At 43.7% G+C, this 64,318-nt stretch overlaps 6 protein-coding genes across 6 annotated transcripts; all 6 read right to left on the reverse strand.

Annotated features, from left to right (window-relative positions):
* Positions 1-17,950: 17,950 nt before the first annotated feature.
* LOC149198369 (uncharacterized) lies at positions 17,951-19,776 on the reverse strand. The gene is made up of 3 exons (XM_089409029.1): positions 19,691-19,776; positions 19,254-19,538; positions 17,951-19,157 (listed from the first exon to the last, which is right to left on the reverse strand). Exons 1-3 carry the CDS (start codon positions 19,774-19,776, stop codon positions 17,951-17,953), a joined length of 1,578 nt encoding a protein of 525 aa, XP_089265155.1.
* A 3,148-nt stretch (positions 19,777-22,924) lies between these two features.
* On the reverse strand, positions 22,925-24,754 carry LOC149198370 (uncharacterized). The gene has a single exon (XM_089409030.1). It carries the CDS (start codon positions 24,752-24,754, stop codon positions 22,925-22,927), a length of 1,830 nt encoding a protein of 609 aa, XP_089265156.1.
* An 11,107-nt stretch (positions 24,755-35,861) lies between these two features.
* Positions 35,862-37,697, reverse strand: LOC149198371 (uncharacterized). The gene has a single exon (XM_089409031.1). It carries the CDS (start codon positions 37,695-37,697, stop codon positions 35,862-35,864), a length of 1,836 nt encoding a protein of 611 aa, XP_089265157.1.
* A 2,374-nt stretch (positions 37,698-40,071) lies between these two features.
* LOC149198372 (uncharacterized) lies at positions 40,072-41,907 on the reverse strand. The gene has a single exon (XM_089409032.1). The coding sequence runs from the start codon at positions 41,905-41,907 to the stop codon at positions 40,072-40,074; it is 1,836 nt and encodes a 611-aa protein (XP_089265158.1).
* Positions 41,908-44,281: 2,374 nt separating this feature from the next.
* LOC149198373 (uncharacterized) lies at positions 44,282-45,988 on the reverse strand. The gene has a single exon (XM_089409033.1). It carries the CDS (start codon positions 45,986-45,988, stop codon positions 44,282-44,284), a length of 1,707 nt encoding a protein of 568 aa, XP_089265159.1.
* A 2,501-nt stretch (positions 45,989-48,489) lies between these two features.
* LOC149198374 (uncharacterized) lies at positions 48,490-50,325 on the reverse strand. Its single transcript, XM_089409034.1, has one exon. It carries the CDS (start codon positions 50,323-50,325, stop codon positions 48,490-48,492), a length of 1,836 nt encoding a protein of 611 aa, XP_089265160.1.
* Between the last annotated feature and the right edge of the window lie 13,993 nt (positions 50,326-64,318).

Consider the following 64,318-nt stretch of genomic DNA (forward strand, 5'->3'; position numbering starts at 1 on the left):
ACTTGACCATCTGCATTCCTTCATCCTTTAAAAGTACTGTTTCCATACTAGATGGAATATATAGCAATCATGTCATAATGTTTTTTCCAAGAACCTCCTAAATAATGGTTCTTATTGATGATCCATCTTTGCAAAATGACTACCTCTAACATTATTTTAGAAAATGTTTGGATAATCAATAATATGCAATGTGGTCCCAATCTTCTTAATTTTGAGAGCTAGATGATTTTGTCCAAAACAACTTGATAATGTAGATTCTTAATTTGCTATCACAATGCCATGTTTTATCTTCATATCATCAGTGTGTTCCTATGAACTCATGATGACCAGTAGGGTCCTTACAATGCCCTCTTTCCATCATGTTCATCATTTTCAAGAAGTCATTAACAAGCACAAGAATTGCTTTGTATTGCCATCCTTTTCATCTTGCTTCCTTTATTATGTACTCGTAATGTTCACCGACAAGTACAACCAAGCACAATATACAAATACAAGAGCATGATGTCAATTTTGTCAATCTAGGGTTTCTATGGTATCTCAAAGGGTGAACTCCTAGGCTTTTTAAATACAAACCCTAAATTCCTTGATCTTATCCTTGAAAAGACTTTTACGTTCACCGGAAACATCAACCCTAGGATTTTTGATGTCACATCCTAGGTTTTATCTAATTCAACACTCGCTAGGGTTTACCATATACCCTAGATCCCTTTTGCAAACCCTAGATATCAAGAGCTTAGGGTTTTTAAAAAAGGAAATTATTATATAGAATTTCATTTTCTAGGATTTTCCAATCCAAGATTCATGTAGGTTTTATGACTCCCAGATACAAAAACTTAAAAAAAAAACAAAGTCTTATGAACCCTAGATTACTACGTACAGAACACTCTAAAAACCCTAATATATTTCATTTCAAGATCTAATATGTATCATGCAGACCCTTTATCCATCATATGCATATAACAATTATACGTACCTTATAGACAAAGACCACATACCTTTGTCTTTCATGATCACCGAAAATTGCTTCATTCGAAATGTGTTTAGTTCCAAAGCATTATGTCCTTCACTTCATATCGAGTCACCAATATTTGTCTCTAAATCACTTTATGGTTGTCATCGGAGGTGGTACACAAACCAACGAGCCATAGCATAGCGTTTATCCAATGCCTAGGTCTTTGTTAGAATTTCGTCCAAATTACTACAGGAAAGTGAATCACTACATGATTTTTATTATTTGTTTTTAAGGTTAAAACCAAGCCAAATACCAAATTAATGTATGAGACCCATCTGTTTGTAGGATAAGGGATCCACCTCCGTGTAACGATTTGACTATTAAGTCTACGAAAGCATACATACTCTACTCCTCTGGTTTTGAACCTGTAACCTCTTAGGAAGAAATACATGCTCTTAACCTTTAAGCCCACTTTGATGCATCATAAATATAATGAGATTTCTTATAAAACTTTTTCATCTTTATTGTTTTCCTCTAAGTCACAGGACACGTCCTCCAAGGCCCCGTGTCCCGTATTTTACGTGCTAAACACGAAAACGGCCCTAAAACATGTAGAAAACATTTTTCATCGTGTCCTGTAAAATGTAAAACATATTCGCCGGTTTTCGTCGTGTCCTGCATCTGGAAAATGCGTATTTTGTTGATCGAAAACGTGTATTTGTGTATTCCATTGTCTCAATCTGTCTGAAATCGATAGACAAAATTTAGCTTAGGTGTATACACTCTTGCATTTTGATTTGTGTTATTGCTGAAATCCATAGTTAAATCTTCGATGGGTTTGGATGTGCTAAAGTTATTTAGTCATTGAGAGGCGAATCGTCAAAATGCAGTTGTAGCTTTTGTTCTCAATGTCCTTTACAGGTCTCTGGATTTATGAGATGCAATAATCCCCAGTTGACCCTCGGCTTATTGTTACCATTTGGATTGACATAGTTTTGTTTTCCATCATGACTGTTGATAATGAAATTGGTGTATCTTAGCCCATTTCATAAACAAGTAAAATAAATTTTGCAGTCAACCTTATTGAATGTGTTTGCTAATCATGCCAATGCATTGTAACTTGTCACATGTCTACCCAGGTTTCTATCCACAATAGTGCCCATAAAATACCACTTATCTATTCTTCAAACTGCTTCAGAAATTTCGCTTTTCTTGTAATACTGCCTCAGCATACGAACTTGCTTCAGAATTGGTAGTATATGAACCTCCTCAGAAATAACCTTTAATCTGCCTCAGGAATGTAACGTTATCAGCCTGCACTTCCTTATGTGCTTTCATCACGATTCACCAAGGGTTTCCAAATGGTCTCTCAAAATGTTGACTACTCCTTGTAGGCAATTTTTAGCAAGGATAGGGAGCTATTGTTTCACTTCTGAAATGCCCTCATCTGTATGTTTGACATCAACAGCTTCATCTCTGGGGTAATTTGAGTTGTTTTTCTCAATTTGTATGCACAAGTCTGCCCCTGGAACAACAAATCCATCATTCGTTTGTGTGAGGGTATCGGTAGAGGTATCCTAACAAATATCACCATAGCTACCACTTGTCATATTCCAAATTTAATTACTGTTAGTTGTGTTATATATTGAATGTTTAATTTGAGATAAAGAAATTATAGTTGAGAGATTTAGGAACATGTTGTTAATAAATTAAAGATAATGATTTATTCAAGCATTGGCTCTTGAACACATGTAAATATTGGCCTAATTAATAAAAATGATTTGAGCTAGTGACAAGAATCAAGACCATGCATATCACATTCTAATTTCTAAATAGTAAATTTTAATTCTATTTATTTTTTTAAAGTGAACTATGAACTTTGAGAAGTAATTATATTTTAATTTGATTAGATAAGCTGCAACCTGCAATTTAATACTAATAAAAAACTATATTTCGATGTATATATATATATATATATTTATTTATTTACGTGTCCTCCGTGTCTGATGTCATGTGACTTAGGTTTTCCTGTATTTAATTCAATATGCCAATGCTATGATGCTCCTATAGAAAGCGATGCCACAAACCTTAATATTGGTTACTTTTGCGTAGAGTAAGTTAGTTTTTACCCAATTGTTATTAATTTCATTGTCGAACTATACGTACTAGACCTGACTTATGCATAGCTTTGAGCTAGTATCTACAAGTTACAGGTCATTGTAACGTGCCATACAATCCCAAGTTAAAATGTATAGCAAGATAATGCAAGTCATTATCCGATCTGTTGGTCGTAAGTTGCGATCTCAATTCTCAAAATTCTAACTCACAGGTGATGTCATTGGGCCTCTATGTGATCCCACTGATATGCGTCCACTTTGAATTACAGGCTTCGAACCATGTACAAGAGAAAATCATTTAAAAACGAAGCCACAGAGTATGTATGCGAACATATACATGAATCCAACACAGATACGGGTCAATACAAGATTTCGGTTATCAGTCAACCACAAGTAGGTTGATACGTGACAAAGTGTAGATTTGATCTATTTGCGGGCCACAAGAAGTAGTTAATACAAACCACTGTAGAGTTGATAACACCATATGAACTTCTGCACTATGAATAGATCAAGCAAGATACCTCTAAGTCAATGCCGTGAATAAAAAATAACCTCATGCCAAAGCATATCAAACTATGTTGTATATAGTTGAGCTATCTTCCTAATAGATCAAGCAATATGCCTCTAAGTCAATGCCGTGAATAAAAAATAACCTCATGCCAAAGCATATCAAACTATGTTGTATATAGTTGAGCTATCCCCCTATATGATCGAACTTTGTCAAATATGTCGGTCTTAGATTTTTAAGAAGCATGCCACGACACAGTAGTGCGATCATGTGGAGGGTTGTGTAATTTGTATTGCGGTACTGTGTAATTATATACAGGACGAGTCATAAAACATTGTATGGTAGGCTTCCAAACAACTCACATAATATTTGAAGCTACGAAACCATAAGAGTGAGTTAATTAATCCAAGAGGGACACATAACAAAGCCATAATTCACTAGAGTTCGTTCATAGAAAAAATCAACATATGCAAATTAGTGCAAGAAAATCAAATATAGGACAATGAACCACAATAAGCGAGCTATGATAAGTGCTAACAAAAGGTGATCTTCAACCTTTGTCTTCAAACCACCTATTACATGATAATTACTTTATTATGTTATCTTTCTTCATCAAACAATTACCATAAAAACATGAAGCTCACAAAAACATGAAGCTTACAGAAGACGATAGAACACAAGATACAGGCTCCAAGCCAATGCAAAATTATGAAATTTTAAACCATGGTAGCAACTTGAAATTATTTTTCTAAATGTAAATTAATTAATAGTTTATTTGTCTTAACAAACAACGAATAATTCACAACTGCAATTTTCACCAAATTAAATCCTGCGGAAGATAAATTGGAAATTGGGAAAATTCTGGCACGCACACATAAACATGACATAGTTATTTTTGGACAAAAGTCACCAAAAAAACAGAACTTGGGAAAATCAGTGTAGCATTTGAGGGTTTTTATTATTAAGCAGCAATTAAAATTTCTGAGTACAATCTACGGATGCCCAAATGGCAATCCAATCAGCAAAATAATCTGGCCAAAATATCTGTAAGGAAAAAACCTCAACACCGCACCTAATCCTGCTCTGACAACTGAGCAAACTAGCCATTCATACAATCTTTGCGCAGTGTTTGCGCAAACCCCAACTCGCTAAGCTGGGAACTGCTGGAAAAATGACGTCCTAGCTAACTCTACCTCTAGGAGAAATTCACTTGGCCTCCTAAAGGATTCCCGACCAACAACAACTGAATTTCTCTTCCCTTCAGCAAATTCAATCTCCTTCTAAAGCTATCTGCATTGCCTCTATGCAGCTTCTCTGGGAAATGCGGCCTTTCTGCGACTGACTCTCTGGGATCTGGAAAACTTCCTTTGGACTCACTATCTCTACCCCTCTTTGTCCTTGCTTCCCTTCTCTGGCTTGAACTCTTTCGGCAACTGTTGTTGCTCTCTAGAAAATTCAACTGCATAAAGAAATCAATCTCAAGTGTGTGTTCTCCATCTACCTATCGACATCCTCTTATAATCTCCAGTTGGGACTCCAACAACAAACCCTACAAACCAGAATTCTTTAACAAAAACTCTAGCTAATGTTGTGAGCAAAATGCAATGCACCATAATCCTTCTCACTGATGGCTGCCAATTTTGTCCCTCAATTATGAGGTTATGGTTTCATCAATATGTGCTACTCACAGTGCAGGGCATTTAGGCTTCATTCTAGTTTTTCCATATATATTTTGAGCAAGTTTGTTGCTCAATATGTTGTTTGTAGGACCGAGGATCTTTCTACAAGCAATACTCAAGCATGATGTAAAGAAGACTGAAGATATTGATGTAAATTGTACTCCACATTGTTGGACGTTTAAGAGATTCTTAGGATTACAAATATCAGTGATAGCTTCTTGATATCTCTTGTTTAATTCAATCTTGCACCTTGAATACTATAGATCAGAACTTAGGTGTGCCAACAGTTGAAATTATGAGGTATGCTTTAAAGTTGCCTTTAGAGTTTTGCAACCGGACTCCTCAATACATATCAGATGCTTCTAGGACTGAGAGATAATCAATTTGCACAACTGATGACTCACATCTCCACAGAAACTTCTCTGTATTAGAGGGTCGATTATAATGCAAGACATACTCTTGAAGCACAAGTTTTTGTTACAGGCCCTTAAACACAATTATGAAATTATCATGACAGACCTCTCCAAATGCACAATCCTTCAAAGCTTGTTCAACAATCATATTAGGTGTCTTGGCCTTTCTTCCAACAGTCACTTCGGGTGGCTAGGCCTTACTTCATCAATTATGGAATTCGTTCCAACCTAATTACCAGATATCTGCCACTTGATCAACTCATCACATCGGCTCGAATGCATATAGTATAGGCTTCGAATACCGAGGCACTATCAAACATATTTTTTCATTCAAAACACAAGGAAGCTTTGCCTCAAATTCCATTCTACATATGCTTAGTCAAATAATCACAACACTGTAATGATTCTACTTAGTCATTTCTTGTCATTCTTGTTCAAAACTCCATCACTTCCTTAGCACAAAGCCCATAATAGCAAATGCAAACAACTTAGGCATATATATATATATCTATATATATATATAGTTCAGTGTATAGGTTAGGGCATAGCTACCAATAGTGACAATGAAACCCTATAGACCAGACTTCTTTAACAGAAACTCTTGCTAATGTTGTGAGCAAAATGTAATGCACCATAATCCTTCTTATTGATGACTACGAATTTTGTCCCTCAATTATGAGTTTAGGGTTTCAACAATATGTGCTACTAACAGTGCAGGACATTTAGGCTTCATTCTGGTTTTGTCATATATATTTCGAGCAAGTTCGTTGCTCAATGTGTTGTTTGTAAGACCAAGGATCTTTCTACAAGCAATACCCAAGCACGATGTAAAGAAGGCTGAAGATATTGATGTAAATTGTACTCCACACTGTTGAACGTCCTTGCACTGAGGATCATGGTGGTATCTAGTACATGTCCAAACAGCTCACTAAAGAGCTTCTTCAACCAGACAGCTTCACAAGAGGCCATACTAGTTCGACCTTGGCGGTGCTCAAGGCAACTGATTTCTACTTCCTGCTCATCCATGATATCGAAGCAGAACCCAAAGAAAAGCAACATCCATAAGTACTCTTGCGATCCACGACACTGCCAACCAAATCAGCATTAGAATAACCATGTAGCCTCACATCTCCGGTAGTGTATCTTAGTCCATGAGTAATTGTGCCCCAAAGATATCTTAGAAGATTCTTGGCACCAATCCAATGTATATGATGAGGCTCAACCATATATTGGATCAATGTGTTAACTACAAAACATATGTCTAGAAGGGAGTTCACCAAGAACATCAGTGCTCCTATGAGTTGACGATACTCAGAAGCATTTCCCAATTCAGGTCCAGCAACACTACCACATAACTTCTAAAGTTAAGTTCCATCGGAGTAGTCACAGGCTTGCAATCCACCATCCCAAATCTTTCCAATATCTTCACAACATATTTTCCGTGAGAGAGGAAACTTTCATCTGGATTTTGCCAGACCTCCAACCCTAGGAAATAGTGCATCGGTCCTAGGTCCTCCATCTGAAATTCAGAAGCCATTTCCCTCTTACATTTGTGAATGAGAGGGTTTGCACCTGTCAGAAAGGGGTCGTCCACATAAAGTACCAAAATGAGAGGTTTATCATTTTCAACCTTAAAGTAAAGGTTCCGATTGGATTAACTTCTAGTGAATCCCACCTTCATCAGATAGCTATTGATCCTCTCATACCAAGGCTGAGGTGCTTGCTTCAATCCATAGAGAGCTTTCTTCAACCTGCATACATGAGATTCCCGATCATGAACCTCAAACCCCTCAAGTTGTTCCACATAGACTTCCTCTTTGATTGAACCATGCAAGAAAGCGGTCTTGACATCCATCTGATGTAGGTTCCATCCTTGTGAGGCAATTAGGGCTATGATCTAGCGGATGGTGGTGTATCGGGCAACAGGTGAAAATATCTCATCGTAATATATACCTTCCTTTTGAGAGAATCCTCGAGCAACAAAGCGAGCCTCGAATTTTTCTGCACTTCCATAAGCTACATACTTGATTTTGTAGAGCCACTTAGAGGTGACAAAAAATTTGTCACGAGGTCTAGGGACCACATCCCAGACATCATTCTTCATAATTGACTTGTATTCTTTATTCATAGCATCCTTCCATACTTGATACTTCACGGCTTCTTCAGATGATGAAGGCTCATATTCAATAATAGTGCTCATGGCAGTCAAATATCCTTGATACATGTTTGGCTTCTTGCTTTCACGGAAAGTCCCCCTTGGTGCAATGTGTCTCTCAGCATCTTCGAGAGTCTCCCTAAGCCAAGAAGTAGATCCAGGTCTTGCAAGAATAATCATCCGTAAAGGTGAGATAATATAAGTATCCTCCCAAATAGTTTACAGGCATCGTACAACATATGTCAGAGTGGATTATTTGCAATATATCTATGGTCTTGGATTATTTGGCACATCCTGAACATACACCTTCATGCTCTACTTTGAACTTGAGCATACCTGTCACCATCTGTCTCACATCGGGTAGGGCCTTATAATAAAGATGGGAAAACCTCTGGTGCCATAGTTCAGATTGTATAGATGTGTCGCAAGACATGGCTCCCAATGGACTTCCTCCAACTTGATACAAAGTGTCAACCCTGAACCCAAGAGTAAAAGCATCTTTAAAATTTCTTTTCCAAACACGTACCTTTCCATCAATGAATTCCACCTTGAATCCATTGTCCTCCATGGCTGAAATGGACACCAGGTTCTTCTTGAGATCAAGTACATATAGTACTTCTTGCAAATGAATAGTGTTACCTTGATTCATTTGAAGGGTAACATTCCCTACTCCCTTCATAGGATAGGTGGCATCATCTCCAAGGATGATCTCCAAGTTTGTCTCCTTTTCTATCAAATTAGAGAGGGCTTCCTTGTATCCGGTGAAGTGCCTTGAGGTACCACTATCAATCAGCCAATTTCCCTGTGTCCAAAAGAGAGGCAATGGAGAGGGTCGATATAAGATAGTACTCTTTTTGCTTATTGTTAACAAATTTTGATTCTTCATATTCGGAGTTCCTTGATTACTTGGAGGGTCAACCATTTCCTTGACGTCTCACATTCCTTTTTCCTTTTCCATTGGACCTGCCATTCCTTTGATCGTTGTTGTTGAAGTTTTTCTTGGAATGATTGTGATCATCATCATCCGATGTGTCCCTTCTATTTGGACACTCCCTTGCATAGTGGCCAAACTTATTGCAAACAAAGCACCTGCCCTTCCTTCCTCCCTTAGATCCTGACTTTCCACAGAAATGACCTTTAGACCTTGCATTATTTCTCCTTTTGGCATGAGCAGAGAATGCAGTGGGGTTGCTTCTATTATAAGGCATTTCTTGCTCCACCATTCTTGTTTCTTCTTGAATGCATCTCAACATTAATTCTTCAAACCCTAGAATTCGATCATTGTTGAGGACGGTGGTTCTAAATACATACCACTTAGGTGGGAGTCCTCCAAGGGTGGTGAGAGTAAGTTCCTTGTTAGGAATGACTTCTCCAATTGAGAGTATATCATACTTGATCTCAGTCATCCTCAAAAAATAGGATTGAATATCCTCATCCTTTCCCTTCTTAATATCTTTCAACTTTTTCTTGAGAAATAGAAATTTGTCGACCAACATGTCATAGATCTTCTTGGAGGACTTCAATTTAGAGATGTAGGCCACCAGATGCTTGTCAATGGAATCCCTAATAATCTTATTTGCTTTCACTTTAGCCCTATTGTACTTGGTCTTCACAGCAGCCAATGCATTTGAAGGAGGTTCAGGGATTTTACCCTACACATAGTCCATCACTTCTTTTTCTTCCAAGGTCAAATAACGAGACATCTTCCATCCATGATAGTCAAACTTATCATGGAGCTTGTCTTCAGCCGGGAAGTAGGATGAGGAACCCATTAAACCTTTTTTCCTTGTCCAACTATCTTTGGTGATTGTTCTTTCACTCTTGCTTGGGCTTTGTCTTCACCTTAGCTCTGATACCATGTTAATTTTAGGCAACAATGGCATGTTCTATGCTTTAGAGCAATTTTACTTCAATTTCTTTATTAGCCCAATATCAATTTCAGATTAGAAATCACATCAACATGATAGTAAAATGCAGATAGAACATAAACATAAACAGTAAAAGACAAGCCAAGACAAATTGACACAAGATGTGGCACTAGCCAGGGACAAACCCCAATGGGGGAAACCCTTGATCAAAACTTCTTTTAGTCTTCAATAGTTCAACAAAGAGAGAGTACAATTTACAACATGGAAAATTTTAAAGGCTAATGTTCGCCCAGTGGGCTAATTTTCCATGATTTTCCCACAAAAAAGATTCGCCAATTTCTAATTATTATAAAAGACGATTCACCCAAATTTTAGAATATAAAATTATTTTACCTTAAAAATCACCAACATTATATAGAGCCTATATATAAAATCATTATAGATTTTAATAATTTTACAAATATATCAATAAACATTTTATAGTTTGCATATTAGGGATTAGTGAGATGCGCCAATGTTTTTAAACTTTAAGAAATTTTTCCATCCTTAAAATTTTCCTTGATTTATAAATATGATAATTTATAACAACAGCAAAAAGTCCCTAACCATAAAATTCAATGCTGGTCAACAGGGTAGATTTGACCCTTAGCGAATCGGTCAACTTCGACCTCCAAACAACAAGATAAAACAACCCTCAAAATAGTCAAATTCAACCCAGTCAAAGTTTGGTCAAACAACCCACCTACAGTCAGCCCTAGATGCAGTGAACACTGGTCAAAAGTCAATGTTTAGCCTTGATTTATGTGCCCAGAAATGTGGCTTGCCCAAACAGAGATCACAAAAAAGAAGTCAAAGGAGGTCAACACATGCTGTTCAACGCTTGGTCAAACTGTCCAGAAATCCAGTCTCCTGAAATTTCGGACTCTTGAAGTTTCGCTCTCCTAAAATTATGGTCTCCTGAAATTTTGGCCTCCTGAAATTTCGCTCTCCTGAAATTTCCGACATGTGGAGAGAGAGAGAGGGAAGTGTGAAGATGAGTGTGTCCAAATGAGGTTAAGTCACCTTCTATTTATATGCAACGTTGAGGATGAATAGATGTGATAGTTGGGCTTCTGGGCCTACATAAGTTTGCTGGCCAACCTTGACAATTTGACCATAATCAAAATAAATTTATAACTTCATTTGTACATGTCAGAATCGGATGATATTTAGATCAATCCTACACCTATTAGACAGAGGAATCCAAGATAAAATCAACTGTCATAAATAAGACGACCCATGTGGAGTTTGGCCCTAGTTGCCAATCTTAACAAATTGGTTGTGTGATCTCCAGGAGATAGCTCTTGATCCAAGACTCATAGCATAACCTAAAGTAGGTACCCCAGTGTCTTTGTCCCCATCAAAGTCTGAATTAGAGTATCCAATCAAGTTGAAGTCACCCACCTATGTATACTTGAGTCCAAAGTCTTGGGTTCCCTTCAAGTACTTTAGAATTCTTTTTGCAGTAGACCAATGTCCCTCACAAGGCTTTTGCATAAACCTGGAGAGGATTCCAAAAACAAATGAAATGTCTGGTCTGGTAGTAGTCAGGTAGTTGAGACTTCCTACAAACTGTCTATACTTTGTTGCATCCTCAAATTCTTTTCCTTCAATGGATGTGAGCTTTAAGTATTGTTCCATTGGAGTAGTCAAAGGATTGCACTCAGCCATGCCAAACTTGTTCAACAGATCTCTAATGTACTTCTTTTAAGAGAGGAATATAGACTTCGGATGTTGAGTTACTTCAATACCAAGATAGTAGTGAACATAGCCCAAGTCAGTCATTTCAAAAAATTTCCTCAATTCCTTCTTTATGGATGCGATGTAGCTCTCATTGTTCTTTGTCATTAAAAGATCATCTACATATACCACAAAATATGCAATTGTTTTTCCAACTTTCTTGACAAAGTTGCATCATCAAGATCATAATGTTTGAAGTTGAGTTTCAGAAGATGCTCAGTTAACTTTTCATACCAGACTCGTGGTGCTTGCTTGAGGCCATACAAGGATTTCACAAGTTTGCATACCTTATGTTCATGTCCCTTCACAACAAATCCTTTAGGTTGGGACATAAAAACATTCTCTTTCAAATCTCCATTCAAGAAAGCAGTTTTTACATCCATTCGATGGACTTTCCAACCATTTTGAGCTACTAGGGCAAAGAGTGTCTGGATGGTAGCTCATTTTGCTGTGGAGAAAAAGTCTCCTCATAATCAACCCCTTCCTTCTATGCAAAACCTTTTGCCACAAGCATGGCTTTGTGCTTGTCAAGTGAGCCGTCAACTTTATACTTGTTCTTGTAGACCCACTTGCAGCCAATTGGTTTGGTTCCCAATGGAGGATCAATCAGCTTCCAAGTACCATTCTTTATCAAGGCATCATACTCCTTTTGCATCGCTTCTTCCCATTCATCATCAGAAGCGACTTCTTTGCAGGAAGTTGGTTCAAAATCAGTAGACAAATTTAGTTCACAATCATAAGAAACATCTATATCAACAGGTGAATCATAATAATCTACATCACCTCCATTTTGCTTGGTTGAATTTCTTGTTCTTGTCTTTCCAACCTCATCAGGATGAACACTTTTAGGTGTCTTTGTCAGCCACTTTGGGGAACCTTTATGAGATTGTGCATCATTTTCAATCCATGTATGAAAGTTACTGAATGTTTGAAAAGCGTCAGATTTGTTCTTCAATAAATAAACCCAACACATTCTGGTGTAGACATCAATAAATGTCATCATATATTTATTTCTGTTTGTAGAAGGAACATGCATTGGACCGCATAAATATGAATGAATGAGTTCAAGTTTTCTATGTGCTCTGGAATGTGAATCATGAAAAGATTGTTTGCTATGCTTTCCTAGAATACAAGCATCACATTGCTTAAGTTTCCTAGGAATTGTAGGCAAACCAATCACACCATTTTTCTTCAACAAACGAAGGTTCTCATAGTTCAAGTGTCAAAATGTAGCGTGCCATAAAAGACTTGATGGAAATGCACAAGAAGAGGTACCTTGCAACTTCAAAAGTCTTTCTTCTTCTATCCCTGTCATGACAAGTGAGTGATTTGATGATTTTCTGACCTTAGGGTTTAGGGATTAGGTTTAGGGTTTTATGGTTTAGGTTTTAAAGGTTTAGGGTTAAGGGTTTAGGGTTAGAAACTAGAGAAATCTATCCTTGGAGCCAGCCCAAACCATGCAACCATCATCGATGAAGCGTTTAAATAGCTCAATCTCTGGTGAAGGCATTCTTATAAAAAATTCCTGCTCAAGATGACAAAGGAAGAGACAAGCATAGACAACGGCAAAGTTGATGCCCATAGTGGTTCCCCGGATTTGTCGATAGAAACAACCATTGAACTGAAGAAAGTGCCAAGAAAGAACAAGTTCAGCTGCAGAGACTAGGAAATCAATATCCCTAGAGGAGAAAGATTCAGCAGAGCTATGAATCAGCATTTCCCTCAAGCCATGCAAGCCTTGTTGAGGGAGAATGCTTGGATACAGTGATTCTATATCAAAGGTTACAAGAAGATAGTCAACAGAAAAAATTTTGAGTCAACAACTTGAAGCAGAGAAATAGAATCAGGCAAATGAGAAGGATGTGCAAGTAGAGTGCTAAGCAACTTGTGATGAAGAAACTTAGAAATAGGTTCAAGCATGAACCCTTTGTAGGAACAAATAGGCCTTCCTACAGGAGGGTTTTTGTGAATCTTCCATAGAAAGTAAAGCATACAAGCTCTAGCTTTATGGGATTTGACTTGCAGAATATATTCCCACCGCTGAACTATAATAAGATTGCTGAATCTGTCTTGAAGCTGACAAAGCTTTCTTTTAATGGCGGCCTAAGGAACTGTAGCATACGGCCTATATACATTAGGATCAGAAAGTTGCCGAAGAGCTTCTGCAACATATTTATCTTTATCAAGAACCACAATGCCCAAATTTTTGTCCGCTGGCTTGATGACAATAAGGAGTCAACGAAGGCTCCTTAGAGAAATCAATTGGGACTTGGAGAAGCGGGGTTTGTGGGAGAAATCAACAGAGGTAATCTTATTGTGCAGAAGGGTAAGACCAATATGAAGAGCATGATTCAGATCTGGATCACGGATAGGGCGTTCCTAGGAGGAGTTAGGCAATCTAAAAGGATTGTAGACATCATCTGTAGAGGGGCCAAAAAATCTTCTAAGACGGAAAAGTCTGGAAAAATAGGCATATTCATTAAGAATATTATCTACAGACATAGGAGGAGGCCTGGGAATAATTTTGTGCCCTAAGCCCAAAAGATTTTCTTGGCTGAAGGAAAGAGAGACAGAGGAAAGATTGTGGATGGCTAAATTGTTGATCCTACTATCTAACCTGGAGGGAGACATTTTTCCAATCAGATAAGAAAGATAAGAGAAAGGGCTAATAGAGGGCAGCCAAAACAGGGTTCGAGAATTGCTTACTCTAAGGGAGCCTTTCCCTTGTTTTTTGCCCGTGCATGGTTCTGAAACATGCTTTGCTGTTGTGGCACAAATGGAACAGCCTCCAGATTCAAACTAGTGTTCAGAGAAGCTTGTTTTTGAATGGAGGGTGATGGCCCAGCGGCAGATGGTGTGAACCTACTTCCCCGGCGAATCTCTCTCTGCCTGCCCCGTTTTTTTACTGTTGGGCAGCAAAGTGCTGGGCAGTTGGAGGGCGCTGCTGAGGCTACTGCCTGCGATGTTGCTGGGGCATCGGCTGGTGTTGCTGCTGAGATTGTTGCTGGGAAGGTTGCGGTTGCTTCCTTTTCTGCTTTTTCTGTTGTTGTTGAAGTTGTTGTTGTGGCTGATGCTGTTGCTGCTATCGTCGCTGCTACTGTTGCGGCCTTCTGTGCTGTGGTTGCTGTTGTTGCTGATGTTGGGGCTTTCTGCGTTGTTGTTGCTTTGAGCGCAATTGCTGATGTTGCTGCGGATGAGGCTGTTGTTGCTGCTTAGAAGAGTTTGAAGATTGCAAATCTATCAGGAAAGCGATTTGTTCCTGAATAGGTTTGAGAGTAGCGTCCAACTTTTGTTGCTGGGTCTGAAGAGATCTAGCAACCTCTTTTTGGACAAAGACTGAGATAGCTTCTTCCCGATGTATATTGTTGGCTAATTTAGCCAAATATTCTATGGATGCATTTCTGGCAGCTAGGGCAGTAGAGCGGGCGGCACGACGTTCGATCATTTCAATCTGGAATTGATTGATTTGCCAGTTATAAGAAGCAGTGGCACGAGAGACCCATTGCACAGCAATGATGCTACCTAAAACGGGACCAGAGCAGCTGGCGAATTGAATATTGGCAAAAGGTTCCGCAAGTTGTTGGAGATTTTCATGAAAAGATGAAGCAAGCTGATCAAGCTTCTCTTCATTTTTAGTGACAATGGATCGCTCATGCTGAAGATAGAATCCATGGCATTCTTTCCTGAAATTCTCAGTGATGGATTCAAGTCCGGATCTGAGAATGGGAGAGCTATCCAGATTTGAAGCAGCAAGGCCGAGAACTTTTACCATGAGACTCTGAATTACACGCCCATATTTTTGAAGGGCTTCAAGCTTCTCAACCAAAGCATGAGATCTGAGAAAGACCTCAGTGGCTTTCTGAAAGTCCTTAACAACACAATGAATTATTTCCTCCCAGGATTTGGGCAATGGGGGAAGTTAATCCATGGGTAACTGCTTCGGTGTAGAAGCCAAAGGAATATGATGCATAGAGGAAGAAGGATTAGCATGCCCTATTGCAGCAGAGGAAGAGCCCAGAATGCCCAATGATGAGACATGCCCTGAACCTGAGCCGTTCAACATAAAATTATTGGCATTAGAACAAAGGCCAATAGAATGTGTGAAAGGAGGAATAGAATGTGCAGCAGGAGGAATGGAAGAAGGGGCAGCAAGAGGACTGGAAGGAGCAGCATGAAGATCTGAAGAAACCAGATTGTTAAGAGAGGAGGTCTGCGCATATTTTGAAGCTGAACTAGACAAAACCATCTTCTCAGAGATAGCATGGTCAGCTGCTGCAATTAGCTCCTCATCTTCCAACTGAATTCCAAAGGTAAACTCTGATTCTGACTGCGCAGAAGGAGAGGGCGGATGCTCAGGAATAGGTTCAGCAAGATAGAGCGTCTGCGCAGAAGGGGAGGGAGCCACCTGCTCAACCTCATGAGATAACTGTGCTTACTGTCTTGTTGCTGGCTCAGAAAGAACTTGCGCAGGATAAATAGGAGTTATTTGTTGTAAAACAGGATCAACAGATAACGCAGCAACACGATCCTGAAGAAAAAACGTTGAAGGCTCTGACAATTCAGATGAATGTCGAAAAACTGTGTTGCTGGAGCTGGAAGATGAAGACACTGCGTTGAGGAATCTGACAGATCTGAGGACTGTTGCAGACATTGCGTTGATGAATTTGTCAATTCAGAAACGTTATGCAAGCCTGAAGCATGCAGCATGGATGGATTTGGCAGATCTGCCAACGTTGAAGTGATCTGTGTGGACGCAGGATCACGCAGATCTACCAACGTTGAAGAGAGCAAACACTACGTGGAAGATTGTTCTGACAGATCTAGCAATACACGTAGCAATTCAGGAGAATGCTGCGTGGAAGAAACAGGCGGATCTGGCAAAGAACGCTATAATTCTGTAGCATGCTGCGTGGAAGGGTCTGGCAGAACAAGTAGAATAGAGGAGCGCTGCAAACATTGCGTGGAGGTTGGATCTGGCAGCTCTGGCAATGAAGAACGTTGCATGGAGGCTGGATCTGGCAGCGCAGAACGTTGCATGGACTGAACAGGAGCAGAATTATTTTGCTGCGTGGGACCCTGATTTAATAAATCAAACAATTGATTGTAAGAACATGATCCAGAAAATTTTAAAGCTTCCTCAACCAGCGCTGGGACCCGCTCAGAATTTACATGAAGAAGAAAAAAATCTTCAAGGAAACGTTAGTAAGCAGCGGCAGAGTTTCGCTTGTTAGCTGAAGAGGCTAAATCCTGACAATCTGAATTCAAAGAATTCTGAGAACGCTGGGACATTGAGCGAGATTGACCGATAGATTTGAATTATTCTTCGCCATAGACAGTTTAGTGTACCAAAATAATAAAGGCGGAAATAATCTCGAATTATGATCAATAAAAACCCAGAAAAGTTAAAACTTAAAAACAAAGAAACAAAGGACAAAAGAGATGCACATAAACACTTATGTATTATACATCAAACTAGTTTCGTCCAAACTAGGACTCATCAGTGACACATAATCAAGCAGTGCAAGCAGTGTTTATATAGTGAACAAGAGCAGTGCTAGCTTCCAAAAAACTAGTCGTTACAAAAACTAGCCGTTATAAAAATCCAGCCATTATAATAAACTAGCTGTTATGCATCATAATTGTAATTAATTAACTAATTAAATTAAAAAATTATGAAGAACAGTAGAATGATGCTCTTGAAGGTGTCAAGATCGAGGATCGACACTGCTCATGTATAATGTGACCATCTTTCTAGGATTTTGCCAACAAATCAAAGGTCTAGGAATATACTGCAACTAAGTGAAGTTGTGGAATTCTCCATGAAGTTTAGGGTTTAGGGTCTAGGGTGTAGGGTTTAGGGTCTAGGGTGTAGGGTCTAGGGTTAAGGGTTTCGGCGTTAGGGTTTGGGGTTTGGGGTTTTGGGGTTTTGGGTTTGGGGTTTGGGGTTTAGGGTTTAGGGTTACCAAAAATAAAGGCGGAAATAATCTTGAAGTATGATCAATAAAAACCCAGAGAAATTAAAACTAAAGAAACAGATAAATAAAGGACAAATGAGATGCACATAAAAACTTATGTATTATACATCAAACTAGTTTCGTCCAAAATAGGACTCATCAGTGATACATAAGCAATGAGTGCAAGCTGTCCTTATAAAGTGAACAGGAGCAAAGCTAGCTTTCAAAAATCTAGCCGTTACAAAAACTAGCCGTTATAAAACTAGCTGTTATACATCATTAATTAATTAATTAATTAATTAATTAAAAAAAAATTAAAAATTATGAAGAACTGTAGACGAAAAATGATGCTCCTGAGGGTGTCAAGATCGAGGATCGGCACTGCTCATGTAAAATGTGCCCATCTTTCTAGGATTTCGCCAACAGATCATAGGTCTAGGTATATGTTGCAACTAAGGGAAGTTCTGGAATTCTCCATGAAGTTTAGGGTTTAGGGAACCCCCAAGGTTTAAAGCTCTGGTAGCCTCACAGAAGTCTAGCTTTAACACCAGGGGGCCCTCTTGAGGTCCGTGCGAACTGGACCTCGCGCATAAACCTGCTGAAGAAGAGCAGACCTCTGATCCCAATGAACTCTGGCGAAGCAAGCTTGAAGAAAATCAGGAGGATACCCCCTAGATCGAAGCCTCTGGTAGAAAGATCTTTGTAGCTCCAGAAAACCCGATTCACTGCTTCCCGAAGAAGATAACGTTGTAACTCATTAACCACAAAAGCAACCTTTTGATGACGAGGGTGCCAAGAAGAAAATGGAATGTATTGATAGGCATTCAGCGGCTTCTGATAGCACCTGGTAGAGAGCTTTCCAAAGGCTTGGAAATCTGAGCCTTTGAAAAGAACTAAATCCAAAAAGTTGATGCTGGTGGAGGAGATGCAGTAAGTAATATGAATGTGATCAGGATAGATGGACTGATAGCAGTCCAAAAACTGGAGCAATCTATCCTTGGAGCCAGCCCAAACCATGCAACCATCATCGATGAAGCGTTTAAACAACTCAATCTCTGGTGAAGGAGTTCTTCTGAAAACTTCCTGCTCAAGATGACAAAGGAAGAGACAAGCATAGACAACAGCAAAGTTGCTGCCCATAGCAGTTCCCCGGTCTTGTCGATAAAAACAGCCATTGAACTGAAGAAAGTGCCAAGAAAGAACAAGATCGGCTGCAGAAACCAGGAAATCAATATCCCTAGAGGAGAAAGATTCAGCAGAGCTATGAAGCAGCATTTCCCTCAACGCATGCAAGCTTTGTTGAGTGGGAATGCTTGGATATAGCGATTCTATATCAAAGGTTACAAGGAGAGAGTCAACAGGAAAAGTTTTTGAGTCAACAACTTGAAGCAGAGAAATAGAATCAGGCAGATGAAAAGGTTGTGCAAGAAGAGTACTAAGCAACTTATGATGAAGAAACTTAGAAAGAGGCTCAAGCATGAACCCTTTGTAGGAACAAATAGGCCTTCCTATAGGAGGGTTTTTGTGAATCTTCCACAGAAAGTAAAGCATACAGGCTCTAGCTTTATGGGATTGGACTTGCTGAATATATTCCCACTGTTGCACTGTAAGAAGATTACTGAATCTCTTTTGAAGCTGGCAAAGCTTCCTCTTTATGGCGGCCCAAGGAACTGCAGAATACGGTCTGTATACATTAGGATCAGATAGTTGCCAAAGAGCTTCTGCAACATATCTGTCTTTATCAAGAACCACAATAGCCAAATTTTTGTCTGCTGGCTTGATAACAATAGGGAGTCAGCGAAGGCTCCTTAGAGCAAGCAATTGGGACCTGGAAAAGCGGGGTTTGTGGGAAAAATCAACAGAGGCAATCTTATTGTGCAGAAGGGTAAGACCAATATGAAGAGCATGATTCAGATCAGGATCACGGATAGGGGGTTCCCAGGAGGAGTTAGGCAATCTAAAAGGATTGTAGACATCATCTGTAGAAGGACCAAAAAATCTCCTAAGACGGCAAAGTCTGGAAAAATAGGCATATTCATTAAGAATATTATCTACAGACATGGGAGGTGGCCTGGGAATAAATTTCTGCCCTAAGCCCAAAAGCTTTTCTTGGCTGAAAGAAAGAGAGACAGAGGAAAGATTATGGATAGCTAAGTTGCTAATCCTACTATCTAACCTGGAGGGAGTCATTCTTCCAATCAGATAAGAGAGATAACTAAAAGGGCTAATATAGGGCAGCGAAAAAATGGTTCGGGATTTGCTTACTCTAAGGGAGCCTTTCCCTTGTTTTTGGCCCGTGCATGGTTCTGAAACATGCTTTGCTGCTGTGGCACAAATGGAACAGCCTCCATATTCAAACCAGTGTTCAAAGAAGCTTGGTTTTGACTGGAGGGCGATGGCCCAGCAGCAGATGGTGTGAACCTCCTTCCGTGGCGGAATCTCTCTCTACCTACCCCGTTTTTTGGCACGATGTTCAATCATTTCAATCTAGAATTGATTGATTTGTCTGTTGTAAGAAGCAGTGGCACGAGAGACCCATTGTGCAGCAATAGAGCTACCTGCAGCCGGACCAGAGCAGCTAGTGAATTGAACATTGGCAAAAGGTTCAGCAAGCTGTTGGAGGTTGTCATGAAAAGATGAAGCAAGCTGATCAAGCTTCTCTTCATTTTTGGTGACAATGGATCTCCCATGACGAAGATAGAATGCATGGCATTCTTTCCTGAAGTTCTCAGTGATGGATTCAAGTCCGGATCTGAGAATATGAGAGCTATCAGGGTCTGAAGCAGCAAGACCGGGAACTTTAACCATGAGACTCTGAATAACACGGCCATCTTTTTGGAGGGCTTCAAGCTTCTCCACCAAAGCATGAGATCTGAGAAAGAACTCAGTGGCTTTCTGAAAGTCTTTAACAGCACAATGAATTAATTCCTCCCAGGATTTGGGCAATGGGGGAAGTTCATCCATGGGAAACTGATCCGGTGTAGAAGCCAAAGGAATATGTTGCATAGAGTTAGAGGGAGCAGCATGCCCTATTGCAGCAGAGGAAGAACCCAAAATGCCCAAAGATGAGACATGTCCAGAAGCCGAAGTAATATGCTGCATAGAGGTAGAGGGAGCATCATGCCCTATTGCAGCAGAGGAAGAGCCCGGAATGCTCAATGAAGAGACATGCCCAGAACTTGAGCTAAAATTGTTGACATTAGAACAAAGGCCAATAGAATGGGCAGCAGGAGGAATAGAAGAAGGAGCAGCATGAGGACTGGAAGAAACCAGATTGTCAAGAGAGGAAGTCTGAGCAGTTTTTGAAGCTGAACTGGAAAGAACCTTCCATGCAGAGATAGCATGGTCAGCTGCTGCAATGAGCTCCTCATCTTCCAGCTGAATTCCAAAAGTAAATTCAGATTCTGACTGCGCAGAAGGAGAAGAAGTCTGATGCTCAGGAACAGGTTCAACAAGATAGGGTATCTGCGCAGAAGGGGAGGGAGCCACCTGCTCAACCTCATGAGATAACTGCGCAGAAGGAGAGAATGCTGACTGTCTTGTTGCTGGCTCAGAAGGAACTTGCGCAGGAGAAATAGGAGAGATTTGTTGTAAAACAGGATCAGCAGTTAACACAGCAACACGATCTTGCAGCAAAAACGTTGAAGGCTCTGACAATTCAGATGAATGTCGAAAAAAATGTGTTGCTGGAGCTGGCAGATGAGGACATTGCGTTGAGGAATCTGGCAGATCTGGGGACTGTTGCATATGAAGCGTTGATGAATTTCCCAATTCAGAAACGATATGCAGGCCTGAAGAATGTTGCGTGGATAAATCTGGCAGATTTGCCGACGTTGAAGTGAACTGCGTGGAAGCTTCTGGCAGATCTACCAACGATGGCTGTAAACACTGCGTGGAAGAATGCTCACGCTACAAATCTGACTGAAAACACTGCGTGGAAGAATAATCACGTTGCAAATCTGAATGTAAACACTGCGTGGTATGTTCTGGCAGGTCTGGCAACGAATCTGGCAAAGAACGCTGCAATTCAGGTGTTGGATCCGGCAGCTCTGGCAATGAAGAACGTTGCATGGAGGCTGGATCTGGTAGCGCAGAACTTTGCATGGAAATCTGAACGGGAGGAGCAGAAATATTTTGCTGCGTGGGACCTTGATTTATTAAATCAAACAATTGATTATAAGAACAAGACCCAGAAAATTTTAAAGCTTCCTCAACCAGCAATGGGACCCGCTCAGAGTTTACATGAAGAAGAAAAAAATCTTCAAGGAAACGTTTGTATGAAGCGGCAGAGATTCGCTTGTCAGTTGAAGAAGCTGAATCCTGACACTCTGAATTCAAAGAATTGAAAGAATTCTGAGAACGTTGGGACATTGAGCGAGTAACAGGGCGATTATTGATCGATAGATCTAAATTATTCTTCGCCATAGACAGTTTAGGTTACCAAAAATAAAGGCGGAAATAATATTGAAGTATGATCAATAAAAACCCACAGAAATTAAAACTAAAGAAACAGATAAACAAAGGACAAATGAGATGCACATAAAAACTTATGTATTATACATCAAACTAGTTTCGTCCAAAATAGGACTCATCAGTGATACATAAGCAAGCAATGAGTGTAAGCTGTCCTTATAAAGTGAACAGGAGCAAAGCTAGCTTTCAAAAATCTAGCTGTTACAAAAACTAGCCGTTAAAAATCTAGCCGTTATACATAATTAATTAATTAATTAAATTAAAAAAAAAATTAAAAATTATGAAGAACTGTAGACAAAAAATGATGCTCCTGAGGGTGTCAAGATCGAGGATCGGCACTGCTCATGTAAAATGTGCCCATCTTTCTAGGATTTCGCCAACAGACCATAGGTCTAGGTATATGCTGCAACTGAGGGAAGTTCTGGAATTCTCCATGAAGTTTAGGGTTTAGGGTTTCGGGTTTCGGGTTCAGGGTTCAGGGTTCAGGGTTCGGGTTCAGGGTTCGGGTTTTAGGGTTTTAGGGTTTAGGGTTTAGGGTTTAAGGTTTAGGATTTAGGGTTTAGGGTTAGGGGTTAAGGGTTTAGGGTTAAGGGTTAAGGGTTTAGGGGTTTGGGGTTTAGGGTTTAGGGTTTTAGGGTTTAGGGTTTAGGGTACCGAAAAAATTAAAGCGGAAATAAATCGAAGTATGCCCAATAAAACCCCAGATAAAAAAAGACTGAAGAAAGAAATTAAGAATAAAGGACAGAAGAGATGCACATAAAAAAAACTTATGTATTATACATCAAACTAGTTTCGTCCGAAATAGGACTCATCAGTGATACATAAGCAATGAGTGCAAGCTGTCCTTATAAAGTGAACAGGAGCAGTGCCAGCTTTCAAAAAACTAGCCGTTACAAAAACTAGCCGTTATAAAAAACTAGCCGTTATGAAAAACTAGCCGTTAAAAAACTAGCCGTTATGCATCATAAGTTAATTAATTAATTAAAAAATTATGAACTGTAGCAAAAAATGATGCTCCTGAAGGTGTCAAGATTGAGGATCGGCACTGCTCATGTAAAAGGTGCCCATCTTTCTAGGATTTCGCCAACAGATCAAAGGTCTAGGTATATGCTGCAACTGAGGGAAGTTCTGGAATTCTCCATGAAGTTTAGGGTTTAGGGAACCCCCAAGGTTTAAAGCTCTGGTAGCTTCACAGAAGTCTAGCTTTAACACCAAGGGGGCCCTCTTGAGATCCGTGTGAACTGGACCTCGCGCATAAACCTGCTGAAGAAGAGTAGACCTCTGATCCCAATGAACTCTGGCGAAGCAAGCTTGAAGAAAATCAGGAGGATACCCCCTGGATCGAAGCCTGTGGTAAAAATATTTCTGTAGCTCCAAAAACCCTGATTCACTGCTTTCTCGAAGAAGATAACATTGTAACTCATTTACCACAAGGGCAACCTTTTGATGACGAGGGTGCCAAGAAGAAAATGGAATGTATTGATAGGCATTCTGCGGCTTCTGATAGCACCTGGTAGGGAGCTTTCCAAAGGCTTGGAAATCTGAGCCTTTGAAAAGAACTAAATCCAAAAAGTTGATGCTGGTGGAGGAGATACAGTAAGTAATATGAATGTGTTTAGGATAGATGGATTGATAGCAATCCAGAAACAGAAGCAATCTATCCTTGGAGCCAGCCCAAACCATGCAACCATCATCAATGAAGCGTTTAAACAGCTCAATCTCTGGAGAAGGCATTCTTCTGAAAACTTCCTGCTCGAGATGACAAAGGAAGAGACAAGCATAGACAACAGCAAAGTTGCTGCCCATAGCAGTGCCTCGGATTTGTCGATAGAAACAACCATTGAACTGAAGAAAGTGCCAAGAAAGAACAAGTTCGGCTGCAGAGACTAGGAAATCAATATCCCTAGAGGAGAAAGATTCAGCAGAGCTATGATCTAGCATTTCCCTCAAGGCATGCAAGCCTTGTTGAGTGGGAATGCTTGGATACAGTGATTCTATATCAAAGGTTACAAGAAGAGAGTCAGCAGAAAACTTTTTTGAGTCAACAACTTGAAGCAGAGAAATAGAATCAGGCAGATGAGAAGGTTGTGTAAGCAGAGTACTAAGCAACTTGTGATGAAGAAACTTAGAAAGAGGTTCAAGCATGAACCCTTTGTAGGAACAAATAGGCCTTCCTACAGGAGGGTTTTTGTGAATCTTCCAAAGAAAGTAAAGCATACAAGCTCTAGCTTTATGGGGTTTGACTTGCTGAATATATTCCCACTGCTGAACTGTAAGAAGATTGTTGAATCTGTCTTGAAGCTGGCAAAGCTTTCTTTTAATGGCGGTCCAAGGAACTGCAGAATACGGCCTGTAAACATTAGGATCAGATAGTTGTCTAAGAGCTTCTGCAACATATCTGTCTTTATCAAGAACCACAATACCCAAATTTTTGTCCGTTGGCTTGGAGACAATAGGGAGTCGGCGAAGGATCCTTAGAGCAAGCAATTGGGACCTGGAAAAGCGGGGTTTGTGGGAGAAATCAACAGAGGCAATCTTATTGTGCAGAAGGGTAAGACCAATATGAAGAGCATGATTCAGATCTGGATCATGGATAGGGGGTTCCCAGGAGGTGTTAGGCAATCTAAAAGGATTGTAGACATCATCTGTAGAGGGGCCAAAAAATCTTCTAAGACGACACAGTCTGGAAAAATAGGCATATTCGTTAAGAATATTATCTACAGACATGGGAGGTGGCCTGGGAATAAATTTGTGCCCTAAGCCCAAAAGCTTTTCTTGACTGAAGGAAAGAGAGACAGAGGAAAGATTGTGGATGGCTAGATTGCTGATCCTACTATCTAACCTGGAGGGAGTCATTTTTCCAAGTAGATAAGAAAGATAAGAGAAAGGGCTAATAGAGGGCAACCAAAATAGGGTTCGGGAGCTGCCTACTCTAAGGGAGCTTTTCCCTTGTTTTTTGCTTGTGCAGGGTTCTGCAACATGCTTTGCTACTGTGGCACAAATGGAACAGCCTCCAGATTCAAACCAGTGTTCAAAGAAGCTTGGTTTTGAATGGAGGGCGATGGCCCAGCAGCAGATGGTGTGAACCTCCTTCCCCGGCGGAATCTCTCTCTGCCAACCCTGTTTTTTGACTGCTGGGCAGTTGGGGGGTGCTGATGAGGCTGTTGCCTGTGATGTTGCTGGGGCATCTGCTGATGCTGCTGCCGAGATTGTTGCTGGGAAAGTTGAGGTTGCTGCCTTTTCTGCTTTTGCTGAGGTTTCTGATGCTACTGCTGTTGCTGTGGCTGATGCTGTTGCTGCGACCTTCTGTGCTGTGGCTGCTGTTGTTGATGCTGTTGTGGCTGCTTTCTATGTTGTTGCTGCTTTGGGCGCAGCTGCTGTTGCTTTGGCGGAAGATTCTGCTGCTGCTGCTTAGGAGAGTTGGAAGATTGCAAATCTATCAGGAAAGCGATTTGTTCCTGGATAGGTTTGAGAGCGGCATCCAACTTATGTTGCTGGGTCTGAAGAGATCGAGCAACCTCTTTTTGGACCAAAACCGAAATAGCTTCTTCCCGAGGTATATTGTTGGCTAATTTAGCCAAATCTTCTCTGGAAGCATTTCTAGCAGCAAGGGCAGCACTGCGGGCGGCACGACGTTCAATCATTTCAATCTGGAATTGATTGATTTGTCTGTTGTAAGAAGCAGTGGCACGAGAGACCCATTGTGCAGCAATAGAGCTACCTGCAACAGGACCAGAGCAGCTAGTGAATTGAACATTGGCAAAAGGTTCAGCAAGCTGCTGGAGGTTGTCATGAAAAGATGAAGCAAGATGATCAAGCTTCTCTTCATTTTTAGTGACAATGGATCTCTCATGCTGAAGATAGAATGCATGGCATTCTTTCCTGAAGTTCTCAGTGATGGATTCAAGTCCGGATCTAAGAATGGGAGAGCTATCAGGATCTGAAGCAGCAAGACCGGGAACTTTTACCATGAGACTCTGAATAACACGACCATCTTTTTGAAGGGCTTCAAGCTTCTCAACCAGAGCATGAGATCTGAGAAAGACCTCAGTGGCTTTCTGAAAGTCCTTAACAGCACAATGAATTATTTCCTCCCAGGATTTGGGCAATGGGGGAAGTTTATCCATAGGTAACTGATCTGGTGCAGAAACCAAGGGAGTATGCTATATGGAAGGAGGAGGAGCAGCAGCATGCCCTAAAGCAGCAGTGGAAGAGCCCGGAATGCCTAATGATGAGACATGCCCAGCGTTTGAACTGTTCATCATTAGATTAATGGCATGCCCAGAATTTGAACTGTTCAACATTAAATTATTGGCATTAGAATGTGCAGCAAGAGGAATAGAAGGAGGGGCAGCATGAGGACTAGAAGGAGCAGCATGAAGACCGGAAGCTTGCGCAGTTTTTGATGCGGATTTGGACAGAGCTATTGCATGGTCAGCTGCTGCGATAAGCTCCTCATCTTCCAGCTGAATTCCAAAAGTAAACTCTGATTCTGATTGCGCAGAAGGAGAGGGAGTAGTTTGTCCCAATGTAGGTTCACAGAGATCTTGCGTAGGAGAATAAGGAGTTATCTGCTGTAAAACTGGGTCAGCTGGTAACGTAGCGATCTGATCTTGAGAAAAAAGCGTTGAAGGCTCTGTCAAATCAGATGACTGGCAAAAGAACTGCGTTGCTGGAGCTGGCCGATGTGATGAGGCATCTGGCAGATCTGAGGATCGCTGCAGACAATGTGTTGACAATTCAGGTACATGTTGCGTTGAAGAATTCCTCACTCCAGAAACGGGCTGCAGTCCTGTAGTTTGCTGCGTTGAAGAATTCCTCACTCTAGAAACGGGCTGCAGTCCTGTAGTTTGCTGCGTTGATGAATTTCTCAGATCAACTCTTGAAGCTTGCTGCGTTGATGGATTATGTTGTGCTGATGAAATTCTCTGCGCTGATGAATTTATCAAATCAACTCCTGTAGCTGCCGGCTCCGTTGATGAATTATGCAGCGCTGATGAGTTTCTCAAATCAACTCCTGTAGCTGCCGGCTCCGTTGATGAATTATGCAGCGCTGATGAGTTTCTCTGCGCTGATGAAATTCTCAAATCCACTCCTGAAGCTGCCGGCTCGATCTCATGAAAAAACAACTGCGCAGAAGCACATGGTGTCTGCATAGAAGATGAGGGAGCCACCTGCTCTACCTCATGAGAGAATAGCTGCGCAGAAGGAGAAAGAGCTAATTGCCCCAGCGCGGGAGAAAAAGGAGTTACCTGTTGTAAAACAGGATCAGCACATAACTCAGCAATTCGATCAGGAGAAATATGCGTTGAAGGCTCTGATAGTTTAGAAGAATGAGCTGGCAGATCTGATGAAGGTAGCAATGACTGCGTTGATGGATTCTTCAAATCAGAAACGTGAGGCAACCCTGAAGCAAGCTGCGTGGTTGGAACCGGCAGATCTGAAGCTGGATCTGGTAGCTGAAGCAACGCTGCATCTGGTAGCTCAAGCAAAGCTGTAGAACGTTGCATGGAACAAGACTGAGCGGGAGCAGAATTATTCTCCATGGAAGGCTGCGTGGGTTGATTCATCAAATCAAATAATTGATTATAAGAACACGTGCCAGATTTTAAAGCTTTTTCCACCAGCGCTGGAACCCGCTCAGAAGTTACGTGAAGAAGAAAGAAATCTTCAAGAAAACGTTTGTGTGCAGCAGGGTTTCGCTTGTTAGCTGAAGATGCTGAGTCCTCACAATCTGAATTCAAAGAATTCAAAGAGATTTGAGAATTTTGAGATCGCTGAGACATTGAGCAAGTAATAGGGCGATTATTGAACGATAAATCTGAGTTATTTCTCACCATAGACAGTTTAGGGTACCGAAAAAATTAAAGCGGAAATAAATCAAAGTATGCCCAATAAAACCCGAGATAAAAAAAAAAAGACTGAAGAAAGAAATTAAGAATAAAGGACAGAAGAGATGCACATAAAAAAAACTTATGTATTATACATCAAACTAGTTTCGTCTGAAATAGGACTCATCAGTGATACATAAGCAATGAGTGCACGCTGTCCTTATAAAGTGAACAGGAGCAGTGCCAGCTTTCAAAAAACTAGCCATTACAAAAACTAGCCGTTATGAAAAACTAGTTGTTATGCATCATAAGTTAATTAATTAATTAATTAATTAAAAAATTATGAACTGTAGCAAAAAATGATGCTCCTGAAGATGTCAAGATCGAGGATCGGCACTGCTCATGTAAAAGGTGCCCATCTTTCTAGGATTTCGCCAACAGATCAAAGGTCTAGGTATATGCTGCAACTGAGGGAAGTTCTGGAATTCTCCATGAAGTTTAGGGTTTAGGGTTTAGGGTTTAGGGGTTTAGGGTTTAGGGTTTAGGGTTTAGGGTTAGGGTTTAGGGTCAGGGGTTTAGGGTTTAGGTTTTAGGGTTTTAGGGTTTAGGTTAGGGTTTAGGGTTTAGGGTTTAGAGGGTTAGAGGGTTTGGGGTTTGGGGTTTAGGGTTTAGGGTTTAGAGTTTGAGTTTTAGGGTTTTAGGGTTTAGGGTTTAGGGTTTAGGGCTAAAACAGCAAAGAGAGTAAGGTGGGAACAAAACCGAACAAAATACCCAGTTACATGTAAAGAAATTGCCGGAAATTGAAAAACATGTAAAAATTGCAAAAGTTGCAAATTGCAAACCGAGACAAATGCAAAAAATGCTAAAGGACAAGATTATGCAAAACACATAATAGACAAGAAACAGATCTTTGTATTCATCAAACTAGTTTCGTCCTCAACGGGACTCATCAGTGATACAAAGAAAAAGAGCAACTTGCTGTCCTTATATAGCAAAAGCGGACAGGGCAAGTGCATGGTAAGTGGTACATGGTATTTTTTGCAACCATGGTATTGGCACATGGTTTTTTACTTTTTAATTTTTAATATTAAAATATTAAAAATAAAAGTAAAAATAGCTAAAAAATAGCTCTCCTCATGCAAAAAATCTGAAAAAATCATGTACTGCTCCTGGAAGAAGAATGCACTGCTCCTGTAGAAGATCATGGCCGGGGGTCGGAACTGCTCATGTAAAAAGTCTCGATTTTGCGCGGATTCCGCCAACAAATCAAGGCCTTGGGAATATGCTGAAGCAAAGGGTGACGCTGGAATTCTCCATGCAGTTTAGGGTTTAGGGTTTAGGGCTAAAACAACAAAGAGAGTAAGGTTTAGGGTTTAGGGTTTAATCAAAAGTGCAAAAAGCTAGCGATACCATTAGCAAGATAGTAATCAGAAGAAAGAAAAAAATAAAAAGGACAACAAAAATTGAAAGATGAATAAAATTTTGTATTATCAAACTAGTTTCGACCTTTAGGGTCTCATCAGTGATACAAAGAAAATCTTTACAATGTATGTCCTTTTAATAGACCGCAATCAAGCGCAAGGTCGAAGGAAACAACAGTTCAACCGTTGAGCTCGAAAACGGGAAAGGAACCGACTGATCTGACAAATGGCAAAAAAGCGGAAAGTGCACTCTGGGGGTTTAGGGTTTAGGGTTTTAGGGTTTAGGGTTTAGGGTTTAGGGTTAGGGTTTAGGGTTTAGGGTTTTTTTTTTAGGGTTTAGGGTTTAAGGGTTTTAGGGTTTAGGGTTTAGGGTTTTAGGGTTTAGGGTTTAGGGTTAAAACAGCAAAGAGAGTAAGGTGGGAACAAAACCGAACAAAATACCGAGTTACATGTAAAGAAATTGCCGAAAATTGAAAAACATATAAAAATTGCAAAAGTTGCAAATTGCAAACCGAGACAAATGCAAAAAATGCTAAAGGACAAGATTATGCAAAACACATAATAGACAAGAAATAGATCTTTGTATTCATCAAACTAGTTTCGTCCTCAACGGGACTCATTAGTGATACAAAGAAAAGGAGCAACTTGCTGTCCTTATATAGCAAAAGCGGACAGGGCAAGTGCATGGTAAGTGGTACATGGTATTTTTTGCAACCATGGTATTGGCACATGGTTTTTTACTTTTCAATTTTTAATATTAAAATATTTAAAATATTAAAAATAAAAGTAAAAATAGCTCTCCTCATGCAAAAAATCTGAAAAAATCATGTACTGCTCCTGGAAGAAGAATGCACTGCTCCTGTAGAAGATCATGGCTGGGGGTCGGAACTGCTCATGTAAAAAGTTCCGATTTTGCGCGGATTCCGCCAACAAATCAAGGGCTTGGGAATATGCTGAAGCAAAGGGTGACGCTGGAATTCTCCATGCAGTTTAGGGTTTAGGGTTTAGGGTTTAGGGCTAAAACAGCAAAGAGAGTAAGGTTTAGGGTTTAGGGTTTAGGGTTCAGGGTTTAAGCAATAAAGAGAGTAAGGTGGGAAAAAAACCGAACAAAATACCCAGTTACATGTAAAGAAATTGCTAAAGCAATAAAGAGAGTAAGGTGGGAACAAAACCGAACAAAATACCCAGTTACATGTAAAGAAATTGCTGGAAATTGAAAAACATGTAAAAAATGCTAAAGTTGCAAAAGTTGCAAATTGCAAGAAATGCAAAGTTGCAAAAGTTGCAAACCGAGACAAATGCAAAAAATGCTAAAGGACAAGATTATGCAAAACACATAATAGACAAGAAACAGATCTTTGTATTCATCAAACTAGTTTCGTCCTCAATGGGACTCATCAGTGATACAAAGAAAATGAGCTACTTGCTGTCCTTATATAGCAAAAGCGGACAGGGCAAGTGCATGGTAAGTGGTACATGGTATTTTTTGCAACCATGGTATGGGCACATGGTTTTTTACTTTTTAATTTTTTAATATTAAAATATTTTAAAATATTTTAAATATTAAAAAATAAGAGTACAAAATAGCTAGAAAATAGCTAAAAATAGCTCTCCTCATGCAAAAAATCTGAAAAATCATGTACTGCTCCTGTAGAAGATCATGGCCGAGGGTCGGAACTGCTCATGTAAAAAGTCCTGATCTTGCGCGGATTCCGCCAACAAATCAAGGGCTTGGGAATATGCTGAAGCAAAGGGTGACGCTGGAACTCTCCATGCAGTTTAGGGTTTAGGGAACCCCCAAGGTTCAAAGCACGAGTGGCTTCACAAAAGTCCAGCTTCAACACCAAGGGGGCCCTTTTGAGGCCAAGAGAGTGAAGAGGACCTCGTGCATAGACCTGCTGCAATAGAGCAACCCTTTGATCCCAATGGACCTTGGCAAAACATGCCTGGAGGAAATCCGGTGGATAGCCCCTCGACCGAAGCCTGCTGTAGAAAGCCCGTCTGAGTTCAAGGAAGCCCAACTCAGTGCTCTCTCGAAGAAGATATCTCTGCAGCTCATTAACCACGAATGCTACTTTCTGGTGCTTGGGATGCCAGGAAGTAAAAGGAATATACTGATATGCATTCAGTGGTTTCTGGAAACATCTGGTGGAAAGCTTTCCAGAGGTGTGGAAGTCATCACCTTTGAAAAGCACAATGTCCAAAATGTTGATGCTGGATGATGAAATGCAAGAAGTGATGCGAATGTGCTCAGGATAAATGGACTGATAGCAATCCAAGAATTGGACCAATCTCTCTCTGGAGCCATTCCAGACCATGCAACCATCATCAATAAACCGTCTGAAGAGCTGAATCTCTGGAGCAGGAAATCTACGGAAGACTTCTTGCTCAAGATGGCAAAGAAAAAGACATGCATACACAACAGCAAAATTGCTGCCCATGGCAGTGCCTCTAATCTGCCGATAGAAAGAGCCATCAAACTGCAAAAAATGCCACTTGAGCACCAACTCAGCTGCACTGACTAGAAAATCAACATCTTCTGGAGTGAAGAGATCCGCAGTACTATGCTCAACCATATCCCGTAAGGCATGCAAGCCTTCCTGAGTGGGGATGCTAGGGTAGAGGGACTCTACATCAAATGTTACAAGAAATGAATCGGGAGCAAAACGCTTGGATTCAATATCTTGCAATAAAGAAAGAGAGTCTGGAAGATGATTGGGCTGAGCAAGTAAAGTGCCAAGGAGTTTATAATGCAAGAATTTGGAAAGAGGCTCCAACATAAACCCATTGTAAGCACAGATAGGCCTACCGACAGGAGGGTTTTTGTGGATCTTCCAAATGAAGTAAAGCCTGCAAGCTTTGGCATCTTGCGGCTTGACTTGCATTATATACTCCCACTGCTGAACTGTAAGAAGATTGCGGAATCTTGCTTGGAGCTGCCTGAGAGACCTGCTGATGGCCAACCATGGAACTGCTGCATACTGTCTGTAAACATTGAGGTCAGCTAGTTGCCGGTGGGCTTCGGCAACATAGCTATCTCTGTCAAGCACCACAATCCCCAGGTTCTTATCCGCTGGTTTGATCACAATAGGGAGTCGGCGAAGGCTCTTTAATGCAAGCAATTGGGATCTGGCAAATCTGGGTCTGGTGGTAAAATGGACAGAGGCAATGCGGTTTCTAAGGATGGAGAGGCCAAGCTGAAGAGCACGATTAAGATCAGGATCATTAATCGGAGGCTCCCAGGTAGGGTTTGGCAGGTGGAAAGGATTATATGTGTCATCATCAGAAGAAAGCCGAAAAAATCTTCTGAGGCGGCAAAGACGGGAAAAATATGGCCATGGGCGGAGGCCGGGGAATGTATTTGTGCCCTAGGCCCAGCAATTTGGTTTGGCTGAAGGAAAGGGGGACAGAAGAGAGATTGTGAATAGCAAGATTGCTAATTCGACGATCAATCTGGGAAGGGGTCATTTTTCCAATCAGATAAGCCAAATAGGAAAAGGGGCTAATGGAGGGCAACCAAAAAAGATGACGGGAATTGCTTACATAAAAAGAGCCGTGTCTTTCCCTTTGTCTCCACGAGAAATCTGATGCACATGTGGCCGCTGTGGCGCATATGGGGCAGCTTCCGGATTCAAACCAGTGTTCTGGAAAGGCTGGTTTGGAATGGAAGCCGATTGCCCAGCAACAGATTGAGTGGAGCGATTTCCTCGGCGGAACCGCCCCCTGCCCATCCCGTTTTTTGGCCGGGATTGCTGCTGCTGCTGCCTCTGGGGATGACTGCGCAGTTGCTGGGGCTGACTGCGCAGTTGCTGGGGAGGCCTCTTTTGGCTGCGCAGAGACTGCTGCTGCTGCTGCTGTGGAGGCTGGCCATGCTGCTGTCGCTGCTGGGGCTGTCTACGCTGCTGCTGCTGCTGTCTACGCTGCTGCTGCTGCCGAGAAGAAGGTGAAGTGCCGGGAGATTGAAGCTCAATAAGAAAAGCAAGCTGGTCTTGCATTTCCCGTTGCTGCTGCTGCAAAGGCTTCAAAGTGGCATCGATTTTCTGTTGCTGGGCCTGAAAAGATTTTGCAACCTCTTTCTGGACCAAAACAGAAATCGCTTCTTCTCTGGGAATATCATTAGCTTGCTTAGCTAATTCTTCCCGAGCAGCATTTCGGGCGGCTTGTGCGGCAGCTCTGGCGGAACGTCGTTCAACTAGCTCAATTTGGAATTCATTGACCTTGTGATGGTAAGAAGACAAGGCCAGTGAAACCCAGTGAGCAGCAACAATGCTGCCTTCAATCGGACCGGTAGGGCTAGTGAACGGAATATGCTGGAACGGCTCGGCAAGTTGGTGAAGCTTATTTTCAAAATCTGAAGCAAGCTGGGAAACCCTAGCTTCATTTTGCTCCACAATAGCTTGCTCATGCCGCAAATAAAGTTCATGGCAATCTCTTCGATATCTGGCAGTAAGGGCTTCAAGACCACTTTTGAGAGCATCATTGGTGTCAGGATCAGAAGCTACAAGACCCGGTGATTTAACCATAAGGCTTTGAATAACACGGTTGTCTTGCTGAAGAGCTAATAATTTCTCAACAAGCGACTGAGATTTCATTAAAATTTCAGTGGCTTTTTGGAAATCTTTTACTGCACAAGAAATCACTTCGGTCCAGGAATTTGGCATCGGCGGAAAACCATCATTTGCTGAATGCTGGTGAACTGTGGACGGCCCCGGATGGGCAGAAGGACCCCCCTGCGCAGTAGAAGGAAACCCCTGCGCAGCAACAGAAGGGCCCTGCGCAGCAACAGAAGAGGGCTGCGCAGTTCTGGGAGGGTACTGCGCAGTCTCTGGAGGGGGCTGCGCAGTACCTTCATTTGCCCCGACATTAAGCCGAGGACCCGCCATTGCAGCACCGAGAAATGCTTGCTCAATATCTTGAGGAGTAAGAGCGTTTTCCCGGATGATTTGCTGCACAATACTGCCGAGCTTGCTTAGGGTTTAGGGTTTTGGGTTTTGGGGTTTGGATTTTGGGTTTTGGGGTTTGGAGTTTGGGGTTTGGGGTTTGGGGGTTTGGGGTTTGGGGTTCAGGGTTCAGGGTTCAGGGTTTAGGGTTTAGGGTTTAGGTCTTGCTGCAAGAAGAGAGTAAGGCGGAAACCGAACTGAAAACACACCCAATAAGGTTTAGGGTTGAGGGTTGAGGGTTGAGGGTTTGGGGTTTGGGGTTTGGGGTTGAGGGTTTGGGGTTTGGGGTTAAGGGTTGAGGGTTTGAGGGTTTGAGGGTTGAGGGTTGAGGGTTGGGGGTTTGGGGTTGAGGGTTGGAGTTGACGGTTTGGGGTTTGGGGTTTGGGGTTTGGGGTTGAGGGTTTGGGGTTTGGGGTTTGGGGGTTGAGGGTTTGGGGTTTGGGGGTTTTAGGGTTTAGGGTTTAGGGTTTATGGGTTCGGGTTTAGGGTTTCGGGTTTAGGGTTTAGGGTTTCGGGTTTCGGGTTTAGGGTTTCGGGTTTAGGGTTTCGGGTTTCGGGTTCAGGGTTTAGGGTTCAGGGTTCAGGGTTTAGGGTTTGGCAGGCGGTTTAGGGTTTAGGGTTAAGGGTTTGGGGTTTTAGGGTTGAGGGTTGAGGGTTGAGGGTTTTAGGGTTTAGGGTTGAGGGTTTTAGGGCTTAGGGGTTTTTAGGGTTTTAGGGTTTTAAGGGTTTTAGTGTTTAGGGTTTAGGGTTTAAGGGTTTGGGGTTTGGGGTTTGGGGTTTGGGGTCTAGGGTTTAGGGTTTAGGTTTAGGGTTTAGGGTGTTAGGGTTTAGGTTTTAGGGTTTAGGGTGTAGGGTTTTCGGTTTAGGGGTTTCGGTTAGGGTTTACGGCTTAGGGTTTACGGCTTAGGGCTTTAGGGTTTAGGGTTTAGGGTTTAGGGTTTAGGGTTTAGGGTTTAGGGTTTAGGGTTTCGGGTTTCGGGTTTCGGGTTTCGGGTTTCGGGTTTCGGGTTTCGGGTTTGGGGTTTGGGGTTTGGGGTTTGGGGTTTGGGGTTTGGGGTTTGGGGTTTGGGGTTTAGGGTTTAAAGCAGAAAAGAGAGTAAGGCGGAAACCGTAACGAAAGTACACCCAAAGAAAACCGAGACAGATACGTGACTTTGCAGATACGCGAAAAACCCTGAAAAAACAGATACGCGACTTTGCAGTGTCTGACTAGCGTATACACGCGACTTTGCAGAGACAAACTCGCGTATACGCAGATACGTAACTTGGATCTGAGATTTAGCAGAAAGGATAGTAAGGCGGAAGCCGTAACGAAAAGACGCCCAAAGATAACCGAGACAGATGAACCGATACAAGATAAACTGAAAAATAAAAAATGCTTAAGGACAAGCGATTATGCAAAATACATAAGTAGAACAGAAACTCTGTATTAACATCAAACTAGTTTCGTCCTCAATGGGACTCATCAGTGATACAAAGAGAATGAGCTACTTGCTGTCCTTATATAGCAAAAGCGGACAGGGCAAGTGCATGTACATGGAGTTTTTTAATGATTTTTTAATATTAAAATATTAAAAAATATGAATAAACAGATACGCGACTTCGCAAGTCTGACTAGCGTATACACGCGACTTTGAAGTGACTAACTCGCGTATACGCAGATACGTAACAAGAAGCTAAAAAATAGCTAAAAGATAGCTCTGCTTTATGCAAAAAATCTGAAAAAACATGTACTGCTCCTGGAAGAAGAATGCACTGCTCCTGTAGAAAATCAAGGCCGGGGGTCGGAACTGCTCATGTAGAAGGTGCCGATCTTGCGCGGATTCCGCCAACAAATCAAGGGCCTGGGAATATGCTGAAGCAAAGGGTGACGCTGGAATTCTCCATGCAGTTTAGGGTTTAGGGAACCCCCAAGGTTCAAAGCACGAGTGGCTTCACAATAGTCCAGCTTCAACACCAAGGGGGCCCTTTTGAGGCCAAGAGAGTGAAGAGGACCTCGCGCATAGACCCGCTGCAATAGAGCAACCCTTTGATCCCAATGGACCTTGGCAAAACATGCCTGGAGGAAATCCGGTGGATAGCCCCTCGACCGAAGCCTGCTGTAGAAAGCCCGTCTGAGTTCAAGGAAACCCGGCTCGGTGCTCTCTCGAAGAAGATATCTCTGCAGCTCATTAACCACGAATGCAACTTTCTGGTGTTTGGGGTGCCAGGAAGTAAATGGAATATACTGGTATGCATTCAGTGGTTTCTGGAAGCATCTGGTGGAAAGCTTTCCAGAGGTGTGGAAGTCATCACCTTTGAAAAGCACTATGTCCAGAATGTTGATGCTGGATGATGAAATGCAAGAAGTAATGCGGATGTGCTCAGGATAAATGGACTGGTAGCAATCCAAGAATTGGACCAATCTCTCTCTGGAGCCATTCCAGACCATGCAACCATCATCAATAAACCGTCTGAAAAGCTGAATCTCTGGAGCAGGAAATCTTCGGAAGACTTCTTGCTCAAGATGGCAAAGGAAGAGACATGCATACACAACAGCAAAATTGCTGCCCATGGCAGTGCCTCTAATCTGCCGGTAAAAAGAGCCATCAAACTGCAAAAAATGCCACTTGAGCACCAACTCAGCTGCACTGACAAGAAAATCCACGTCCTCTGGAGTGAAGAGATCAGCGGTACTATGCTCAATCATATCCCGTAAGGCATGCAAGCCTTCCTGAGTAGGAATACTAGGATAGAGGGACTCTACATCAAAAGTAACAAGAAATGAATCGGGAGCAAAACGCTTGGATTCAATATCCTGCAATAAGGAGAGAGAGTCTGGAAGATGGTTGGGCTGAGCCAACAAAGTACCAAGAAGTTTATAATGCAAAAATTTGGAGAGAGGCTCCAGCATAAACCCATTGTAAGCACAGATAGGCCTACCGACAGGAGGGTTTTTGTGGATCTTCCAAATAAAGTAAAGCCTGCAAGCTTTGGCATCTTGCGGCTTGATTTGCATTATATACTCCCACTGCTGAACTGAGAGAAGGTTGCGATATCTTGCTTGAAGCTGCCTGAGAGACCTGCTGATGGCCAACCACGGAACCGATGCATACTGCCTGTAGACATTGAGATCAGCTAGTTGCCTATGGGCTTCGGCAACATAGTTTTCTCTGTCAAGAACCACAATCCCCAAGTTCTTGTCTGCTGGTTTGATCACAATAGGGAGTCGGCGAAGACTCTTTAATGCAAGCAATTGGGATCTAGCAAAACTGGGTCTGGGGGTAAACTGGACGGAGGCAATGCGGGTTTGAAGGATGGAAAGGCCAAGCTGAAGGGCACGATTAAGATCAGGGTCATTAATCGGCGGTTCCCAGGTAGGGTTTGGCAGGCGGAAAGGATTATAGGTATCATCATCAGAAGAAAGACGAAAAAATCTTCTGAGGCGGCAAAGACGGGAAAAATAAGCAAATTCTTTAAGAATGTCATCAATGGCCATGGGCGGAGGCCGGGGGATGTATTTGTGCCCTAGGCCCAATAATTTGGTTTGGCTGAAGGAAAGAGAGACGGAAGAGAGATTGTGAATAGCAAGATTGCTAATTCGACGATCAATCTGAGAAGGGGTCATTTTTCCAATCAGGTAAACTAAATAAGAGGAGGGGCTAATGGAGGGCAACCAATACAGATGACGGGAATTGCTTACATTAAAGGAGTCTTGCCTTTCCCTTTGAATCCGGCAGGGATTTGATGAACACCTTGCCCATGTGGAGCAAATGGGGCAGCCTCCGGATTCAAACCAGTGTTCTGGGAAGGCTGGTTTGGAATGGAGGCCGACTGTCCAGCAACAGATCTGGTGGAGCGGTTTCGTCGGCGGAAACGCCCCCTGCCCATCCCGTTTTTTGGCCGGGATTGCTGATCTAGGGCACCCTGCTGCTGCTGCTGCCTCTGAGGCTGCCTGCGCAGTTGCTCAGGCTCACTGCGCAGTTGCTGGGGCTGCCTGCGCAGAGGCCTCTTTTGACTGCGCAGAGGCTGCTGCTGCTGCTGCGGGGGCCGGTTCTGCTGCTGATGCTGCTGGGGTTGCCTCTGCTGCTGTTGCTGGGGCTGTCTACGCTGCTGCTGCTGCTGGGGTTTCTGCCGAGAATGTTGCTGGGGCTGCTGCTGGGGAGAAGCATCCAAGAGAGAAGCAAGATGATCAATTTTCTGTTGCTGGGTTTGGAGAGATTTTGCAATTTCTCTTCGAACCAAAACAGAAATGGCTTCCTCACGAGGAATATCATTAGCTTGCTTAGCTGCTTCTTCCCGAGCGGAATTTCTGGCAGCTTGGGCAGCATCTCTGGCAGAACGACGAAGAACAAGCTCGGTTTTGAAATCATTGACTTGTCGACTGTAAGTGGACAAGGCAAGTGAACACCAATGGGCAGCAACAAGACTGCCATCAACAGGACCGGTGGAACTAGTAAACTCCATGTCTTCGAAAGGAAGAGCAAGCTGGAGAAGCTTATCTTTAAAATCTGAAACAAGATTAGAAACCCTAGTTCCATTTTGCTCCACAATAGATTGCTCATGCCGTAAGTAGAGTTCATGGCAATCTCTTCGATATCTGGCAGTAAGAGCTTCGAGACCACCTTTGAGGGCATCATTGGTGTCTGGATCGGAAGCTACAAGACCCGGTGTTTTAACCATAAGGCTCTGAATAACACGGTTGTCTTGTTGAAGAGCAAGCAGTTTCTCAACAAGCGACTGAGATCTATGCAAGATTTCAGTGGCTTTTTGGAAATCCATGACTGCACGAGAAATTACATCGGTCCAGGCAGTGGGCAACGGCGGAATTTCATTATTACCCGGAAGCTGGCGGGCAAAAGATGATTCCGGATCATGAGTAGCTGGATGCCGAGAAGAAGGGCCCGGCTGAGGAAAGTCGAGATGGGGCTGCGCAGCCTCAAGATGGGGCTGTGCAGTCTCAGGATGAGGCTGCGCAGTTCCTGGAGGGGACTGCGCAGGCTCATTGATGCCAGCTGAAGGATGCTCCGGTGGGCTGAAAAGAAAAGGCCCAGAAGAGTTTCGCTTCTCTTTCTCTCGGTTCACAATTTCTTCAATCTCACGGGAAGAAGGAGTGTTATCCCAGACGAACTGCTGAATAACATTTTCTATAATGTTCCTCCGAGACGAAGCGGAATCGCGTTCGGGAGGATCACGATCAATATGAGATTGAGAATTTGCCCTGGAATGAGATCTAGTAACAGGACCCGTGCTTTCATTAGGGTTTCTCGCCATGGACTTAGTTTAGGGCTTAAAGCAGAAAAGAGAGTAAGGCGGAAACCGTAACGAAAGTACACCCAAAGAAAACCGAGACAGATACGTGACTTTGCAGATACGCGAAAAACCCTGAAAAAACAGATACGCGACTTTGCAGTGTCTGACTAGCGTATACACGCGACTTTGCAGAGACAAACTCGCGTATACGCAGATACGTAACTTGGATCTGAGATTTAGCAGAAAGGATAGTAAGGCGGAAGCCGTAACGAAAAGACGCCCAAAGATAACCGAGACAGATGAACCGATACAAGATAAACTGAAAAATAAAAAATGCTTAAGGACAAGCGATTATGCAAAATACATAAGTAGAACAGAAACTCTGTATTAACATCAAACTAGTTTCGTCCTCAATGGGACTCATCAGTGATACAAAGAGAATGAGCTACTTGCTGTCCTTATATAGCAAAAGCGGACAGGGCAAGTGCATGTACATGGAGTTTTTTAATGATTTTTTAATATTAAAATATTAAAAAAATATTTTAAATATTAAAAAATATGAATAAACAGATACGCGACTTCGCAAGTCTGACTAGCGTATACACGCGACTTTGAAGTGACTAACTCGCGTATACGCAGATACGTAACAAGAAGCTAAAAAATAGCTAAAAGATAGCTCTGCTTTATGCAAAAAATCTGAAAAAACATGTACTGCTCCTGGAAGAAGAATGCACTGCTCCTGTAGAAAATCAAGGCCGGGGGTCGGAACTGCTCATGTAGAAGGTGCCGATCTTGCGCGGATTCCGCCAACAAATCAAGGGTCTGGGAATATGCTGAAGCAAAGGGTGACGCTGGAATTCTCCATGCAGTTTAGGGTTTAGGGAACCCCCAAGGTTCAAAGCACGAGTGGCTTCACAATAGTCCAGCTTCAACACCAAGGGGGCCCTTTTGAGGCCAAGAGAGTGAAGAGGACCTCGTGCATAGACCCGCTGCAATAGAGCAACCCTTTGATCCCAATGGACCTTGGCAAAACATGCCTGGAGGAAATCCGGTGGATAGCCCCTCGACCGAAGCCTGCTGTAGAAAGCCCGTCTGAGTTCAAGGAAACCCGGCTCGGTGCTCTCTCGAAGAAGATATCTCTGCAGCTCATTAACCACGAATGCAACTTTCTGGTGTTTGGGGTGCCAGGAAGTAAATGGAATATACTGGTATGCATTCAGTGGTTTCTGGAAGCATCTGGTGGAAAGCTTTCCAGAGGTGTGAAAGTCATCACCTTTGAAAAGCACTATGTCCAGAATGTTGATGCTGGATGATGAAATGCAAGAAGTAATGCGGATGTGCTCAGGATAAATGGACTGGTAGCAATCCAAGAATTGGACCAATCTCTCTCTGGAGCCATTCCAGACCATGCAACCATCATCAATAAACCGTCTGAAAAGCTGAATCTCTGGAGCAGGAAATCTACGGAAGACTTCTTGCTCGAGATGGCAAAGGAAGAGACATGCATATACAACAGCAAAATTGCTGCCCATGGCAGTGCCTCTAATCTGCCGGTAAAAAGAGCCATCAAACTGCAAAAAATGCCACTTGAGCACCAACTCAGCTGCACTGACAAGAAAATCCACGTCCTCTGGAGTGAAGAGATCAGCAGTACTATGCTCAATCATATCCCGTAAGGCATGCAAGCCTTCCTGAGTAGGAATACTAGGATAGAGGGACTCTACATCAAAAGTAACAAGAAATGAATCGGGAGCAAAACGCTTGGATTCAATATCCTGCAGCAAAGAGAGAGAGTCTGGGAGATGGTTGGGCTGAGCCAACAAAGTACCAAGAAGTTTATAATGCAAGAATTTGGAGAGAGGCTCCAGCATAAACCCATTGTAAGCACAGATAGGCCTACCGACAGGAGGGTTTTTGTGGATCTTCCAAATAAAGTAAAGCCTGCAAGCTTTGGCATCTTGCGGCTTGACTTGCATTATATACTCCCACTGCTGAACTGAGAGAAGGTTGCGATATCTTGCTCGAAGCTGCCTGAGAGACCTGCTGATGGCCAACCACGGAACCGATGCATACTGCCTGTAGACATTGAGATCAGCTAGTTGCCTATGGGCTTTGGCAACATAGTTTTCTCTGTCAAGAACCACAATCCCCAAGTTCTTGTCTGCTGGTTTGATCACAATGGGGAGTCGGCGAAGACTCTTTAATGCAAGCAATTGGGATCTAGCAAAACTGGGTCTGGGGGTAAACTGGACGGAGGCAATGCGGGTTTGAAGGATGGAAAGGCCAAGCTGAAGGGCACGATTAAGATCAGGGTCATTAATCGGCGGTTCCCAGGTAGGGTTTGGCAGGCGGAAAGGATTATAGGTATCATCATCAGAAGAAAGACGAAAAAATCTTCTGAGGCGGCAAAGACGGGAAAAATAAGCAAATTCTTTAAGAATGTCATCAACGGCCATGGGCGGAGGCCGGGGGATGTATTTGTGCCCTAGGCCCAATAATTTGGTTTGGCTGAAGGAAAGAGAGACGGAAGAGAGATTGTGAATAGCAAGATTGCTGATTCGACGATCAATCTGAGAAGGGGTCATTTTTCCAATCAGGTAAACTAAATAAGAGGAGGGGCTAACGGAGGGCAACCAATACAGATGACGGGATTTGCTTACATTAAAGGAGTCTTGCCTTTCCCTTTGAATCCGGCAGGGATTTGATGAACACCTTGCCCATGTGGAGCAAATGGGGCAGCCTCCGGATTCAAACCAGTGTTCGGGGAAGGCTGGTTTGGAATGGAGGCCGACTGTCCAGCAACAGATCTGGTGGAGCGGTTTCGTCGGCGGAAACGCCCCCTCCCCATCCCGTTTTTTGGCCGGGATTGCTGATCTAGGGCACCCTGCTGCTGCTGCTGCCTCTGAGGCTGCCTGCCCAGTTGCTCAGGCTCACTGCGCAGTTGTTGGGGCTGCCTGCGCAGAGACCTCTGATGACTGCGCAGAGGCTGCTGCTGCTGCTGCGGGGGCCGGTTATGCTGCTGACGCTGCTGGGGCTGCCTCTGCTGCTGCTGCTGGGGCTGTCTACGCTGCTGCTGCTGCTGGGGTTTCTGCCGAGAATGTTGCTGGGGCTGCTGCTGGGGTGAAGCATCAAAGAGAGAAGCAAGATGATCAATTTTCTGTTGCTGGGCTTGGAGAGATTTTGCAATTTCTCTTCGAACCAAAACAGAAATGGCTTCCTCACGAGGAATATCATTAGCTTGCTTAGCTGCTTCTTCCCGAGCGGAATTTCTGGCAGCTTGGGCAGCATCTCTGGCAGAACGACGAAGAACAAGCTCGGTTTTGAAATCATTGACTTGTCGACTGTAAGTGGACAAGGCAAGTGAACACCAATGGGCAGCAACAAGACTGCCATCAACAGGACCGGTGGAACTAGTAAACTCCATGTCTTCGAAAGGAAGAGCAAGCTGGAGAAGCTTATCTTTAAAATCTGAAACAAGATTAGAAACCCTAGTTCCATTTTGCTCCACAATAGATTGCTCATGCCGTAAGTAGAGTTCATGGCAATCTCTTCGATATCTGGCAGTAAGAGCTTCGAGACCACCTTTGAGGGCATCATTGGTGTCTGGATCGGAAGCTACAAGACCCGGTGTTTTAACCATAAGGCTCTGAATAACACGGTTGTCTTGTTGAAGAGCAAGCAGTTTCTCAACAAGCGACTGAGATCTATGCAAGATTTCAGTGGCTTTTTGGAAATCCATGACTGCACGAGAAATTACATCGGTCCAGGCAGTGGGCAACGGCGGAATTTCATTATTACCCGGAAGCTGGCGGGCAAAAGATGATTCCGGATCATGAGTAGCTGGATGCCGAGAAGAAGGGCCCGGCTGAGGAAAGTCGAGATGGGGCTGCGCAGCCTCAAGATGGGGCTGTGCAGTCTCAGGATGAGGCTGCGCAGTTCCTGGAGGGGACTGCGCAGGCTCATTGATGCCAGCTGAAGGATGCTCCGGTGGGCTGAAAAGAAAAGGCCCAGAAGAGTTTCGCTTCTCTTTCTCTCGGTTCACAATTTCTTCAATCTCACGAGAAGAAGGAGTGTTATCCCAGACGAACTGCTGAATAACATTTTCTATAATGTTCCTCCGAGACGAAGCGGAATCGCGTTCGGGAGGATCACGATCAATATGAGATTGAGAATTTGCCCTGGAATGAGATCTAGTAACAGGACCCGTGCTTTCATTAGGGTTTCTCGCCATGGACTTAGTTTAGGGCTTAAAGCAGAAAAGAGAGTAAGGCGGAAACCGTAACGAAAGTACACCCAAAGAAAACCGAGACAGATACGTGACTTTGCAGATACGCGAAAAACCCTGAAAAAACAGATACTCGACTTTGCAGTGTCTGACTAGCGTATACACGCGACTTTGCAGAGACAAACTCGCGTATACGCAGATACGTAACTTGGATCTGAGATTTAGCAGAAAGGATAGTAAGGCGGAAGCCGTAACGAAAAGACGCCCAAAGATAACCGAGACAGATGAACCGATACAAGATAAACTGAAAAATAAAAAATGCTTAAGGACAAGCGATTATGCAAAATACATAAGTAGAACAGAAACTCTGTATTAACATCAAACTAGTTTCGTCCTCAATGGGACTCATCAGTGATACAAAGAGAATGAGCTACTTGCTGTCCTTATATAGCAAAAGCGGACAGGGCAAGTGCATGTACATGGAGTTTTTTAATGATTTTTTAATATTAAAATATTAAAAAAATATTTTAAATATTAAAAAATATGAATAAACAGATACGCGACTTCGCAAGTCTGACTAGCGTATACACGCGACTTTGAAGTGACTAACTCGCGTATACGCAGATACGTAACAAGAAGCTAAAAAATAGCTAAAAGATAGCTCTGCTTTATGCAAAAAATCTGAAAAAACATGTACTGCTCCTGGAAGAAGAATGCACTGCTCCTGTAGAAAATCAAGGCCGGGGGTCGGAACTGCTCATGTAGAAGGTGCCGATCTTGCGCGGATTCCGCCAACAAATCAAGGGCCTGGGAATATGCTGAAGCAAAGGGTGACGCTGGAATTCTCCATGCAGTTTAGGGTTTAGGGAACCCCCAAGGTTCAAAGCACGAGTGGCTTCACAATAGTCCAGCTTCAACACCAAGGGGGCCCTTTTGAGGCCAAGAGAGTGAAGAGGACCTCGTGCATAGACCCGCTGCAATAGAGCAACCCTTTGATCCCAATGGACCTTGGCAAAACATGCCTGGAGGAAATCCGGTGGATAGCCCCTCGACCGAAGCCTGCTGTAGAAAGCCCGTCTGAGTTCAAGGAAACCCGGCTCGGTGCTCTCTCGAAGAAGATATCTCTGCAGCTCATTAACCACGAATGCAACTTTCTGGTGTTTGGGGTGCCAGGAAGTAAATGGAATATACTGGTATGCATTCAGTGGTTTCTGGAAGCATCTGGTGGAAAGCTTTCCAGAGGTGTGAAAGTCATCACCTTTGAAAAGCACTATGTCCAGAATGTTGATGCTGGATGATGAAATGCAAGAAGTAATGCGGATGTGCTCAGGATAAATGGACTGGTAGCAATCCAAGAATTGGACCAATCTCTCTCTGGAGCCATTCCAGACCATGCAACCATCATCAATAAACCGTCTGAAAAGCTGAATCTCTGGAGCAGGAAATCTACGGAAGACTTCTTGCTCGAGATGGCAAAGGAAGAGACATGCATATACAACAGCAAAATTGCTGCCCATGGCAGTGCCTCTAATCTGCCGGTAAAAAGAGCCATCAAACTGCAAAAAATGCCACTTGAGCACCAACTCAGCTGCACTGACAAGAAAATCCACGTCCTCTGGAGTGAAGAGATCAGCGGTACTATGCTCAATCATATCCCGTAAGGCATGCAAGCCTTCCTGAGTAGGAATACTAGGATAGAGGGACTCTACATCAAAAGTAACAAGAAATGAATCGGGAGCAAAACGCTTGGATTCAATATCCTGCAATAAGGAGAGAGAGTCTGGAAGATGGTTGGGCTGAGCCAACAAAGTACCAAGAAGTTTATAATGCAAAAATTTGGAGAGAGGCTCCAGCATAAACCCATTGTAAGCACAGATAGGCCTACCGACAGGAGGGTTTTTGTGGATCTTCCAAATAAAGTAAAGCCTGCAAGCTTTGGCATCTTGCGGCTTGATTTGCATTATATACTCCCACTGCTGAACTGAGAGAAGGTTGCGATATCTTGCTTGAAGCTGCCTGAGAGACCTGCTGATGGCCAACCACGGAACCGATGCATACTGCCTGTAGACATTGAGATCAGCTAGTTGCCTATGGGCTTCGGCAACATAGTTTTCTCTGTCAAGAACCACAATCCCCAAGTTCTTGTCTGCTGGTTTGATCACAATAGGGAGTCGGCGAAGACTCTTTAATGCAAGCAATTGGGATCTAGCAAAACTGGGTCTGGGGGTAAACTGGACGGAGGCAATGCGGGTTTGAAGGATGGAAAGGCCAAGCTGAAGGGCACGATTAAGATCAGGGTCATTAATCGGAGGTTCCCAGGTAGGGTTTGGCAGGCGGAAAGGATTATAGGTATCATCATCAGAAGAAAGACGAAAAAATCTTCTGAGGCGGCAAAGACGGGAAAAATAAGCAAATTCTTTAAGAATGTCATCAATGGCCATGGGCGGAGGCCGGGGATGTATTTGTGCCCTAGGCCCAATAATTTGGTTTGGCTGAAGGAAAGAGAGACGGAAGAGAGATTGTGAATAGCAAGATTGCTGATTCGACGATCAATCTGAGAAGGGGTCATTTTTCCAATCAGGTAAACTAAATAGGAGGAGGGGCTAATGGAGGGCAACCAATACAGATGACGGGATTTGCTTACATTAAAGGAGTCTTGCCTTTCCCTTTGAATCCGACAGGGATTTGATGAACACCTTGCCCATGTGGAGCAAATGGGGCAGCCTCCGGATTCAAACCAGTGTTCGGGGAAGGCTGGTTTGGAATGGAGGCCGACTGTCCAGCAACAGATCTGGTGGAGCGGTTTCGTCGGCGGAAACGCCCCCTCCCCATCCCGTTTTTTGGCCGGGATTGCTGATCTAGGGCACCCTGCTGCTGCTGCTGCCTCTGAGGCTGCCTGCCCAGTTGCTCAGGCTCACTGCGCAGTTGCTGGGGCTGCCTGCGCAGAGGCCTCTGTTGACTGCGCAGAGGCTGCTGCTGCTGCTGCGGGGGCCGGTTCTGCTGCTGACGCTGCTGGGGCTGCCTCTGCTGCTGTTGCTGGGGCTGTCTACGCTGCTGCTGCTGCTGGGGTTTCTGCCGAGAATGTTGCTGGGGCTGCTGCTGGGGAGAAGCATCAAAGAGAGAAGCAAGATGATCAATTTTCTGTTGCTGGGCTTGGAGAGATTTTGCAATTTCTCTTCGAACCAAAACAGAAATGGCTTCCTCACGAGGAATATCATTAGCTTGCTTAGCTGCTTCTTCCCGAGCGGAATTTCTGGCAGCTTGGGCAGCATCTCTGGCAGAACGACGAAGAACAAGCTCGGTTTTGAAATCATTGACTTGTCGACTGTAAGTGGACAAGGCAAGTGAACACCAATGGGCAGCAACAAGACTGCCATCAACAGGACCGGTGGAACTAGTAAACTCCATGTCTTCGAAAGGAAGAGCAAGCTGGAGAAGCTTATCTTTAAAATCTGAAACAAGATTAGAAACCCTAGTTCCATTTTGCTCCACAATAGATTGCTCATGCCGTAAGTAGAGTTCATGGCAATCTCTTCGATATCTGGCAGTAAGAGCTTCGAGACCACCTTTGAGGGCATCATTGGTGTCTGGATCGGAAGCTACAAGACCCGGTGTTTTAACCATAAGGCTCTGAATAACACGGTTGTCTTGTTGAAGAGCAAGCAGTTTCTCAACAAGCGACTGAGATCTATGCAAGATTTCAGTGGCTTTTTGGAAATCCATGACTGCACGAGAAATTACATCGGTCCAGGCAGTGGGCAACGGCGGAATTTCATTATTACCCGGAAGCTGGCGGGCAAAAGATGATTCTGGATCATGAGTAGCTGGATGCCGAGAAGAAGGGCCCGGCTGAGGAAAGTCGAGATGGGGCTGCGCAGCCTCAAGATGGGGCTGTGCAGTCTCAGGATGAGGCTGCGCAGTTCCTGGAGGGGACTGCGCAGGCTCATTGATGCCAGCTGAAGGATGCTCCGGTGGGCTGAAAAGAAAAGGCCCAGAAGAGTTTCGCTTCTCTTTCTCTCGGTTCACAATTTCTTCAATCTCACGGGAAGAAGGAGTGTTATCCCAGACGAACTGCTGAATAACATTTTCTATAATGTTCCTCCGAGACGAAGCGGAATCGCGTTCGGGAGGATCACGATCAATATGAGATTGAGAATTTGCCCTGGAATGAGATCTAGTAACAGGACCCGTGCTTTCATTAGGGTTTCTCGCCATGGACTTAGTTTAGGGCTTAAAGCAGAAAAGAGAGTAAGGCGGAAACCGTAACGAAAGTACACCCAAAGAAAACCGAGACAGATACGTGACTTTGCAGATACGCGAAAAACCCTGAAAAAACAGATACGCGACTTTGCAGTGTCTGACTAGCGTATACACGCGACTTTGCAGAGACAAACTCGCGTATACGCAGATACGTAACTTGGATCTGAGATTTAGCAGAAAGGATAGTAAGGCGGAAGCCGTAACGAAAAGACGCCCAAAGATAACCGAGACAGATGAACCGATACAAGATAAACTGAAAAATAAAAAATGCTTAAGGACAAGCGATTATGCAAAATACATAAGTAGAACAGAAACTCTGTATTAACATCAAACTAGTTTCGTCCTCAATGGGACTCATCAGTGATACAAAGAGAATGAGCTACTTGCTGTCCTTATATAGCAAAAGCGGACAGGGCAAGTGCATGTACATGGAATTTTTTAATAATTTTTTAATATTAAAATATTAAAAAAATATTTTAAATATTAAAAAATATGAATAAACAGATACGCGACTTCGCAAGTCTGACTAGCGTATACACGCGACTTTGAAGTGACTAACTCGCGTATACGCAGATACGTAACAAGAAGCTAAAAAATAGCTAAAAAATAGCTCTGCTCATGCAAAAAATCTGAAAAAACATGTACTGCTCCTGGAAGAAGAATGCACTGCTCCTGTAGAAAATCAAGGCCGGGGGTCGGAACTGCTCATGTAAAAAGTGCCGATCTTGCGCGGATTCCGCCAACAAATCAAGGGCCTGGGAATATGCTGAAGCAAAGGGTGACGCTGGAATTCTCCATGCAGTTTAGGGTTTAGGGAACCCCCAAGGTTCAAAGCACGAGTGGCTTCACAATAGTCCAGCTTCAACACCAAGGGGGCCCTTTTGAGGCCAAGAGAGTGAAGAGGACCTCGCGCATAGACCCGCTGCAATAGAGCAACCCTTTGATCCCAATGGACCTTGGCAAAACATGCCTGGAGGAAATCCGGTGGATAGCCCCTCGACCGAAGCCTGCTGTAGAAAGCCCGTCTGAGTTCAAGGAAACCCGGCTCGGTGCTCTCTCGAAGAAGATATCTCTGCAGCTCATTAACCACGAATGCAACTTTCTGGTGTTTGGGGTGCCAGGAAGTAAATGGAATATACTGGTATGCATTCAGTGGTTTCTGGAAGCATCTGGTGGAAAGCTTTCCAGAGGTGTGAAAGTCATCACCTTTGAAAAGCACTATGTCCAGAATGTTGATGCTGGATGATGAAATGCAAGAAGTAATGCGGATGTGCTCAGGATAAATGGACTGGTAGCAATCCAAGAATTGGACCAATCTCTCTCTGGAGCCATTCCAGACCATGCAACCATCATCAATAAACCGTCTGAAAAGCTGAATCTCTGGAGCAGGAAATCTACGGAAGACTTCTTGCTCGAGATGGCAAAGGAAGAGACAAGCATATACAACAGCAAAATTGATGCCCATGGCAGTGCCTCTAATCTGCCGGTAAAAGGAGCCATCAAACTGCAAAAAATGCCACTTGAGCACCAACTCAGCTGCACTGACAAGAAAATCCACGTCCTCTGGAGTGAAGAGATCAGCAGTACTATGCTCAATCATATCCCGTAAGGCATGCAAGCCTTCCTGAGTAGGAATACTAGGATAGAGGGACTCTACATCAAAAGTAACAAGAAATGAATCGGGAGCAAAACGCTTGGATTCAATATCCTGCAGCAAAGAGAGAGAGTCTGGAAGATGGTTGGGCTGAGCCAACAAAGTACCAAGAAGTTTATAATGCAAAAATTTGGAGAGAGGCTCCAGCATAAACCCATTGTAAGCACAGATAGGCCTACCGACAGGAGGGTTTTTGTGGATCTTCCAAATAAAGTAAAGCCTGCAAGCTTTGGCATCTTGCGGCTTGATTTGCATTATATACTCCCACTGCTGAACTGAGAGAAGGTTGCGATATCTTGCTTGAAGCTGCCTGAGAGACCTGCTGATGGCCAACCACGGAACCGATGCATACTGCCTGTAGACATTGAGATCAGCTAGTTGCCTATGGGCTTCGGCAACATAGTTTTCTCTGTCAAGAACCACAATCCCCAAGTTCTTGTCTGCTGGTTTGATCACAATGGGGAGTCGGCGAAGACTCTTTAATGCAAGCAATTGGGATCTAGCAAAACTGGGTCTGGGGGTAAACTGGACGGAGGCAATGCGGGTTTGAAGGATGGAAAGGCCAAGCTGAAGGGCACGATTAAGATCAGGGTCATTAATCGGCGGTTCCCAGGTAGGGTTTGGCAGGCGGAAAGGATTATAGGTATCATCATCAGAAGAAAGACGAAAAAATCTTCTGAGGCGGCAAAGACGGGAAAAATAAGCAAATTCTTTAAGAATGTCATCAACGGCCATGGGCGGAGGCCGGGGGATGTATTTGTGCCCTAGGCCCAAAAATTTGGTTTGGCTGAAGGAAAGAGAGACGGAAGAGAGATTGTGAATAGCAAGATTGCTGATTCGACGATCAATCTGAGAAGGGGTCATTTTTCCAATCAGGTAAACTAAATAGGAGGAGGGGCTAATGGAGGGCAACCAATACAGATGACGGGATTTGCTTACATTAAAGGAGTCTTGCCTTTCCCTTTGAATCCGGCAGGGATTTGATGAACAGCTTGCCCATGTGGAGCAAATGGGGCAGCCTCCGGATTCAAACCAGTGTTCGGGGAAGGCTGGTTTGGAATGGAGGCCGACTGTCCAGCAACAGATCTGGTGGAGCGGTTTCGTCGGCGGAAACGCCCCCTCCCCATCCCGTTTTTTGGCCGGGATTGCTGATCTAGGGCACCCTGCTGCTGCTGCTGCCTCTGAGGCTGCCTGCCCAGTTGCTCAGGCTCACTGCGCAGTTGCTGGGGCTGCCTGCGCAGAGACCTCTGATGACTGCGCAGAGGCTGCTGCTGCTGCTGCGGGGGCCGGTTATGCTGCTGACGCTGCTGGGGCTGCCTCTGCTGCTGCTGCTGGGGCTATCTACGTTGCTGCTGCTGCTGCTGGGGTTTCTGCCGAGAATGTTGCTGGGGCTGCTGCTGGGGTGAAGCATCAAAGAGAGAAGCAAGATGATCAATTTTCTGTTGCTGGGCTTGGAGAGATTTTGCAATTTCTCTTCGAACCAAAACAGAAATGGCTTCCTCACGAGGAATATCATTAGCTTGCTTAGCTGCTTCTTCCCGAGCAGAATTTATGGCAGCTTGGGCAGCATCTCTGGCAGAACGACGAAGAACAAGCTCGGTTTTGAAATCATTGACTTGTCGACTGTAAGTGGACAAGGCAAGTGAACACCAATGGGCAGCAACAAGACTGCCATCAACAGGACCGGTGGAACTAGTAAACTCCATGTCTTCGAAAGGAAGAGCAAGCTGGAGAAGCTTATCTTTAAAATCTGAAACAAGATTAGAAACCCTAGTTCCATTTTGCTCCACAATAGATTGCTCATGCCGTAAGTAGAGTTCATGGCAATCTCTTCGATATCTGGCAGTAAGAGCTTCGAGACCACCTTTGAGGGCATCATTGGTGTCTGGATCGGAAGCTACAAGACCCGGTGTTTTAACCATAAGGCTCTGAATAACACGGTTGTCTTGTTGAAGAGCAAGCAGTTTCTCAACAAGCGACTGAGATCTATGCAAGATTTCAGTGGCTTTTTGGAAATCCATGACTGCACGAGAAATTACATCGGTCCAGGCAGTGGGCAACGGCGGAATTTCATTATTACCCGGAAGCTGGCGGGCAAAAGATGATTCCGGATCATGAGTAGCTGGATGCCGAGAAGAAGGGCCCGGCTGAGGAAAGTCGAGATGGGGCTGCGCAGCCTCAAGATGGGGCTGTGCAGTCTCAGGATGAGGCTGCGCAGTTCCTGGAGGGGACTGCGCAGGCTCATTGATGCCAGCTGAAGGATGCTCCGGTGGGCTGAAAAGAAAAGGCCCAGAAGAGTTTCGCTTCTCTTTCTCTCGGTTCACAATTTCTTCAATCTCACAGGAAGAAGGAGTGTTATCCCAGACGAACTGCTGAATAACATTTTCTATAATGTTCCTCCGAGACGAAGCGGAATCGCGTTCGGGAGGATCACGATCAATATGAGATTGAGAATTTGCCCTGGAATGAGATCTAGTAACAGGACCCGTGCTTTCATTAGGGTTTCTCGCCATGGACTTAGTTTAGGGCTTAAAGCAGAAAAGAGAGTAAGGCGGAAACCGTAACGAAAGTACACCCAAAGAAAACCGAGACAGATACGTGACTTTGCAGATACGCGAAAAACCCTGAAAAAACAGATACGCGACTTTGCAGTGTCTGACTAGCGTATACACGCGACTTTGCAGAGACAAACTCGCGTATACACAGATACGTAACTTGGATCTGAGATTTAGCAGAAAGGATAGTAAGGCGGAAGCCGTAACGAAAAGACGCCCAAAGATAACCGAGACAGATGAACCGATACAAGATAAACTGAAAAATAAAAAATGCTTAAGGACAAGCGATTATGCAAAATACATAAGTAGAACAGAAACTCTGTATTAACATCAAACTAGTTTCGTCCTCAATGGGACTCATCAGTGATACAAAGAGAATGAGCTACTTGCTGTCCTTATATAGCAAAAGCGGACAGGGCAAGTGCATGTACATGGAGTTTTTTAATGATTTTTTAATATTAAAATATTAAAAAAATATTTTAAATATTAAAAAATATGAATAAACAGATACGCGACTTCGCAAGTCTGACTAGCGTATACACGCGACTTTGAAGTGACTAACTCGCGTATACGCAGATACGTAACAAGAAGCTAAAAAATAGCTAAAAGATAGCTCTGCTTTATGCAAAAAATCTGAAAAAACATGTACTGCTCCTGGAAGAAGAATGCACTGCTCCTGTAGAAAATCAAGGCCGGGGGTCGGAACTGCTCATGTAGAAGGTGCCGATCTTGCGCGGATTCCGCCAACAAATCAAGGGCCTGGGAATATGCTGAAGCAAAGGGTGACGCTGGAATTCTCCATGCAGTTTAGGGTTTAGGGTTTAGGGTTTAAAGCAGAAAAGAGAGTAAGGCGGAAACCGTAACGAAAGTACACCCAAAGAAAACCGAGACAGATACGTGACTTTGCAGATACGCGAAAAACCCTGAAATACGCGACTTTGCAGTGTCTGACTAGCGTATACACGCGACTTTGCAGAGACAAACTCGCGTATACGCAGATACGTAACTTGGATCTGAGATTTAGCAGAAAGGATAGTAAGGCGGAAGCCGTAACGAAAAGACGCCCAAAGATAACCGAGACAGATGAACCGATACAAGATAAACTGAAAAATAAAAAATGCTTAAGGACAAGCGATTATGCAAAATACATAAGTAGAACAGAAACTCTGTATTAACATCAAACTAGTTTCGTCCTCAATGGGACTCATCAGTGATACAAAGAGAATGAGCTACTTGCTGTCCTTATATAGCAAAAGCGGACAGGGCAAGTGCATGTACATGGAGTTTTTTAATGATTTTTTAATATTAAAATATTAAAAAATATGAATAAACAGATACGCGACTTCGCAGAGTCTGACTAGCGTATACACGCGACTTTGAAGTGACTAACTCGCGTATACGCAGATACGTAACAAGAAGCTAAAAAATAGCTAAAAGATAGCTCTGCTTTATGCAAAAAATCTGAAAAAACATGTACTGCTCCTGGAAGAAGAATGCACTGCTCCTGTAGAAAATCAAGGCGGGGGTCGGAACTGCTCATGTAGAAGGTGCCGATCTTGCGCGGATTCCGCCAACAAATCAAGGGCCTGGGAATATGCTGAAGCAAAGGGTGACGCTGGAATTCTCCATGCAGTTTAGGGTTTAGGGAACCCCCAAGGTTCAAAGCACGAGTGGCTTCACAATAGTCCAGCTTCAACACCAAGGGGGCCCTTTTGAGGCCAAGAGAGTGAAGAGGACCTCGTGCATAGACCCGCTGCAATAGAGCAACCCTTTGATCCCAATGGACCTTGGCAAAACATGCCTGGAGGAAATCCGGTGGATAGCCCCTCGACCGAAGCCTGCTGTAGAAAGCCCGTCTGAGTTCAAGGAAACCCGGCTCGGTGCTCTCTCGAAGAAGATATCTCTGCAGCTCATTAACCACGAATGCAACTTTCTGGTGTTTGGGGTGCCAGGAAGTAAATGGAATATACTGGTATGCATTCAGTGGTTTCTGGAAGCATCTGGTGGAAAGCTTTCCAGAGGTGTGAAAGTCATCACCTTTGAAAAGCACTATGTCCAGAATGTTGATGCTGGATGATGAAATGCAAGAAGTAATGCGGATGTGCTCAGGATAAATGGACTGGTAGCAATCCAAGAATTGGACCAATCTCTCTCTGGAGCCATTCCAGACCATGCAACCATCATCAATAAACCGTCTGAAAAGCTGAATCTCTGGAGCAGGAAATCTACGGAAGACTTCTTGCTCGAGATGGCAAAGGAAGAGACATGCATATACAACAGCAAAATTGCTGCCCATGGCAGTGCCTCTAATCTGCCGGTAAAAAGAGCCATCAAACTGCAAAAAATGCCACTTGAGCACCAACTCAGCTGCACTGACAAGAAAATCCACGTCCTCTGGAGTGAAGAGATCAGCAGTACTATGCTCAATCATATCCCGTAAGGCATGCAAGCCTTCCTGAGTAGGAATACTAGGATAGAGGGACTCTACATCAAAAGTAACAAGAAATGAATCGGGAGCAAAACGCTTGGATTCAATATCCTGCAGCAAAGAGAGAGAGTCTGGGAGATGGTTGGGCTGAGCCAACAAAGTACCAAGAAGTTTATAATGCAAGAATTTGGAGAGAGGCTCCAGCATAAACCCATTGTAAGCACAGATAGGCCTACCGACAGGAGGGTTTTTGTGGATCTTCCAAATAAAGTAAAGCCTGCAAGCTTTGGCATCTTGCGGCTTGACTTGCATTATATACTCCCACTGCTGAACTGAGAGAAGGTTGCGATATCTTGCTCGAAGCTGCCTGAGAGACCTGCTGATGGCCAACCACGGAACCGATGCACACTGCCTGTAGATATTGAGATCAGCTAGTTGCCTATGGGCTTCGGCAACATAGTTTTCTCTGTCAAGAACCACAATCCCCAAGTTCTTGTCTGCTGGTTTGATCACAATAGGGAGTCGGCGAAGACTCTTTAATGCAAGCAATTGGGATCTAGCAAAACTGGGTTTGGGGGTAAACTGGACGGAAGCAATGCGGGTTTGAAGGATGGAAAGGCCAAGCTGAAGGGCACGATTAAGATCAGGGTCATTAATCGGAGGTTCCCAGGTAGGGTTTGGCAGGCGGAAAGGATTATAGGTATCATCATCAGAAGAAAGACGAAAAAATCTTCTGAGACGGCAAAGACGGGAAAAATAAGCAAATTCTTTAAGAATGTCATCAATGGCCATGGGTGGGGGCCGGGGGATGTATTTGTGCCCTAGGCCCAATAATTTGGTTTGACTGAAGGAAAGAGAGACTGAGGAGAGATTGTGAATAGCAAGATTGCTAATTCGACGATCAATCTGGGAAGGGGTCATTTTTCCAATCAGGTAAACTAAATAAGAGGAGGGGCTAATGGAGGGCAACCAATACAGATGACGGGAATTGCTTACATTAAAGGAGCCTTGCCTTTCCCTTTGAATCCGGCAGGGATTTGATGAACACCTTGCCCATGTGGAGCAAATGGGGCAGCCTCCGGATTCAAACCAGTGTTCTGGGAAGGCTGGTTTGGAACGGAGGCCGACTGCCCAGCAACAGATCTGGTGGAGCGGTTTCCTCGGCGGAAACGCCCCCTGCCCATCCCGTTTTTTGGCCGGGATTGCTGATCTAGGGCACCCTGCTGCTGCTGCTGCCTCTGAGGCTGCCTGCGCAGTTGCTCAGGCTCACTGCGCAGTTGCTGGGGCTGCCTGCGCAGAGGCCTCTTTTGACTGCGCAGAGGCTGCTGCTGCTGCTGCGGGGGCCGGTTCTGCTGCTGATGCTGCTGGGGTTGCCTCTGCTGCTGTTGCTGGGGCTGTCTACGCTGCTGCTGCTGCTGGGGTTTCTGCCGAGAATGTTGCTGGGGCTGCTGCTGGGGAGAAGCATCAAAGAGAGAAGCAAGATGATCAATTTTCTGTTGCTGGGTTTGGAGAGATTTTGCAATTTCTCTTCGAACCAAAACAGAAATGGCTTCCTCACGAGGAATATCATTAGCTTGCTTAGCTGCTTCTTCCCGAGCGGAATTTCTGGCAGCTTGGGCAGCATCTCTGGCAGAACGACGAAGAACAAGCTCGGTTTTGAAATCATTGACTTGTCGACTGTAAGTGGACAAGGCAAGTGAACACCAATGGGCAGCAACAAGACTGCCATCAACAGGACCGGTGGAACTAGTAAACTCCATGTCTTCGAAAGGAAGAGCAAGCTGGAGAAGCTTATCTTTAAAATCTGAAACAAGATTAGAAACCCTAGTTCCATTTTGCTCCACAATAGATTGCTCATGCCGTAAGTAGAGTTCATGGCAATCTCTTCGATATCTGGCAGTAAGAGCTTCGAGACCACCTTTGAGGGCATCATTGGTGTCTGGATCGGAAGCTACAAGACCCGGTGTTTTAACCATAAGGCTCTGAATAACACGGTTGTCTTGTTGAAGAGCAAGCAGTTTCTCAACAAGCGACTGAGATCTATGCAAAATTTCAGTGGCTTTTTGGAAATCCATGACTGCACGAGAAATTACATCGGTCTAGGCAGTGGGCAACGGCGGAATTTCATTATTACCCGAAAGCTGGCGGGCAAAAGATGATTCCGGATCATGAGTAGCTGGATGCCGAGAAGAAGGGCCCGGCTGAGGAAAGTCGAGATGGGGCTGCGCAGCCTCAAGATGGGGCTGTGCAGTCTCAGGATGAGGCTGCGCAGTTCCTGGAGGGGACTGCGCAGGCTCATTGATGCCAGCTGAAGGATGCTCCGGTGGGCTGAAAAGAAAAGGCCCAGAAGAGTTTCGCTTCTCTTTCTCTCGGTTCACAATTTCTTCAATCTCACGGGAAGAAGGAGTGTTATCCCAGACGAACTGCTGAATAACATTTTCTATAATGTTCCTCCGAGACGAAGCGGAATCGCGTTCGGGAGGATCACGATCAATATGAGATTGAGAATTTGCCCTGGAATGAGATCTAGTAACAGGACCCGTGCTTTCATTAGGGTTTCTCGCCATGGACTTAGTTTAGGGCTTAAAGCAGAAAAGAGAGTAAGGCGGAAACCGTAACGAAAGTACACCCAAAGAAAACCGAGACAGATACGTGACTTTGCAGATACGCGAAAAACCCTGAAATACGCGACTTTGCAGTGTCTGACTAGCGTATACACGCGACTTTGCAGAGACAAACTCGCCTATACGCAGATACGTAACTTGGATCTGAGATTTAGCAGAAAGGATAGTAAGGCGGAAGCCGTAACGAAAAGACGCCCAAAGATAACCGAGACAGATGAACCGATACAAGATAAACTGAAAAATAAAAAATGCTTAAGGACAAGCGATTATGCAAAATACATAAGTAGAACAGAAACTCTGTATTAACATCAAACTAGTTTCGTCCTCAATGGGACTCATCAGTGATACAAAGAGAATGAGCTACTTGCTGTCCTTATATAGCAAAAGCGGACAGGGCAAGTGCATGTACATGGAATTTTTTAATAATTTTTTAATATTAAAATATTTAAAAATATTTTAAATATTAAAAAATATGAATAAACAGATACGCGACTTCGCAAGTCTGACTAGCGTATACACGCGACTTTGAAGTGACTAACTCGCGTATACGCAGATACGTAACAAGAAGCTAAAAAATAGCTAAAAGATAGCTCTGCTTTATGCAAAAAATCTGAAAAAACATGTACTGCTCCTGGAAGAAGAATGCACTGCTCCTGTAGAAAATCAAGGCCGGGGGTCGGAACTGCTCATGTAGAAGGTGCCGATCTTGCGCGGATTCCGCCAACAAATCAAGGGCCTGGGAATATGCTGAAGCAAAGGGTGACGCTGGAATTCTCCATGCAGTTTAGGGTTTAGGGTTTAGGGTTTAGGGTTTAGGGTTTAGGGTTTAGGGTTTAGGGTTTAGGGTTTTAGGGTTTAGGGTTTAGGGTTTAGGGTTTAGGGTTTAGGGTTTAGGGTTTAGGGTTTAGGGTTTAAAGCAGAAAAGAGAGTAAGGCGGAAACCGTAACGAAAATACACCCAAAGAAAACCGAGACAGATACGTGACTTTGCAGATACGCGAAAAACCCTGAAAAAACAGATACGCGACTTTGCAGTGTCTGACTAGCGTATACACGCGACTTTTCAGAGACAAACTCGCGTATACGCAGATACGTAACTTGGATCTGAGATTCAGCAGAAAGGAAAGTAAGGCGGAAGCCGTAACGAAAGGACGCCCAAAGATAACCGAGACAGATGAACCGATACAAGATAAACTGAAAAATAAAAAATGCTTAAGGACAAGCGATTATGCAAAATACATAAGTAGAACAGAAACTCTGTATTAACATCAAACTAGTTTCGTCCTCAATGGGACTCATCAGTGATACAAAGAGAATGAGCTACTTGCTGTCCTTATATAGCAAAAGCGGACAGGGCAAGTGCATGTACATGGAGTTTTTTAATAATTTTTTAATATTAAAATATTAAAAAAATATTTTAAATATTAAAAAATATGAATAAACAGATACGCGACTTCGCAGAGTCTGACTAGCGTATACACGCGACTTTGCAGTGACTAACTCGCGTATACGCAGATACGTAACAAGAAGCTAAAAAATAGCTAAAAGATAGCTCTGCTTATGCAAAAAATCTGAAAAAACATGTACTGCTCCTGGAAGAAGAATGCACTGCTCCTGTAGAAAATCAAGGCCGGGGGTCGGAACTGCTCATGTAGAAGGTGCCGATCTTGCGCGGATTCCGCCAACAAATCAAGGGCCTGGGAATATGCTGAAGCAAAGGGTGACGCTGGAATTCTCCATGCAGTTTAGGGTTTAGGGAACCCCCAAGGTTCAAAGCACGAGTGGCTTCACAATAGTCCAGCTTCAACACCAAGGGGGCCCTTTTGAGGCCAAGAGAGTGAAGAGGACCTCGTGCATAGACCCGCTGCAATAGAGCAACCCTTTGATCCCAATGGACCTTGGCAAAACATGCCTGGAGGAAATCCGGTGGATAGCCCCTCGACCGAAGCCTGCTGTAGAAAGCCCGTCTGAGTTCAAGGAAACCCGGCTCGGTTTAGGGTTTAGGGTTTAGGGTTTAGGGTTTTAGGGTTTAGGGTTTAGGGTTTAGGGTTTAGGGTTTAGGGTTTAGGGTTTAGGGTTTAGGGTTTAAAGCAGAAAAGAGAGTAAGGCGGAAACCGTAACGAAAGTACACCCAAAGAAAACCGAGACAGATACGTGACTTTGCAGATACGCGAAAAACCCTGAAAAAACAGATACGCGACTTTGCAGTGTCTGACTAGCGTATACACGCGACTTTGCAGAGACAAACTCGCGTATACGCAGATACGTAACCTGGATCTGAGATTTAGCAGAAAGGATAGTAAGGCGGAAGCCGTAACGAAAAGACGCCCAAAAGATAACCGAGACAGATGAACCGATACAAGATAAACTGAAAAATAAAAAATGCTTAAGGACAAGCGATTATGCAAAATACATAAGTAGAACAGAAACTCTGTATTAACATCAAACTAGTTTCGTCCTCAATGGGACTCATCAGTGATACAAAGAGAATGAGCTACTTGCTGTCCTTATATAGCAAAAGCGGACAGGGCAAGTGCATGTACATGGAGTTTTTTAATGATTTTTTAATATTAAAATATTAAAAAAATATTTTAAATATTAAAAAATATGAATAAACAGATACGCGACTTCGCAGAGTCTGACTAGCGTATACACGCGACTTTGAAGTGACTAACTCGCGTATACGCAGATACGTAACAAGAAGCTAAAAAATAGCTAAAAGATAGCTCTGCTTTATGCAAAAAATCTGAAAAAACATGTACTGCTCCTGGAAGAAGAATGCACTGCTCCTGTAGAAAATCAAGGCCGGGGGTCGGAACTGCTCATGTAGAAGGTGCCGATCTTGCGCGGATTCCGCCAACAAATCAAGGGCCTGGGAATATGCTGAAGCAAAGGGTGACGCTGGAATTCTCCATGCAGTTTAGGGTTTAGGGAACCCCCAAGGTTCAAAGCACGAGTGGCTTCACAATAGTCCAGCTTCAACACCAAGGGGGCCCTTTTGAGGCCAAGAGAGTGAAGAGGACCTCGTGCATAGACCCGCTGCAATAGAGCAACCCTTCGATCCCAATGGACCTTGGCAAAACATGCCTGGAGGAAATCCGGTGGATAGCCCCTCGACCGAAGCCTGCTGTAGAAAGCCCGTCTGAGTTCAAGGAAACCCGGCTCGGTGCTCTCTCGAAGAAGATATCTCTGCAGCTCATTAACCACGAATGCAACTTTCTGGTGTTTAGGGTGCCAGGAAGTAAATGGAATATACTGGTATGCATTCAGTGGTTTCTGGAAGCATCTGGTGGAAAGCTTTCCAGAGGTGTGAAAGTCATCACCTTTGAAAAGCACTATGTCCAGAATGTTGATGCTGGATGATGAAATGCAAGAAGTAATGCGGATGTGCTCAGGATAAATGGACTGGTAGCAATCCAAGAATTGGACCAATCTCTCTCTGGAGCCATTCCAGACCATGCAACCATCATCAATAAACCGTCTGAAAAGCTGAATCTCTGGAGCAGGAAATCTACGGAAGACTTCTTGCTCGAGATGGCAAAGGAAGAGACAAGCATATACAACAGCAAAATTGCTGCCCATGGCAGTGCCTCTAATCTGCCGGTAAAAAGGAGCCATCAAACTGCAAAAAATGCCACTTGAGCACCAACTCAGCTGCACTGACAAGAAAATCCACGTCCTCTGGAGTGAAGAGATCAGCAGTACTATGCTCAATCATATCCCGTAAGGCATGCAAGCCTTCCTGAGTAGGAATACTAGGATAGAGGGACTCTACATCAAAAGTAACAAGAAATGAATCGGGAGCAAAACGCTTGGATTCAATATCCTGCAGTAAAGAGAGAGAGTCTGGGAGATGGTTGGGCTGAGCCAACAAAGTACCAAGAAGTTTATAATGCAAGAATTTGGAGAGAGGCTCCAGCATAAACCCATTGTAAGCACAGATAGGCCTACCGACAGGAGGGTTTTTGTGGATCTTCCAAATAAAGTAAAGCCTGCAAGCTTTGGCATCTTGCGGCTTGACTTGCATTATATACTCCCACTGCTGAACTGAGAGAAGGTTGCGATATCTTGCTCGAAGCTGCCTGAGAGACCTGCTGATGGCCAACCACGGAACCGATGCACACTGCCTGTAGATATTGAGATCAGCTAGTTGCCTATGGGCTTCGGCAACATAGTTTTCTCTGTCAAGAACCACAATCCCCAAGTTCTTGTCTGCTGGTTTGATCACAATGGGGAGTCGGCGAAGACTCTTTAATGCAAGCAATTGGGATCTAGCAAAACTGGGTCTGGGGGTAAACTGGACGGAAGCAATGCGGGTTTGAAGGATGGAAAGGCCAAGCTGAAGGGCACGATTAAGATCAGGGTCATTAATCGGAGGTTCCCAGGTAGGGTTTGGCAGGCGGAAAGGATTATAGGTATCATCATCAGAAGAAAGACGAAAAAATCTTCTGAGGCGGCAAAGACGGGAAAAATAAGCAAATTCTTTAAGAATGTCATCAATGGCCATGGGCGGGGGCCGGGGGATGTATTTGTGCCCTAGGCCCAATAATTTGGTTTGGCTGAAGGAAAGAGAGACGGAGGAGAGATTGTGAATAGCAAGATTGCTAATTCGACGATCAATCTGGGAAGGGGTCATTTTTCCAATCAGGTAAACTAAATAAGAGGAGGGGCTAATGGAGGGCAACCAATACAGATGACGGGATTTGCTTACATTAAAGGAGTCTTGCCTTTCCCTTTGAATCCGGCAGGGATTTGATGAACACCTTGCCCATGTGGAGCAAATGGGGCAGCCTCCGGATTCAAACCAGTGTTCGGGGAAGGCTGGTTTGGAATGGAGGCCGACTGTCCAGCAACAGATCTGGTGGAGCGGTTTCGTCGGCGGAAACGCCCCCTCCCCATCCCGTTTTTTTGGCCGGGATTGCTGATCTAGGGCACCCTGCTGCTGCTGCTGCCTCTGAGGCTGCCTGCCCAGTTGCTCAGGCTCACTGCGCAGTTGCTGGGGCTGCCTGCGCAGAGACCTCTGATGACTGCGCAGAGGCTGCTGCTGCTGCTGCGGGGGCCGGTTATGCTGCTGACGCTACTGGGGCTGCCTCTGCTGCTGCTGCTGGGGCTGTCTACGTTGCTGCTGCTGCTGCTGGGGTTTCTGCCGAGAATGTTGCTGGGGCTGCTGCTGGGGTGAAGCATCAAAGAGAGAAGCAAGATGATCAATTTTCTGTTGCTGGGCTTGGAGAGATTTTGCAATTTCTCTTCGAACCAAAACAGAAATGGCTTCCTCACGAGGAATATCATTAGCTTGCTTAGCTGCTTCTTCCCGAGCAGAATTTCTGGCAGCTTGGGCAGCATCTCTGGCAGAACGACGAAGAACAAGCTCGGTTTTGAAATCATTGACTTGTCGACTGTAAGTGGACAAGGCAAGTGAACACCAATGGGCAGCAACAAGACTGCCATCAACAGGACCGGTGGAACTAGTAAACTCCATGTCTTCGAAAGGAAGAGCAAGCTGGAGAAGCTTATCTTTAAAATCTGAAACAAGATTAGAAACCCTAGTTCCATTTTGCTCCACAATAGATTGCTCATGCCGTAAGTAGAGTTCATGGCAATCTCTTCGATATCTGGCAGTAAGAGCTTCAAGACCACCTTTGAGGGCATCATTGGTGTCAGGATCGGAAGCTACAAGACCTGGTGTTTTAACCATAAGGCTCTGAATAACACGGTTGTCTTGTTGAAGAGCAAGCAGTTTCTCAACAAGCGACTGAGATCTATGCAAGATTTCAGTGGCTTTTTGGAAATCCTTGACTGCACGAGAAATTACATCGGTCCAGGCAGTGGGCAACGGCGGAATTTCATTATTACCCGGAAGCTGGCGGGCAAAAGATGATTCCGGATCATGAGAAGCTGGTTGCCGAGAAGAAGGGCCCGGCTGAGGAAAGTCGAGATGGGGCTGCGCAGTCTCAAGATGGGGCTGCGCAGTCTCAAGATGAGGCTGCGCAGTTCCTGGAGGGGACTGCGCAGGCTCATTGATGCCAGCTGAAGGATGCTCCGGTGGGCTGAAAAGAAAAGGCCCAGAAGAGTTCCGCTTCTCTTTCTCTCGGTTCACAATTTCTTCAATCTCACGGGAAGAAGGAGTGTTATCCCAGACGAACTGCTGAATAACATTTTCAATAATGTTCCTCCGAGACGAAGCGGAATCGCGTTCGGGAGGATCACGATCAATATGAGATTGAGAATTGGCCCTGGAATGAGATCTAGTAACAGGACCCGTGCATTCATTAGGGTTTCTCGCCATGGACTTAGTTTAGGGCTTAAAGCAGAAAAGAGAGTAAGGCGGAAACCGTAACGAAAATACACCCAAAGAAAACCGAGACAGATACGTGACTTTGCAGATACGCGAAAAACCCTGAAAAAACAGATACGCGACTTTGCAGTGTCGGACTAGCGTATACACGCGACTTTGCAGAGACAAACTCGCGTATACGCAGATACGTAACCTGGATCTGAGATTCAGCAGAAAAGAGAGTAAGGCGGAAACCGTAACGAAAATACGCCCAAAGATAACCGAGACAGATGAACCGATACAAAATAAACTGAAACAAAATAAAAAATGCTTAAGGACAAGCGATTATGCAAAACACATAAGTAGAACAGAAACTCTGTATTAACATCAAACTAGTTTCGTCCTCAATGGGACTCATCAGTGATACAAAGAGAATGAGCTACTTGCTGTCCTTATATAGCAAAAGCGGACAGGGCAAGTGCATGTACATGGAGTTTTTTAATGATTTTTTAATATTAAAATATTAAAAAAATATTTTAAATATTAAAAAATATGAATAAACAGATACGCGACTTCGCAGAGTCTGACTAGCGTATACACGCGACTTTGAAGTGACTAACTCGCGTATACGCAGATACGTAACAAGAAGCTAAAAAATAGCTAAAAGATAGCTCTGCTTTATGCAAAAAATCTGAAAAAACATGTACTGCTCCTGGAAGAAGAATGCACTGCTCCTGTAGAAAATCAAGGCCGGGGGTCGGAACTGATCATGTAGAAGGTGCCGATCTTGCGCGGATTCCGCCAACAAATCAAGGGCCTGGGAATATGCTGAAGCAAAGGGTGACGCTGGAATTCTCCATGCAGTTTAGGGTTTAGGGTTTAGGGTTTAGGGTTTAGGGTTTAGGGTTTAGGGTTTAGGGCTTAAAGCAGAAAAGAGAGTAAGGCGGAAACCGTAACGAAAGTACACCCAAAGAAAA

The sequence above is a fragment of the Pinus tabuliformis genome, chromosome 2_2, assembly GCF_031772625.1.
Source record: "Pinus tabuliformis cultivar Carrire ecotype Pingquan chromosome 2_2, CPIR1, whole genome shotgun sequence".
Classification (NCBI taxonomy): domain Eukaryota; kingdom Viridiplantae; phylum Streptophyta; class Pinopsida; order Pinales; family Pinaceae; genus Pinus; species Pinus tabuliformis.

Bases quoted from the DNA above. Each gene is read 5' to 3' on its own strand.
- LOC149198369 (XM_089409029.1), bottom strand. From the start codon at position 19,776: ATGGAGGCTGTTCCATTTGTGCCACAGCAGCAAAGCATGTTTCAGAAC. The intron at 19,539-19,690 runs GTAAGCAAATCC...TCTTTCTTTCAG, and splicing joins AAGGGAAAGGCTCCCTTAGA to CCAAGAAAAGCTTTTGGGCT. The intron at 19,158-19,253 runs GTCCCAATTGCT...TGATAAAGACAG, and splicing joins CACAAACCCCGCTTTTCCAG to ATATGTTGCAGAAGCTCTTT.
- LOC149198370 (XM_089409030.1), bottom strand. From the start codon at position 24,754: ATGACTCCCTCCAGGTTAGATAGTAGGATCAGCAATCTAGCCATCCAC.
- LOC149198371 (XM_089409031.1), bottom strand. From the start codon at position 37,697: ATGACCCCTTCTCAGATTGATCGTCGAATTAGCAATCTTGCTATTCAC.
- LOC149198372 (XM_089409032.1), bottom strand. From the start codon at position 41,907: ATGACCCCTTCTCAGATTGATCGTCGAATCAGCAATCTTGCTATTCAC.
- LOC149198373 (XM_089409033.1), bottom strand. From the start codon at position 45,988: ATGGCCATTGATGACATTCTTAAAGAATTTGCTTATTTTTCCCGTCTT.
- LOC149198374 (XM_089409034.1), bottom strand. From the start codon at position 50,325: ATGACCCCTTCTCAGATTGATCGTCGAATCAGCAATCTTGCTATTCAC.